Source organism: Echeneis naucrates, chromosome 8, assembly GCF_900963305.1.
Source record: "Echeneis naucrates chromosome 8, fEcheNa1.1, whole genome shotgun sequence".
Lineage (NCBI taxonomy): Eukaryota > Metazoa > Chordata > Actinopteri > Carangiformes > Echeneidae > Echeneis > Echeneis naucrates.
Genome location: NC_042518.1, coordinates 19,900,760 through 19,961,707, shown reverse-complemented (window position 1 = coordinate 19,961,707; position 60,948 = coordinate 19,900,760). Strand labels below are relative to the sequence as shown.

Genomic DNA, 60,948 nt, shown 5'->3' with positions numbered 1-60,948 from the left:
TAGCCAGGCTGACAGAGAGCCATAGCTCAGTTGCAACAGTGATCCCCTTAGCTCTAAGCAGTGATGATTTTTTTACAGATAAAATTCTCACAATCAGAGAAAGAATTTATCTGTTCTGTTTTGAAGAGATTAAAACAATTCAATGTTTGATCAAGCATTATCTTCCATAACAGATCACACATTTACGACACTAGAAAGTGTGGTGTAATATAACTATGGTTGGTATAATTACGTTACATGTTCAAGTGTAAAGATGTACAGAGTGTAACAGAGAGGACATCAATTTTTTTTTACAAACTTGAATGGTTTATTGAGCTTTTTAAAACATACGTTGTCTATAATAACAGGATGAAAACATTTTCAAACTGATTGATAAAGGAGTTATGATTTCTGTAAACAGCTCCTATAGACACAAATACGTTTACGTCCACACATTGGCACAACAAAACACCGTGAGGATACAAAGGAGGGTAAGACGTCAGCTACCTGTTGTAATAAAGTATTAAACACATGCCTAATTAAATAACAGCCTAAATGTGGGACATATCGGCAAAATACTGACAAGAACATAATAAGAAAAGATACTTACCTTCAGGACATCCCGTGCTCGATTTGCTTACCAATGCAGCTGTCCAGGAATAATTAAGATAAACTTTATTGCCCCGCGAGGGACACTTGTTTTGGGCTATGCAGTGCATCTTGCTGCCAACAATCTTACAGATACATAGATGCATACAGTAGTCACACCATTCAACATAGACATTGTTCCATAAGTTGCCGCGAATGCAAATCATGGTATCGATCACCGTCATACTGTCCATAGAAAGGAAGAATACAGTACCCCCAAAATATTGCACATACCCTTAATAAAGAAGGTTAAATACAACAAATACATAAACGGTTAAATACATGCATCGAAACACCGGACCTTTAAAACCCGGATAAAATACTTAGCTCAAAAGCCGGGGCACCCTCAAAACCCCTTCACCCAGATAAAAGTAAAATGAAATCAATTGCGGGACTTTTGTACGATGAAACCATAAAACAGGGCCAGCAGGTTGACAGACAGCGGGGGCTAGCATAGTGGATCCACAGCTGAAGGCCTGGAGAGGTATTAGTTTAGAAATGGAGGTGTTAAGGTGGTCGTCTGAAGTCTGGCCTTACACTAGACTGTGAGGGAGCCGAACTATACTGCCATGCCATATCTTACAATACTGGCACTGGTTTAAATCACCGCTGTGGGGCATCAGCCAAAATACAGGTCCCATTTAGTGTATTTATTGAAGATTGACTTACAGTATGTGCGTGTGTGGTTCTGTAACAATAAAACACATAACACATAATACAGATGATTAATAATAATGACTCACATAAACATATACGTGAGAGAGGTCATTCTGTTAGCAACTATTAGCTCTATTAGCATTATTAATATTAGCAACTCGTTAGCCAAACTATCGGCACACATCGCCATTATAATATAATATACAGAACAATACACAGAAACAGCCATAACTAACATAACACTTACTGGTATATGAACGCACACTTGTAAACACACACTTCTGGCTGATATCCAGAATAAACGGCAAAGCAGTCTCTCTCTCTCTCTCTTTCAGTGACACGCTTTTTCCTGCTGCAGCTCACTCACTCAGCAGAGCCACGTTTCGACAGCAGGGGGCGTAGTTCAAGGCTGTCCTTCAACACAACAATTATAGAATGTTAACATAACATCAGTTCTGGCACCAAACAACCGCAACCGTCTAAGTAAGTGTAGTCTCTGAGTAAGTCTGGTACAGAGGAAGTCCACATGATTACTCCACAATAGATTATTGGACACCATAAGACCCAGGTATTTATACAAGGGCACTTGTTCAATGATGCAGTTGTTAATAATTACTGGGTCATGAGCTGCGATTTCCTTGGGGTCAAAAGTCAAAAGTGACAGTGATAACTGCATCCTCTGTACCATGACTTTGTCTGTGAGCAAACTGTAAGGGGTCTAGACAACTGGCAACGTCAGAATTGAGCATATCAACAATAACTCTTTCGAAACATTTCATTACAACTGAAGTCAATGAGACTGGCCTGTAGTCACTATCAACCGTAGGGCATGAGATCTTTGGAAATGGGACAGTAACTTATTTTTTCCACAGGTCAGGCACTGTGTGGCTGTAAAAGGACCTCTGAAAAATGGGGCACCAGGCAGCACGTAACTCAGCTGCACAACTTTTAATCAAGAAGGCAGGCAGGCCACCAGGACCTGGTGATTTCCTTTTGCCAACTTTACTAAAACAGCTTGCACCTGCTGTGGTGTAATGTGGCATTCACATTCTCCAGAGGGAACGATGAATCTAGGATCTCCCTCTCTTTACAACAAAAATCCTGGCCCTCGAATCTTAGGAAGAAGTGCTTCAGTTAATTTGCTCTAGTGGAGTCATCCAGGGTCATCAACCCTTTTGTGCAGGGGGACATGTCAGTGATGCTTCTCATACAGTCCCATAATCTTCTGCTGTCCATTTCCCTAAAGCTGTGTTCCATGTCCGTGCGGTGTTTATCCTTTGCTTTCCTCAGCATGTGATTGAGCTCTCTCCGAGCCACCACAAGAGCTGCTCGGTCTTTGTTTTTGAAAGCTAACTTTTTTCCATTAATACATGATTTAATTTCCTTGGTTATATAGACTTTATTGTTGGGGAAATGTAGGTTTTCCTTTTCTCCACTACATTATCCACACAAAAGTTGATATAATCAGTGATGGTTGTGGCTTCTTCTAGATCTAAGCTGTGGAGGGTACTCCAATCAGTGCTGAGGAAGCAACAGTTTGGAGCTGGGGCTTACTGGACTTTAAAACTGGTTTATAAGTAAGCATAAGGTCCACAGTTGAATGATCCGAGTCAGCGATTGGAGGAAGAATTTTAGACCTGTAGGCAGCCGCTACTTTAACAAAGCATTTGTGGAGTACATGTGTGTTCCTTGTTGTGTGTTTAACATGTTGCTGGAACCCTGGTAAGGCTGCCTCTAACCTAAAACAAAATAAAAAAAATAAAAACAAAATATAATATTCGCTGCCCTCCCTGCGTTACCACTGGGGGGAATAAAACTCTCTGGGGAGGTAGAAAGGGTGCATGGAAACACAGAGAATCTCTACATCTGGATCACACAGACTGTGTCTAACAGTGACTTGTTTACACTAGTTGTTACTCATGTACAGGATTAAGAGGAGGGGGGGGCTCCCCTTACTTTCCCTGAGGAGTCACTTCTGTCTGAGTGGATGCAGGAGATGCCCTGCAGTTCCTGCAGTGCCCTGTCGGAGCCATGACTGTCAGAGTGATGATACTGGCCTCTCTCTTCATGACAATGTTATGATTTAGTATTTCGTGCGCACGTTAAATTTATTTTGTGGGAACAAAATAGTATTTCAAGCGAACAAATTAGTATTTTGTGCCCACGCTATATATTCCCTTGCCCCATGTCATGTCTGGGGCTCCGTAAGGCTGCTGACATGCTCCATGTTTATGTGGTTTAGAAACAGGTTAAGAAACAGTTTTCGCCCAAGAGCAATACTGTGCAATAACTAGTAGTGACATGCAGTATGCCGTTCGTTTCATTCATTCATCTTCACCTGCACCTCCAGGTTACAGGGGTGCTGGAGCCAATCCCAGCTCACATTGGGCAAGGGCAGGGTACACCCTGGACAGGTTTCCAGTCTATCACAGGGCCAACAGACCGAGACAAGCAACACTTACACTCAGACTCAGACCTACAGTGAATTTAAAGACACCAATTAACCCAAACATGATGTCTTTGGATGGTGGGAGGAAGCCCATGCAGGTGTGGGGAGAACACACAAACTCCACACAGAAAGGCCCCAGGCCGGGAACTGAATCCGCGACCCTCTTATTGTGGGGTGATCACTATGCCGCTAATCACTATGCCACCATGCTGCCTTGTTGTTATCTTACGTTTTATCATAAATTTGCACTAAGAGCTTGATTCTCAATTTTGTTGTACAATGTGAAATGACAATAAAGATCTATTCTAGCAGGGTCACTGTTAAGGTCTCACTATCCACTGTGCAAAAATTACATCTTTCCGAGTAAATGGATAATTGTGTTTTTCCAACCCAGTGTTGTGGTGCTTTGTGAGCTTCCACCTCCACCAGGATCTGATGTGACTCCCCTCTCCCAAACCTCCGTCAAGGGGTGACCCTCATTATTTGTAATGACGCTCCTCTGTGGGAGTGTAATCCTGAGCAGGAAACCCCACCCTGACTTTTTCATCTCACATTTTTCCTGTGGTCTGTAAACAACTTCAAATCCTCACTATTGTGATCATTCTACAACAAAGAGACAATGTTGTTAAATTTGTTTTTCATTTGCTCCCAAGTCCTCTTTGCTCCACCGGGGTTGCTGAACTGAACTGAAATAATGAGGTCTAGAAGGATTAGAAAATAATATAATTTTATGTAATCAACCTCCTCAGAACAAATAAAGTTCTTGGTTAAGTAAAAACAGCACATGTGAAAGTGAAAAGTGATTGAATAGGTGTGTGGGACTTAAATAAGGGGTCCTCAGGTGAACAAAGTGAGACAAGGAAAGGAAACTGACTGTGGAAAGCAAGCGACAATAAGAGCCTTCCCAACACCTCCACTACCCTTGTCTCTGGTTGGCTAAACAAACATGACACCAGATGCAAAATAGATACATAGTTTGGAGAGTTTATTTTAAAAAAAGCGACAATACAGGCAGTGCAGCAGTAACTTGCCTTGCACCCAATTAAAAAACTGAAAAAAGTTACATTAAGAAAAGAATATCATATTATCATCAAAAGCTTGAAGACCATATAGTGACAGAGTAAAGATTAGTGAGCTAAGCCAAAATATAGCTTTGTTGCAGTATTGCTGATATTGAATTTTAAATGTCAGTTATTTGAAGGTCTGACAGACAGAATGTGTAGATAGCATGATAATTTTTCTTTTACATCTTAAGATGTAGTGAATATCATTCTCCATACGCCAAATGCATATATGGACGGTCTACTGTTCATTCTGCAGGGGACAATTACATTGTTTACATTGTGTTGCTCACTAATCACATCCAGTGGATGCTGAGAAATACAGATTGGTGTCAGAAACCAGAGCCATTACAAGGTTTTAATGAAAACACAAGTCAAACAAATGAATGTGAACAAGAATGAAGAAGTATGACTTCTGATATTCATGATTGTGCTATCTGAGTCATGCTCATAACTCCTTTATTTAGTATTGCTACTATGCAACAATGCCTCTTTCCTGAGAAAGCAGTAGTCAAACTGAACACAGACTGAAAGTTCTTTCTCAGTGAGATTTTGCCAGACAAACAGACATTTGTGTAAAGTTGATAAATAGCTCACGTGTGACACCATATGGTCAGCATGACGTCTCTTTGGCCTCAAGGGGACAGGAGAGACTGCGTCCTTCCAGGGAAGGAGTCGACTTCAAGCTTGTCAGAAAGTGACACCTGAGATTAAGAGACAGCAGGGACACCGCAGTCTTACACTGTGTATCTGGTATGTTTCTTTTGTTGTTATTCTTGTCCTTAGTAATGAGGTGCTGCTATGTCGTTGCCAGGCAGTCATATAACAGAGGCCCCTTGATTCAAAGATGATCTAATGGGACTGTCCTCTGGGGCCAGGTCCACCTCCAAAAAGTCTGTTTGGTCACTGGACTGAGATGGTTTTCCCTCCTTCTCTGAGATCTTGTGTTTTTCTTCATCTCTGCTGTGTCTTTTGCATAGACCGGATTTCGCCGGGCCGACCAGGGCCAGGCAGATGGCACTGAGCCCCATGCCCACCACAGAAGAGTAGAAGGCAGCACCATAATCCTGCGTAATATCCACCAACACACCTGGATGGAAAGATGAGACAGCTGTCAGGGCCTCAAGACAACCTCACTGAAACATAAAAGGCAGCAGAGATCTTTTACCTCCAAGTGGCGGTCCAGCAAGCCCAGCAAGGCTTTGGATGAAGACATACACTCCTACACATGATGCCATCTTTTGGATACCCACCACATCCTCCTCGGCAAGCATGGGTATATGTATGGAGCAAACAGTGCCCAAGAAATATCCATACAGGGCGCAGCAGATCACCAGGCCCCAGAACTCCCACACAATAGTGAAGACCCCTAGAACCAGGCACAGTAGAACCACACAACCCAACAACACAAGGGTCTTCCGGCAACAAACTTTATTCAAAATGATCCCTATGGACAAGCGACCACAGATCTCCGCCACAGCCATCACAGAGAGCATGTAGGAGGCCATGCTGGAGTCCACACCCCGGCTCTTGCTCAACTCAATGATGTAGAGCTGCGGGGCAAAAAAGCCCAGTGTGGCAAACAGACCAAATAAAGAGTACCAGATGAAGGCAGCATCTGTAAGCACAGAAAAATCCAGCAGCCTGGGACTACAGGACTTGTGAGGACCAGCCTCTCCAAGATCTACCTCATCATTCTTCTTAACTGGGATTGATGGTGTAGACTGTGATGGCTGTGGGCCCTCTTTGTCCGGCAGCTCAGCTTCCATCAGGGCTTTGGCTTCTGCTCCAGCAGCTCTGAGGTCTACATCTGAGCCAGAGATTGAGGTGACACCTGAGTCCTCAGAATGTTGGGAGACTCCTGAACTAATGGAGGTTCTAGTTTGTTCATTCTCGATCTTGTAAACAGTCTGCAGTTGCTTCAGTGAAAGACAGCCTTTTTCTGATCCACCATCATTCTTTACAGCTTGTGGCTTAATGATGACTGGACGAAGAAGAAGCCCACAACCAATTACAGAAGCCTGAAAGGTGCCAAGGATAACCAGACAGTATCGCCAGCCAATATGCTGTTTTAGTGTAGAAAAGGCTGTGGAGAGATGGATAAAATACCACAGGTTCATTATTATCAAGAGGATCCATCAGGGTAAGGGTTAGGGTTAGGGTTATCTAGGGATTTATCTAGAAGATTAAATAATAATGATAATAATAATTATTATTCCTGCGACCCAACCCTGGATTAAGTGGATGAAGATGGATGGATAATTATAACTGGAAATCAAATGCTTCCCAGGAAATTTCTCCAGAGTGCACGGTGACTGCATTGTACATATATCAATATATAAACACCTACTTTTAAAGCTATGATAATTGATTCCTATATAGTGTTGGTGCTTTGTTGCATTTTTTAAACATAAAATGGCTTTGAGAATTGCCAGGCTCACCTTTAACATTTTTAACCAGTTAACCTGTTTAGTTATCCAAATATTTTAGGAACATAATGGTTTTTGAAAATAATCCAGCAATCCTAATCTCCTTGTTGTCTCTTAATATTAATGTGTTTGATTTTCAGAGTCTTTGTCAGTTAATGAGGAAACTGTGTTGGGAGTAATTAAGACTGTGAGGAGATGGTCCTTTGATGATGCCCAGGACATTCATTTTGACAATGCTGAAAAGAAATGACCACATTTAGCTCAGTGATTATGTCTTAAATACATCCTCATTGAATATGTTGATGTTAAAGCTGTCCACTTGTGATTGAATTGCCTAAGACAAATGGTAATACCAGTGCATGTGGCCTGTATCAAGGAGGATGCAGTCACAGCCTGTCTCCCCATCCCTCAGTGAGTGGCAATGCTGCACTGACTCACCTGGAGCAAAGACAAAAACAGCAAAGGATTCTCCGGATGAAGCAATGGCAGTGACAAAGGCTCGCCGTCTGGAGAAGTATTGGGCTAAGATGGTGACAGTGGGGAGGAAAGTGAGGCAGTAGCCGAGGCCTGTAAACAAAGAGGAGAAAAGAAGGGGACGTGACAGCCACTGGCCCGCATGGTAGGAACACTGCATGGATAGGGGGTGGATCAAAGATCAAGATGTCAGGTCACTCCTTTGTCAAAGGTAGCAGGCTGCTTGTGATGATTCAGCCACTGTTGAAAGACAATGGGCATGTAAAGACAAAAAAGAGAGACGGGGGAGAGAGGACAGGAGGTGTCAAGTTAGCTGTGGTCCTTTTCAGAGGCAACCATGGAAATTACGAGGGGGAGAGCTAGCAGTGCTTTCTGTCCAAGAAAAAAAAATGAATGTGCTCTGATGTAAAACTCATTTCACCAATTTGATCATAATCCAATCAGCTACTTTTAATTTATTACTTCATGCAGAGTGGCATTCCTTTGCAATGCTGATCTAAAGAGGAGTCTGGCTGTTTTCACCCTTGTGCTTTTCAATCCAGTTAGTCGAACCTGATTTGTTTTCCATACTCTATGATTTGTTTGAGCAGATGTGAACACACACTTGGATGCCAACAACCACACTGAGACCCTGTAGAGGAGGTGATCTTGGTCTAGACCTTAACAAATGTAGTTTGTTTGTGGTGTGAATAGAGGTCCTGGCTAATAAGCAGCACTCTTATATGGTTTGTAGTGATTCACTTAGGTTTGTTTGGATTTTTTCTCTCTCCAAACCAAGGAAAATATACCAATCTGGACAAAATCTAGGTGTGAAAATGTCCTTAATGTTTTTAGGGTGAACTTGCCACTTCTTTCTTTTACTGCTCTGTCCTCTGTCTCCTCCTCTAGGCTGCATTGTGATTAGAAGAAGGTGTTGACCTCTCAGGTGTGGAGTAAATACACTGATGCAGTTTTGTTGTTGACACTGCTAGAGGTCCCTTAAATTCATGACATGCTGTTAAACAACACAAATGTATTACCAGAGAAAAACTGTCATTCTCTAAGTTTGATTACGAAAGAAGGAAAGACAGAGACAGAAAGACAATGACAGTGACAGAAAACGACTCTGACAGAGAGATAAAGCTCATGTCTTGTGACAGTAAAAGTTATTTAGTTATGGAAATATAGAAATAAAATGTATTCCCCACTATCTCTCGTTTCTATTTTTAAATTATTGAACAGTTTTATTATTATGTATATGGAAATATTGGCAGCACAGCAGCATAGTGTTTAATGCTGTTGCCTCACAACAAGAAGGTCATGGTTTTGATTCCCTGGCCTGGGGTCTTTCTGTGTGGAGTGGCATGTTCTCAGTTGCATAGGTTTCCCCTGGATAGCCTGGGTTCCTCCCGCAGACATGCATGTCTAGGCTAACTGGTGACTCTAAATTGTGTAAGCAATGAGGGTGAATAGGAGGGGTTTTTCGTCTCCGTCTGGTTTTATGTGTTGGTCCTATGATGGGCTGGCCATCTGTCCAGGGTATACCCCGCCCTCGCCCAGTGTGACCTGGGATTTGCTCCAGCATCCCCCACAATCCGGAAATGGATAAGTGGTAGAAGATGAGTGAGTGAGTATATAAATATTTATGTTTACATGTTTGCATTTCAATTTAATTATATAGATTTTCCATTTTCTTAATTTCTACTTTATTGAGTTAATTAGAAATTGATTGTGTGGTATTATGTTGAGTCCATTGAAATGATTCTATTTGTGCTTTGGCAACACATTCAAATGTCATTCTAATAAAGGCTGTTGAATTGAAATGAGAGACACAGCAAAACAGACAGACGCAAACAGACACAGGCAGATGAGATGAGATTTTGATAGGTACCTGAGATAATGCCAACAGTGATGTACATCTCATTAATGGAGTTGGTGAAAGCAGAGGTGATAGTTCCCAGACTGATGAGCAAGCCTCCCATCATCACTACTGGGCGGTACCCAAAGCGGTTGCTAAGTATTGTGGACAGGGGAGCTGAGAGTGAGGGAACAAAGAATAGTCAATTCAATTTACTGAAATTTGGATTACTCAGGTATTATTATAATACCTGATCTCTGAACATCTGGTGGAAATTTTACGTAGTTCTAGCTTGATAGTTTTATTTTCATTTTTATAATACTAACAATATACTGATATATTGTATAAATATAAATAGTGTGTTAAATTCACCTTGCATTACATTAATAGTCGCACTTAATTCAACTAAAACTTTGATGATCGAATTCCATTCATACATACATCGAAACAAGATGGTTGATTCCCAATGATGTATAATAAATTTATTTTTGTTAGTGAAGGAACACAACAACACAGGGCTAGAGCCTGTAACTTACCTGTGAAGGTAAATATGAAAACACAAATGGAGATGACCCACGACACTCTACTGTTGCTTTCCCCGAATTCTTCCATCAGGTCTTGGAGGAACACACCCAGGCTCTTGATGATGCCATAGGTGCAGACCTCCACCAAGAAGAAAGCCATAGCTATAGCCCAGCCCCAGCCACCATCTGGCACCTCTTCGTATATGTTAGGGCCCATACAGTGTTTGGAATTAGTCATGGCTGCAGCACATCCCCTGGAGGCAGAGATAGATACTACATAGTGAGCAGTTTCTCCTCCTCTGAGTCAATGTACATGTAAGAGAAGGTGCATTCTAGGCAATGTGATATTTGTGAAATAATTGTTGCAATGCAGTGCCATCACTGAATCATCACAACATGTAAGTTAATATGATGACCTTTAACGTAAACACAATTTTCAAATCCACATCATAATTCAATTATAATCAAATGCTGGGATACAAAGTTGTTCCAACGTCACACTAACTTCAGGTGTTTGCTATCGCTGGCCACAATAAACCAATCAGAGAACAGAACGCAGTACACTGACCTCCGCCACTTTTTGTAATACCAGTAAGTACTGTGCTTCGCTTTATATGTTTTATCATGCGCCTTATGTATGAACATAGACCTGTTCATTGACATTGCGCCTCATGGTCCACAAAATACGGTAGAAGTGATGCTCAAGCGTGAAAGGAGAGGAAATAGGAAAGGTAAAAACAAGGATAAAAGATACAGGTCTGTTATTGGTCACTGAATCTGATTTAATGCATCTAATAGCTGATTTTCTTACAATATTAAATATGTTTTTGATTACATTTACAGTAAAGAGACATAGTTCATTTGGTCGTGACTCAATGGCTAGGCACGATAACTGCATTATAATATTTACTCCTTGATACTGGAATCTTTTCCATTTCAATATGCTTGTTTTCTTTCTTGCTAGCTAATCCAAGGGAAAATTTAAGCATAATTAATAGCCTAATATCCACCGCGATTCCATGGCTTCATTTGACTCATTTGTCCATCTCTAGTGTGTGCATGTCAGTGTCTATTAAATTATGTAGTTGTGCTGGATGGACTAACTCTCCATTCCTGTCCTGCCAGAATCTTGTGGGTGGGGTGGGGGGGGCACACCTCACCTCATCAGGCTCAGGTGTTCTGTTGTCAGAAGTGAATGATGATGTAACGCATCTAGGCAACAGTGAGAGTGCACTCACTGAGGGGAATGGTTATTAACAGTAGGGACTGACTAATTGACCAACTAATTACGATTTTCACTTGCACTGTAAAGAACACACATTTAATTTAATACAGCCAACAGTTCAACAGCTATAGGCATGTCCTCGGGTGATCCGCAGTGTGCCGCAGCCCTGCGGTGTTCCACCAGGACACCCATCCACGTGTGGTGTAGATCCAGCACCACTACCTACAGCTAACCTGTGACTTACCTGTCAGGAGACCGGAAAATCAGTTGAAGTTGCCCCAGATGTTAAAAAAACCCGTTTCTATGTAGTCATCATGTTGTCTTGGTGATTTCGCTTTAAGTGTTGCTCGCTGCAGAGAAGTGTCTAACGTTGATGTTTCAAACTTTTTAACGGGCTATCCTTGAAGAAGAAGAGGCACTGGTTGTGTCGAACTGCAGTGCGTCACAGGACGCCGCATCCTTTGTGTTAACTCTTATTTCCTGCCTGTTTTGGCAGCTTCCTACCGGCTCGAGCCGGTATTCTGCCGCGGACGCGTCTCTGAGCTGCATGAACGCGCACAGCTTCCCTGATGAGAAGAGCTTCAAAGCTTCCTCTTCCTCTTTCTCTGTCTCACACACAGTCAGAGAAAAAACATAAAACACTGCATCCTTCAGTGCAGCGTGGAGTCTAAGAATTTCTCCTTTTTTTTTTTTTTTTTACCATCAGCAATAATTCAGGACAATATTCTTGTTTTCATTTATTTTGATGTTTGTAGACTTTGATGCGAAGCAGCGTCTTCAGCTACAGTAAAGACAGAAATGCCAACTCCCTTACATGAAGAATCGCCACAATACGGCCTGATGGTTAACAGGTAAACAGGTTTGAGCAGGTCAGTGACTGATAACTGTGTGTTCATGCTCTGGTAAAAAAAAAGAAAAGGTGCACCAATAGCCTGAGATCACCGTTTCCTTGTCTCCAAACTTTAGAAAAGAATGGAGCTAGTAACACTCACTGTGGCAGCAGGAAATAATGTGAACTGACAATCATCTGTGCTAGGGCTCTAAGCTGACAGCATAGCCCAAGATGAATGGAGTAGATCATTAACTGATCCACATAGTTCATTTTAATTTCTTCCACTCTTTAGGGAATGCACAGGGAATTCTACTGACCCATCGAGAATAAAAAAAAAAAAAAGACTCACCTGTCTCTCAGCTGAAACTGATCTCTTGGGCTGAGGCAAAGACCTTTAAAAAGTGCTACAGGGGTGTGTCTAAGTGGTGGCCAGACAAAGTTCGCCCTTAGTGTGTGTGTGTGTGTGTGTGTGTGTGTGTGTGTGTGTGTGTGTTGCACGGGAGGTGGGTTGTAATGTAAATCGGTAACAATATTAAAAACCTAATCCTCACACAAGAAACTGGACTACCAGGACCAGACAAGTGTCCATAAGTGACCTAAATGGAGTCACATGGGTGCACCGAGCAAGATGGCAGAACAGTAGTCAGGCTCCGCTAATCCACTGCTATTCTTTCCAATTATCATCCACATATTTTCCTTTTAAAGGTGCTTAACTAACATCTGAGCATATTACCTAATCCCATTGGTGACTACATTGGCAGCATCAAACATGGAGCCGCCGGAGCCAGGAATACAACATAGGTGAGCTAAATGCCTCATAAATGTGTTATTAATGCATTATTGTTGCATGTTTTCTTACACTGAGGTCACTGACAGGCTCAGTCCATCTTGATAATGGATAATCACCAACACCGGAGCTCCACAGGGTTGTGTCCTCAGCCCTTTTCTCTACACCTACACAAATGACTGCATCAGCCCCTCACCTATCACCACATACTTCAAGTACTCTGATGACACCACCATCCTAGGTCTGCTCAGCGACAATAACTCAATCCCAGCCTATCAACTCTATCTCTCATTTTACTCAGTGGCGCACCGACAACTTCTTAGAACTCAACATAGAAAAAACTAAAGAAATGGTCATTCACATATCACGTACACCCCCTCTGGACTGGTCCCCACCTCCATTTGCAACCAAAACAGCTGAACAGGTCAGCCAATTCAAGTACCTCGGACTCACCATAGACAATAAACTGACATTTGATCAACACATCACTAACATCCACAAAAGGTCCCAACAGAGACTACATGTCATACATAAACTCCGTGCCCTCTCTGTTGCCCCCCACCTTCTTTCACCGCTATACACCAGCATCATTCAACCCATCCTACTGTATTTTTCACCCTGCTTTTACAACATGCTGTTCATCACCAACAGAAACGAATTGACAAAAATCACACACACAGCATCTAAAATCATGAACCATCCCACACCCAACCTTACCGAGCTCAACCTCAGAGCAGTCCCCTCCAGACCCTCTCCACCCACACTTTACACTGCTGCCATCTGGCTGCAGGTACAGGACTCTGAGATGGTGAGGGGCACGCTTCAACAAGAACTTAGTCCTGTCTGCCATCTCCGCACTCAACAACCTCCCCCAGTAACCCTGTATGGATTCAGCCTTCCTGAATATGTCAGTTGTCTGTTTGGTTGTCTGATGGTGTTTGTGCTTGTGTATATATCCATATTTTGCTGTGTCTGGTGGTGTTCTTCTCATGTTGTTCAGTGTTGTTGATGTTTTTCTTGTTTCTGTATTCTATGTTTTTGTGACTGATTGTGAAAACAAATTTCCCTTATGGGACAATAAAGGCTATCTATCTATCTACCTTAGAGACTTCGCTCCATTCTTCAACACTTGAACTGTCTGAGAATTTCTATTGTTTGGATGCCACTTCTTCTCTTTCTTCAAGGAGCCTTGTCTTTGTCCTTCAACAGTGGGTGTGAGGTTGTACCATAGGTTATATGGTTTATGGTGTCCTGAATTGCGTTATGTTAGAAAGACATACATAGTGATAAAGTGATAAAATTAGCTCCAGAACAATGACCTGTAACTGTGTACTTTTCAGGGTTAATGAGGGATTGTTTATGTCACAGTCTGCACCTGAAATGAAGAAACACAAATTAGAGTGTGCTAGTCATAAAAGTGTGGACTGCTGGACTTTAGACTGGCTGAAGTAATGATGAACTCATTCTTGGAATAATGCCCTACAAAAATTTGAATGATAACTCTTATTTTTGGACCTGCACTTTCCTACATGTGGTACATTAAAGTAGAATTTTAATACTTTTTTTTTGCCATTGAGTCAACCAATAACACAAACACACTAATCAATCAAGCTCTCAGCACACTAGAAGTTCCCATGTTCTGTGAGGTAAAATTATTGTTTTTGTCAATGGACACTGGTGGCCTTTCACAGAGCAAGTGTTTCTAGTTAAACAAAAAGATTCCTTCTCTAATAGAGTCCATTAAAGATACTTTAATAATACAAGATGGCAAGAAATATTGTAAACAAACAAAAACAACAAAAACAAAAATAAACCAACACAAAGAACACAAGATGGTGAGAGAAATTATGTCAGGTGGGCACAAAGTAATGAACACTTCTCAAGTGAAGTCAGGCAAAAATGATGCAGAGGATGGATTGTTCAGGAATTTTATAATGTTGCTATGATGTGCAGCCACCAGTGGCAGAAGTGAAGGTGAGAAATGCTATCTAATCATCTAATCAGTCTGGACGGCATTACTTTGGCTTCTAGCTCCACTGTAAGAAACCTTGGAGTAACCTTTGACCAGGACATGTCCTTTGTCCCTCACATAAAACAAGTTAGTCGGGCAGTTTTCTTCCACCTGAGAAACATTAGTAAAATCAGAAACATCCTTTCTCAGGATGATGCAGAAAAACTAGTCCATGCATTTGTAACTTCTAGGCTGGACTACTGTAACTCATTACCATCTGGCTGTCCAAACAAATCTCTAAAAGGCCTTCAGTTAATTCAGAACGCTGCTGCACGAATATTAACAGGAACTAGGAAAAGAGATCATATCTCTCCTGTGTTACCTGCTCTTCATTGGCTGCCAGTAAAATATAGAGTAGAATTCAAAATCCTTCTTTTAACATATAAAGCTCTTAATGGTCAAGCTCCATCATATCTCAGAGAGCTCATAGTTCCTTACTGTCCTAGTAGGCCACTCTGCTCTCTAGATGGAGGTTTACTTGTGGTTCCTAGAGTCTCCAAGAGTAAATCTGGAGGCAGATCGTTCAGTTATCAGGCTCCTCTTCTATGGAACCAACTTCCAGTATCGGTCCAGGGGGCGAGGCTTAAAACCTTCCTGTATGACAGAGCTTATAGTTAAAAAGTTAAAGTCCTCTACTCTTTAGCTATGCTGCTGTAGGCCTAGGCTCCTGGGGGAAGGACTGAGCATCTCTCTCTCTCCCCCTCTCCCGCTCGCTCCCTCGCTCCCTCCTGCATGTGCTGATAAGAACCATGCTTCTTAAAAATCTCTGTTTCTCCCAGTCCCAAGCATTTGTACTGCATTAACTAACTCTCCCAACTCCTCTCCCTGTCTCTCCCTGTCCTCATCCTGCAGGTGGTGACTCATCGCCATCTCATGTTCCTGCAATGCCTGCTGCTCCCATATCTTCATGAATTCTGTACTACAGCTCATCTCCATGAACTTCATGTAGCAACATGTTCCTGCCTACACCCCCCCCCCATGCCTCTCCCACCCTGTCTCTCTCTCTCTCTTCCACTCTCAACCCAACCGGTCGAGGCAGATGGCCGCCCCCCCCCCTGAGCCTGGTTCTGCTCAAGGTTTCTGCCTCTTAAAGGAAGTTTTTCCTTGCCACTGTTGCCAAGTGCTTGCTCACCGGGGAATCTGTTGGGTCTCTTTAAATAATTTTATAAAGAGTTTGGTCTAGACCTGCTCTATATGTAAAGTGCCTTGATGTAACTTTGTTATGATTTGGCGCTATACAAATAAATCTGATTTGATTTTGTCAGGTCTGAGGAAGAGCCAAGCAATCAACAAATCAGGAAAAATTATCTCAAATAAAAAAAGAGACAAAAATGAAAGCTTTAATAACATGTAGGGCTGAGCAGGCACTGCGTTTCATAAAAAGAGCTTACTAAGAAATGGGTGATGGAGCAAACTGACAGGGATTGAGTTTTCAGTTTGTGTTCACGTCCTGTTCCCTCATGAGACAAGACACAGCCTTCCCTGCCCTAATCGCCTGTGTCTGGTCTCATCACTGTGTATTTCAGTCTTGTTTTCATTCTAGTCCTTGTCAGTTTGTCATTGCCGTTATCATCTATGCCTTGTTTCATGTCTACAGCCTCAGTGACGTTTTTGGTTTTTCTTATTAAAAACATTTATTTTTCATTGAAACTCTAGCAACTGAGTCCTCACCCCCACAACTACCTTGACACAAACCCTATATTAGTCCGCCAATTTTAAGAAGCTCAGTTGAGCAGAGTGGTACAAAGACAAATTTCAGAGATAATCAGATGCTTACCCAACCAAAGTATATTGCAGAAGCATCTTTCATTAATTGTAGAACGATGTATAAGAAGATAATGAAGAATATATAACGTAGATCTCAAATTTTTGCCTTCAATTTTGGCAAACAGAATACAAAAACACATTAAATACTTTGTAAAGCCAGCTCAGACAGGTTTTATAAATAGCTGCAAGGGAACTGACAATGTAAGAGGAGTTCTGAATTTACGAACTATTGCAATCAAATTAGCCACCCTCTCAATGCTTCTCAGCCTGGATGATGTGAAGCCATTTGACAGGGTTCATTACTAATTTTTTTCCCAGCTCCAAGAGCAATCTTCTTTACCCTCAAAGGACCTATATAAATATTTTCAAACCTGACAGTACATTACAAAACATCCAGATTGCAATTATATGAAAAGAGAAACAACAATATAGAATCTTCTTCATAAATACATGCTTCATAACGAACAATCAATGACAGAAAGTCTGTGTCAGCAATAACCAAGTATTTCACATGTATATGAAAATAATGTTAGATGTGGCAGAAAATACTTTGCAAATCAAAAAGCAATGGTAAATGGAGTTAAATACCCTTGGGAATGATGATACCTGGGAAAATACAATGCTTATAAAAAGTATTCATCCCCTCTTGGATGTTTCAACCTTTTATCACTTTTATAAATGAAATCATAGCCATTACAATTAGTCTTTTTGACAACAATTTGCCAAAAACAAAGAAAGAAACAACATCTTTAATATCAAAGTAAATGATTAAGCATTCACCCTCATCAGGTCAGTATTTAGTAGATGCACTTTTGGCTGGAATCACAGCACTGATTCTACTTTATGTGGATCTGTGATGATATGTGGATTCCAATCAGACTCGTACATCAGGACACAGCAATTTTTCTCCATTCTTCTTTGCAAAACAGCTACTTTAGGATTGGGAATGAACAGCTCTGTTCAAGTGCAGCCACAAATTTTTGATTAGATTGAGATCTGAGCCTTGACTTGGCCACTCCAGAACATTCACCTTGTAATCTTTGAACCATTATAGCTTTTGCTGTATGCTTGGGACCATTGGTTTGCTGGAAAATAAATCTTCTCCCAAGTTGTACTTCTCTTGCAGATTTGACTAACTGTGACACCGCTGGTATCAACTAGTTGGACCTCTGTTGAATTAGATGAGTCACCTTAAAGGGGCGGGGGGCCTATTTATGCAAATTCTTATTTTATGCAATATATTTTAATTAATTGACTAATTATTATTATTATTATTATTATTATTATTATTATATAATACAGATTATTTATTTTGTACAGGTTCATTCTTACTCCTTTGGGGTTATGTCTTTGTTTAGTTTTTTTGAGTGTTTTATAATCTTGTGCAATTAGCAAAATTAGCTTTACTTGTGTACAAATGATAACAGGCACTAACCTACACCTCCTGGCATATCTCCAGGAGACAAACACAGAGACATGAATGTTAATGCAATTAAATACAATACAGAGTAAAAACAAAACTATTAGTAATGTAGGATTATATTAATGTGAAAAAAACTGTTGCAACAATAATACAATTTAACAAGATATTTGTCAAGTAATACAGCTATGTACTTTGTAGCTTTATTATGGCCATGTTTCCTTCGACCCAGTCACAAGCACTTCTCCTGGTCACCTCCAGCTCCACTGTGGCATCAATTAATCTACGAAGAGATGACACCTGTTAGTTTGTCGAGTACAGTTACATTTTGTTGTGTGAGTTTATCAACTGCAATAACAAGATCGCAAGCTATTTGGAATCACTTAGTTTTCTGTGTAACGGTCATAAAATATATCTTAAAGTGGGTTCTGGCCAAGCCATTCCAGAAGGTGGATTTTCTTGTATGTGTGGGGCCTCCTGAGCATCAACAGGTGGAGCCATGCTGACATTATTCTAGAAGAGACCTTAATAAACCTGGGACTTAATTTTCCCCTCAACAATGTGGAAGTGTCTGGGTCCAGAGGCAGCGATTATTCAGATCCTGATGCTCCATCCACCATGCTCCCTCAGATGGAGGACGGTTTAATTTTGGTCTGCAGAGCTGAGTGTGTGTTGCACCACACGTAGCACTCACTGTATGTGGTTAACATAGGGAAGTTTCAGTCTCATGAGTACATCAGGCATGCTCCAGTTGTGTTGTGAAGTTTGGTGGTATAGCAGCTTCCTTTGTGGTATCCATGGTCGGGCTCCATGCTCTGTGATGGTGGTCTCCTGAGAGATGTGAAGCAGCTCCAATGATTCTTTTAAGCCTTCAGCAACAACTCTGAAGTTCTTGGTGATGTCACTGCTAATGTATGTTGAGTTGTTAAGTCATATTGTCTAGACTTCTATGAAAAAGAGAAGCATCAGAACTGACTAATCTCCTTCTATTAAGTTTGTCAGATGCTGGACTGACGAAGCGCTAAACTTCACACTAAGTCATCAGCTTTTCTTCATCTTTTGCCTGTAAGATCTTTGTTTTGAGGTCTGGTTCAACAGCTGATGTTTCTCTAAATGTCAGAGTTTTTATAAGTCTCTGGCCTACAACCTCCAGGCAAGCTGTAATAATCTTAACACCATTCAGCTTCTGTTCCCATCATTAGCTGATAGAACAACACTGTGGATGATCGATGATTTCAGTAGGAATGAGAACGATTCAGTAAATGTTTTTTTACTTAGTGATGTTGGAATCACCTCACATGTGCTCTGAAAAGAACAACAGAGAAGCCTACATGTCCCTCCAAAAGCCTTGTCTGCCTGTTTGAAAACGGCGCAGGTGATAAGGACACATGGTGGCCCTCCACCTTTGCTTTTTCCCAGGCTCTAGTTGCAGTAGAGAGCTGTCCCAGCCTTCTTCTCAACCAGATCGCAAAAGAGAGCAACATCAAACATTTGGATCCTACCACCAAAAAACCTGGGTCACAGTCTTCAACTCATGGGACGAGCTGTTTTCTGAGGACAACATGGACCGCTCGACCGAGCCAAAGAACGTGTTGCGGACACTCAGAGCCGATCGCTCTCTCTTTCCATTTAATCCCTCACTCTGGAGGAGTGGAGCACTAAAGTAAGAGGCTTATGTTTGGGCAGAGACAATTAGAATAGTGTGCATTGCAATTTGTTTTACTGTGTCTTTTGTTTATTTGGGATTCAGTTTCGTTTGTCTGCTTTGCTTTGTTTTGTTTCCCTTAACTCCCATAAGTTGTAAAATTGTTGTAAAAGTGATTGAGCAATATCACTGCTCAATACCTGATCTGTGAACTCTGTTCGCCAGCTTGGCTATTGTGTGGTGATATTGTAACAATCAACTCACGTGACGTCGTCTGCGATCTCTTCCCCTTCTCTTTTCTTCCCCCACACACATTCACACGTGGCAATCAGTCGCCATCTTGGCCATTGAAGACATCACTCACGTGACTCTCCGGCCATCTTTACTGCTTACACACACACATTGTTACCGCTATTGCTATCACCATTGCTAAGGCTGTCGCTATTCCTGTTCCATTCTTATTACATGTGCGTTATATGTTTTAGATTAGTAGCTGATGTGTGTCATTGGATAATCAAACTATAACAGCCTTTTATCCAGCTTCATGTTATTTTGAATAATTATCACTGTGAATAAATTCTGTTAGAATTTAAACTGTCATTGTTTGGGATTATTGTGACTGTAATTGTGACAGTTGCTGGATTCATAATGGTCAATGCCTGATTTCACTCCTTCTGTTAACCTTCTGAGGCTGTATGTTCAGTTTGATAATTTGGACATTGGTTCCTGGTAACAAGGTGGTGCCCCGAAATTCACTACTTATAGTAAACAGTCTTAGATGTCAATGATCATTTTCCATAATCATTGATATTAATCGCCAATCTCCAAATTGCTCCTACTAGTACACAACAGTGATCTGATCTTATTTTGGAATTGCAGCTGATTTCAAAGTGGCAGATAAATACACTATTTAGGAGTAGAACCCTGTGTTGTTGCCCTTCTCTGAGCTGAAAAGCTGTTCAAACACATCAGCTCTTGCTATATCTGCTCAAGTGGTTCTAAGTTATGTATGATTGAAGTAAATTGAATTTCTATGACTGATGTACACATGACCCGTGGACAGATTGGACACAATTCTAATAGTCAGACATGTAAAAAATAATAATGGCATTTTACTTTAATGTAGAATTGAGGCAACATGCATATAACATAATCTGCCAATGTCTTCAGTCTCAGTGTTGTTCTTCTTTGCTTACACTGGGGTTCCTGGAGTAGTACACAATTGTCATTACTACACTCTTCCAGTGAAGCCCTTTTCTGCCATGGAGTACATAACATTGCTCCATCTGTCCACTTCTCACAGGGAAAGCTTAAGCATTATGCTTCAACAGAAAAAGACTATTAAATCAGCTGGATCCAAATTTTTGGCATGAGTTCATGGTGGATCCCTGAATATACTATCGAGAATAAATTTTTTTACATTCCAACTGCATGAGGAGAATAATAGGATGTGAGAGGCTGCAGCATATAAACTTAGCACAAAAAGGTAAGGAAATTTGTGTTTGGTAGGTTATTTCTTTGCTGTAACAATGCTTCTTGGTAATAAATCTTATACTGTCAGAAAGCCTGTCAAGTTTCATGTCTTTGGTCACGAGTCCAAGTCAAGTCTTAAGTCTAAAAAAATAAGTCTGTTAAGAGTACTGTACAGCTATGTCTAAGAAATTCAAAGCATTTACTGTATTATTATCACTCCAGACTAAGTTACAGTAACAGTAACATTACATAGCTGATGCGAAGCTAAACATGTTTGCTAATCATCCATATATGCTAATGTGACTTTATGTAAGTTACCGATCCAGGTGAGTTTTCAGGTGCCTGATAAAATTTGTAATCAATCCAGCGTCCTTAATTTTGAGACAGTCTGCACTTCGTTTGTTGATGCCATCTTTTTCAAAGTTTTTATAAACAACCTGATGGCAGCACCTGTGAGCATGGGCCCTGCTACAGTGGTCAGTAGGCGTCTCCTCCAAGAATGCATGCCACATTTGACTGATCTGGACAGGGCCCATGCAATAGGACCACTTCAAGGTGATGCTCTGAAAAACTTGGTTTTGCAGAGTGAGCCCAATCACCAAAATGAAGGCCAAGTTCCATACAATAGGGGATGTCAGACTCACCCTTTTCCTCACCCTTTCAGCACTTAGGCTGTCTTCTCGTGATTTGCAATGAAGGTTAGTAATGGTATTGCCGACGGCTCTCTGCCTAGACAATCCAGAAAAGACTGCACGTAGACAATCTCTGGTCTAATAGGGCTGTTAGGAGGCCTGCCATGACCACACTTCACCATCAGGTCCTTTTGCGGTGGTGTCAGCAACATGTGCACTTGAACCTGAACATGTGGAGAGGAGTGTTACGTTCAGCGATGAGACAGAGTGACCAACACAACCACATTGGCTGATTTGCGACAAATGCTGGTTGAAGAATGGGATGCCATCCCACAGCAGTGTGTGACCAGGTTGGTGACCCGCATGAGGATGAGGCTGCCGTGGCTGCTTTTGGTTCTTCCACACGCTACTGAGGCTCCTGTTTGTTAAATGAAGAAATTGCTAAATTGCCAATATGCCTTGTTTCTTCAAACTCAAATAATTAATTCCACCGAACCAGAGTCAATGGCAGAATAAGCTGTTTGGCATTGGCAGAAAAAAATTTGCACTTTTTTTATGGGCGTAATCCCCATACTCAGCTCTGCTGCTCATCCCATTAATGCATGTTCCTTACAAATGTGGCACCATTTAAAAGGGAAATAAACAGGCTTTCTGACAGAATAAGATTTATTACCAAGAAGCATTGTTACAGCAAAGAAATAATCTACCAAACACAAATTTCCTTACCTTTTTGTGCTAAGTTCAAAATATTTTATCATTAATGGCATAGTGGTTAGCGCTGTTGCCCCACAACAAGAAGGTTGCAGGTTTGGTCCCTGGGCCTGCGGCCTTTTTGTGCAGTGTTTGTATTTTCTCCCCATGTGGGTTTCCTCCAGGTACTCCAATTTCCTCCCACCGTCCAAAGACATGCATGTTTGGGTTAATTGGTGACTCTAAGAGTGTGAGTGTGAGTGGTTGTTTGTCTCTGTCTCTGTGCGTTGGCCCTGTGATGGACTCGTGACCTGTCCAGGGTGTACCCCACCCTTGCCCAGTGTGAGCTGCGATTGGCTACAGCACCCCCGCGACCCAGAAATGGATAAGTGGTAGAAAATGAATGAATGAATCATTCAATTGAGTGAAAAAATGAAATATGATGAAAAAGATTTGCTTTTTATTTTGTGTAATAAGGTTTTCCTATTTTTCTAGTCTTTCAAAACCCAGACTGAGAAGAGCCACCACCTAAATATATCTATTACTGATAGTATATTATCATAGTATATTATGAAAGGACTTTAAGTTCTACTTAACAAAGACCTTTGACTTCATGCTGCAGCATATAAGATAAGATTGTCACTGTAATGAGTCTCAGGAAGAAACAGTCCTTTCTAAAGATATATTAAAGCATCCTGATCATCCTGAGACTTCTGAGCATCCTTGCCAGTTTATTGGGTACTGGACCAGTCCTGTACCCAATAAACTGCGAAGTTGACCATTTATTGTGAGTTACAGAAAAGCAATGACTTTCTAAGCCTGATGTTTGTACGTTGTATGTGTTGGAGGAAAGCAAGGTATATCTGACAGTTAGCAATTCTGGATGCTCACAGGAGGAAACTCGTTCTCATCGTCCAGGCACACAGGTCCAGCAGCAAACTCATGCTCTGGAATGACTTCACCTTTCTTGGCCCCACCATCTTCAGAATAGCCTAGGTTAAAACCGATGAGACAGGTTAACAACAAGTTCAAATGAAGGTAAAGTTGTACAGCACAACCACTGTAAATGCTCACACACAATACAATATAAATGAGAACGGTCTGCGACAACTAACCAGTGAGGGTTGCAGTTAAAGGTGTACAGGCTGGTAAGGCAGCAGTTGCAGCATAGGTTGGAAAGGCCTGGGCAGGTCTTGTAGCCTCTGACCATTCTCTTCCATCGCTGTCATCATCACCACCAAAAAGCCTACGATTGGAAGACAGAAAAAGAAGCATGGACATAGGTGGAAAAGATGCCACTCATCTTCTGTTTTAGTTAATAATAAGGATGTATTTTTAGTATTATTTAAAACTCCATCAGCAGTCTTGTTTGACTCATTATTTGTTATTTCAATGACAATTAATAACCATCAATTCTATGAACTAAGAATCTCACTGGTTGAATAAGCATAGTGTTGGCCACAGCACAGAGCTCTATTGTTCCTCCTTCTTGTTAGGCCTGATGCTGAGTATCTGTTCAGCCTCTGTGAAACTCACCTGTGTTTGTGTGCCAACATGCACTCGCCTCCATCCTGTGCATCCACATTATAGATGAACAGGTGGCCATTCGCTGTGGCCACCAGCAGCCGTGGAAGCTTCTGGATTCTAAAACATCAGGTTGAGTTTCTCTTACACCTTTTTAGAATAGTTATAGCCACACACATTAGTCCATTCCTTCAGAAACAGGAGCAAAGTATTCATTCATTTATTTACACTTCTTCACCCTCCAAATGGGTCAGTTATTATGTGTCAAACAATATCTAAATCTTCAGCTGCGTGCGATGGGAATTGGGAATAGTATTTCACGTTATTATTAAGAACAAGTCAAAGATTCAGTTTAATATTTGATCAGCTGTTGGTTTTTAGTAGCAACAACATTGCTACAACATTTGGACACTGGAATAATGGGGGCTTCAAAATATTGATTTCATCTGCATACAAGGTTATACTTAACATGATTTTACTCTTAGTTATAGTAACCAAAAAAAGCAAGTCAGTGTTGGCCGGCATTTGCATGCACCCTCGTACCCTTTTGCTTTGTCATTAAAAACAACCAAGAGATTTCAGTATAGCATTTCAGTGTAATATAGAATTATTGCCAAACAGAAATCGGTTGCAAATGTTGACTGAATATCAGAATTGCTCTCTAAAATCTCTTCTCTTTCAACATTGAAAAACACAATGGTGTGTACTTTAAAAGTGCAGCACATGAGAACAGACGGACACTCACATAGCCAAGGTGCAGGCATTCCTCTGGCCAGAGGGGAGGAGGTGAACAGTGGCAAATGCCCGGTCTTGGGTCATTATGCCAGATACCTGAGCAGGGAGGTAGCTGCTGGCTGCTGAGAACATCTTGCCCATGTAAGCTGTCCAGGTGGCAGACTCATCCCCTCCACTGTATACAAAGCAATAATCTTGTTTCAGAATAAATACCACCAACACCTTGATTTATACTTTGGTGATTGAGTGAGTTTTATTTTTGGCCACAGGCAATGATGTGAATCATTTACATCCATTGGTAAATTAATTTGTAAAGCTGAGAAGGATTTGGACTTTGTCTGGTTCATTGTCTGATCTCATACATATATATATATATATATATATTAGGACTGTCAAACTATTGAAATGTTTACTGAAAATAATCTTATATTTAATATGTGTTTATTTAAACTAAATAACAGGTGTGGTGCACAGATTGCAATTTATAGATTAAAACAAACAAACAAAAAAACAAAAAAAAAAAAACTAAACAAAACAATCATATTTAGAGACCACTCTTTTTCTTTATTTTATTTTATTTTTTTTGGATTACTGTGGCCCTTTAAATTTATAATCTTTTAGCCAGCTGCTGAGACAGACTCACTTGTTTATTTGTTTATCGGAGATGAGAGCTGACCGTTTCTTATGTTCAATGTTACCTGGAGTGGTGAGATATTTATGAGCCAGCAGTGTCAGCTTTACATGGACTCCTGCATGAGCTGAGCACTAGTTATGGAGGTATTGATTCCATGGTATCCATATATTGATACTCCCACACAACTCATTTGACTATCGATTACTCTAATGAAGTATTGATACTAATTCATAAATGTGTAACAAAACTGCATGTGTCACTTCTGAATTTTTTATTGTAATTTAAATTCAATTCATTTAAATTCATCAGTATTAATGCATTTGTTTTGACAACCCTAATATATACCATATTTTTCGCACTATAAGGGTTACAGTTAGGGTTAAAATAATTAAATTTTCTCAAAAATTGGCAGTGCTCCTTATAATGTGGTGCACCTTAAGTATGAATTCTTGTTGTGCTTACTGACCTCGAACCAATTTTATGTGGTACACTATGCTCAAAAATCTGTCAAAATGTTTCAGTGTGACTTTGGTGACCGCTTGATGGATTGTCAACATTCCCAGCTGACACAGGGACGCTGTGTTAACGGTGGTCCTTGGTTGGATATGGAATATGCATATATGCAACATCAGACAACATTAGATAACTAATTATGTACTTCTGGCAACCAACCATCATCCAACATTTAGTCAATGTTACCTTTCTGTAATTAGACATCAAGCCAATGTTAGGTTTTTAATGTAAACCAAATTTTCAAATCCATATCATAGTTATAATCAAATGTGGGGATACAACTTTGTTCCGTCGTCACACTAACCTCAGGTGTTTTCTATCGCTGGCGACGATAAACCAATCAGAGAACATATGCAGTACACTGACCTCCGCCACTTTTTGTAATACCGGTAAGTACTGTGCTTCGTTTATATGTTTTATCATGCGCCTTATGTATGAACATAGACCCATTCATTGATATTGCGCCTTATAACCCGGTGCGCCTTATGGTCCGCAAAATACGGTATATTCCAACTTTTGGCTTCCCATTATCCCATTTATCCGGGCTTAGGATCGGCACAAGAGTACCATTAGTAGGTGCCTCATGGCTGGGGTTTCTTTTCGGGTCATTGAACCACGGTCTCCCACATACCAAGTAGGTATACTCATCACTATACTAACAAGGCCTCATGTATCTGTATCTGACAGGGTTTATTCAGTATCTCAGGTGGTTATGTTAGTGAGCCTGTTTTGATTCCAGCTGCTTCAAATTGCAGAAAGCTTTGACGCATCTCAATAAATTCCACGTAACAGTCCCAACAGAAGTATTTCTGTCACAGAAACAATTGTTTTTTCTTCTCAAACAGACAGGTGTAACAAAAAAAGCAAACCCTAATAAAAAAAAAAGTGTTGCATTGAACAAAATTAGCTTGCTTGGACTGTATATGGCGGAAGTAAATATGACTGTGAAACTAACTTAACACTGTGACCATTTGAATGCATAAAGGGAATTTCAGTGCGGTTTTCATGCATGTGAGCCAAATATCAGTCAGTCAGTTCTGATGTAAAAAGAAAATATGTGTGGGTTCCTCCTTGCATGAATTCTGCACATGCTGCAGGACCGCATGATGGGACAGGAGAGGACAGGGCTACAGCTTCTTGGTTCACAATAAAAGTAATTGTGTATGTATGTGTGTGTGTGTGTGTGTGCACGTGTGTATACATGTACCTTGGTCCTACTTGTTCCAGTTTAAAGATATGCACTGTCTCTGTGTTGCTGGAAGCACAGAGGAACTGGCTGTCTGGGCTAAAGGACAAAGAGTTTATACTGACGTACCTGCAGACAAACAGACAGATACACACATAACCATATACACAAATACAGATCAACTTACACAAACACTTGACAATGTGATCAGTAATTTGAAGCAGAGTTCACTGTAACTGTAACAACCATATTAGCAGAGAATTTAGACCTCATGGGTCTACTTGTTCGAAAGCAAGTCTGTAATCCTTGAGGATTTAAGCCAGTACTTCTCAATTATTTTCTGTTACGCGCCCCCTAGGAAAAAGAAAATATTTCGCGCCCCCCCACTCTCCGCCGCAACTATAAATGGTGTCATTTGTCTATAAAATTGTTATAAGTACACCTTTGCATGACATTGTATTCTTATTATCATTAAAGAAAATAAAAGAAAAGTCCTGTAGGATCACAAACACCCCCCCAGCATTGCACACACACCCCACTATTTGAGAAGCACTGAATTAAGCCAACATAGAGGTGCCTTTTATTACTAATCAGTAACTAGGATGTCCTCAAGCCAAGATGCCAAGTATGGCTGTTGCCAATTGTTTAATTCTTGACTAAAATGGTACTGCTAAGTAGGACTAATTTGTTGAATGTAATTTGAGAGTTGGCAGCATGGTGGCATAGTGGCTAGCGCTTTTGCCTCACAGCAAAAATGTCACAGGCTTGATTCAAGGGCTTAGAGCCTGTCTGTGGAGTTTTCTTGCCCTCCCCATCCCTGCTTAGGTTTACTCCCGTATTCCAAAGACATGCACGTCTGGGTTGATTGGTTACTCTAAATTGTCTGTAGGCGGGAGTGTGAGTGGTTGTTTTTCTCTGTATGTCTATGTATTGGCCCTGAGATAAACTGGCAACCTGTCCATGGTGTACCCCACCCTGCCCAAGAATGTTTGCTAAGATTGGCTCCAGCACCCCCCTTGACCGTTACAGATAAGCGGTAGCAAGAGTGAGAGTGAAAGAATTAAAGATGTTCATAAAAAGATTAAAACATGATACGAGATACAAAGAAAGAAACATTTAAGAAAAAGCAGGTGCGATACATGAAGTGGAATTGGCCTGGTACAAAAAAAGGTCTTCTTGTTGGTGAATTTTTATATAACTCACCAGATGAAATTTTATTTAGGTTTGATTCTTAACTGAGGGCCTATTGAGGCCAAAGAGCCAGCAGGAACAAACAGATTACCAAAGGAAGAATGTGTTAAATCTGACCTCTTCATGCCCCGACGAAACTCAAACAGACGCAGGCCCTCAGGGATGGAGAACACTCGGATGATGGTGCCCTGTGGAACCAATGCTCTTCTTTATTTACTTTGGTGCAGAAGATATTGCATGTTATGGCAGAATGGACATATTCAGTGTCTATCCATTTATTGTAACATAAATAAAACTCTACCGCCCAATTAGCCCCTTGTACTACAATGCTCTACTCAATAATATAAAAGCTTTGAAAGAAAACGTGATGATGATTTTGTTTTACAAAACAGTTACAAACAATAACAAAAGAAGGTAGTGTTTGTAAAAAGCTTAAGGAGTAATTAACTTCAGTGTCTCATTGTATAATTTTCCTTGCACAAAGGAATAGTGAGAAATTGCACGAAGCAAAATTCAACCTTTGCGAAAAGTGAATCCAGAGCAGATTTCATGGAAATTCAACCTGTTTGAAAGTGACATAATTCAGTACTAGTGACATAATTCAGTACTAGTCAGGGAAAATATATGACCAGTGATTGGAAAGGTCAGGAGATCAACAATCACTCTCTGGGTCATCATTAACAGGGCTGGAGTGTTGGCTGAGCAGACTGCCACTCTGGGACTAGCTCTTGCCCATTTGATGGAGTTTGTTTTTCAGAGGTATGAATCTTGAACAGGTTGGTAGCATCTGGTAGGTCTTTCTTACTCTTTCAGAGGCGCTGGCCAGTTTGGTGGCTGCTGTGTTGAAGGCGAGAGCTGCCACAGGACTGTCATGAGCTGGGATCATTGTCACTCTGCTCTGAAATGGGAAGAGGATGACGAGACAGGTGAAAAGACATTAGGGCAGAGACAGCAATCAGAAAAGGAGGGAAAAACCGGGAAGTAAATCAGACAGCAACACAACAAAACCAAGACTTCAAAATAAAACAGATCCTGACAGCTATTGTCACTTAGATGATGATGTTCTGTCTTGTGACTATGTCAAGTCCGGTGTACCATATTACTCTGAGCAATGGAGCTCCATTGTTGAAAACATTTCACTGACTTACTGTGTTGTACAGGGTGACATGTTTCCTCAACACCGTAAACATACACAACATATAGTTTTGTCCAATCCCACAGACACTGTCGTCTAAATGTTCATTATATAATATAATTACTTGAAAATAGCCACCAGAAGTTCCTGTTCTAACTGTGCATTTAACAAGGCTTTTGTCAAATAAGGGCCATGGGATTAACCAAAACCCCGACAGTCCAGACACCTCTCATGAAGAAATGTTGGTTGAACTCTATTTTTGATATTAAAACAGTATTATTTTTATATTGAAAACAACAGCAGGCGTGGCAAGTAAACCTACTGTTAATTCAACCTGAAGAAATGTTGGTGGCACTTTATTGTGTACTGTTTATATTGAAAATGAGAGCAGAAGGTGAACCTTCTGGCTGCACTTCATTCAAATAAAAGGTTAATGATATTAATTGTTGTTTGATTGTTTATAATATCCAATAATAATATAATAATTAATTTAAACACGATTTCCTTACAGGATACAACAGGGATCTCTGAAACTTCGGTCCAGTATCCAGGTATTTATTTCAGAGTCACACTGGTTGAATTTTTGGCTAAAACGTACTGAATCGATTTCGAGTCACTGTGTTGATCGAATATAGAATCGTTCTAAATGAAACAAGATCGTCCTTGAATCAAATTGGCAACCATGAATCTTGATTTGAATCAAATCGTTGTTAAAGTGAATCGTTACACCCCTATTTAGAACATATCCTCAGCTGCTGCTCAAAGGCCTTGGGAGATGGGTGGTACCAGTGGCGCCATGACAAGGTTCTGCGGGCAGTAGTGGATATTGTCTGTACTGGCATCAACAACAGCGCCCACTGGTAGCACCCCTCCAAGTGTACTATCACCTTCGTCCGAGCAGGCGACAAGCCCAGCCCCCTAAGAAGACCCGGGGGGGGCTGCTTGCAATGACAAGAGACTAGCAACTACTGGTAGACCTTGCAGCACAGTCCCTACATTGGGTCCTGGGACTCCTTGGGATCTGTGGACTGCACAGATGAAGAACACCATGGAAGCTGTTGAAAAGGCTTCACATTGGCTCTGGTTGAGGAGGGTGGATGCGTGGTGTAGTGAACAAAAGTCGGGGCCTGATTGCCCCCCCCACTGGGTCACCCAGGTGTCTGATGTAACACCCAAAACACCCTGTGACCCCGGTTACATCACTGAATATATGTCCAGTTTGCACCAGAAGGTGTATCTCAGTATATATTGGGCTACAGAAATAATATTTGATTTGACTTTAACTGTAAACCTAGCATTGGCCTTAAAAAAAGAAGTACTTGTTGGGCTCTGATTTCAAGTTTTTCCAAAAATGTTAGTTAGCACTAAGACAAACAAACAACTTGCCCCAATCTTATTGTGCATGATGAGTTCCTTTCTCTGACTGAGTTCACATGGACAGCAAGCAAGTGGTTAAGGTCTTCTAATACACTTCCAAGGATAAAGAAACCACTGGAAATTTGAACACTACCAAAGTTAAAAGTATACAGATGTTTTCTGCACTAAAAGACAAACGTCCTGATTTATATAACTGCTAAGATTCCCCTTCATCCCTTAAATTTCATCCTAGATCTTTCTTCTTATCTTATCTTTCTTATCATACAAAATGCAACCTTTCCCAACAATAAAAAACTTGAGGTTGCAGGATAAATATCCTGGCGTATCTGGTGTCACAGACACAGCCATAGCCAGGGAGAAAAGGGTGTCAGAAAAACAAGTATTGGAGCAGTGAGAGAAGATAGGATGACCTGAAACAGAACGTCTTCAAAGAAAACGGTATCCATAATTTCCCCTGAGTCAACTTCAGCTCTGACAAAACCTTCAGTTTCAGGTGAGTGCTCTTTAGTTAAAACCAGTGTCAAAAAAGTTTGGAAACACTGAGCCCTCTCTTACACCCAGTAGAAAACAACACAAAGTTAAATGCATTCTATTTTCAGGCCAATGTAGCTTTCTTCTCCATCTATTTCTTACATGATATAACCCCCCCCCCCCATCAGATCTGTTGACATGCTGGTCTTAAGATCAGGTGTGGTCAGGAGGTTTGTTGGCTTTCTGCTATCTTGAGGCAAGAGCAACTGATTGTGTGACTGACCATCAGAAACCCAGTTTTAAGTCAGTGGTGCAGTATTTTGTTGTCACTTTAAAGGTGCATGGCAGGTACTCTTAACATCATATCATAACATGCAAATGATGGCTGAAAACTAGAAACTAAACAGCTCCTCATGGCAACATTGTGTATGTAGTGATAGCTACATACACAATGCCAAAATTAAGATTGGTGATTTCTTAACAAAACTGTAGGCTACAAATTTACTGTGCGAGTCAATAGATACTAAATGAGAAAGATTGAAAATGACCTGCAGAAAATTGTAAATTGCTGAGGCACAAATGGCAGTTCAATAGCTGAATTGTCCTGCGATTATATGTTGCTTACCAAATTGTTGGCATCATACACTATGATCTCTCCAATGGTGGCATTGCCAGGGTACGCCAGGTAAGAGCTGGAATGGTTGACAGAAAGGGCAAAGAGACCTGCAAGAGAGAAAATGGAAGTATAGCAAGGACAGAGAACAACTGTTACCTTGTACTAGAATAGTGGCCTTGGGCAATTGATGGCTCACTTAGAAATTCAATCAGTTTGTGGGAAAAAGATTAAGAGGCCTAACTTATATCTGGCACAATGAACTGTGCCACAATGTGGCAAAGTGCACAAAAAAACACAATGAACACAAACTGCAATTTCCCAATCTGGGATAAATAAAGTATCTATCTATCTAGCTATCTATCTATCTATCTATCTATCTATCTGTCAATGCAGTACAAAGTTCAAAGCCCGTCTTTCCTAGTTTAAGACTAATGCAGTAGGCATCATCTCATATTGGGCCCACACGGTTTAAAAAATAAAACCATCCCACCAGTCTTATTATGTGGTGTTGAGGTGTGGATAGTGCTTGCCCTGTGCACTTGGCCATCTCTTAACTCTCAGGGTGCAAAGCATTGCTTTAATGTGTCTTAATATGTGAGGTCTGGACTCACTGGACAGAACTAGACCCATTGTTCTGTCATCATGTGATCCAACCAACACAAACACAATCTAATTAGGTATAAATGCTATTGCATTATAATAACTATGCAGCAAGTTAAAATTGTGCCTGGTTTTCCCAGGTGAACCCATGACCTTGTTGTGAGGCAACAGCGCTAACAACCATGCCGCCATGCTGCTGTTTGTCTCAAGTTATTTGATGCAATTGTCCTATGAATGGAAAAATCCTATTGACTTCATCTCTGGCCATCCCATTTCTTATATTTCTTCACCAGTCAGATGTGTTTTTAAGATGTAATAATCTTAGTGATCAAAGTGTTACTATGCCAGAAACGAATGACAGGAAGGAAAAAGCTAGCTTACATCTACTGGTAGCATGTCTTACCTGAGGGGTTGGATGGAGTGTTGAGCAGAGTCTTCAGCAGTTTCAGGTCTTTTATATTGTGGATATAAATTGAGTCTTCGAGGCACACCACAAGTCTCTGCAAATTTACAAAATGTACACAGTAAGTTAAAATTTAGCTCATTATAGGACCATATGTCACACCAACATCTAACATCTACAATCTGCCCATCTTACAATGCTGTGCAGTATTAGTTTTAACAGCAAATTTAGATTTAGTTTTATTCAATCTTTTGACTTGAATGTCCCTTAGCTTTAGTCACAATTTAACTTTACAATTTACACTTACTATGTTGTTTTAGTTGACTAAATATCACTAGATTATAGTTGACTAAATCTGCAGTAGATTTAGTTGACAATAATATAGTCAAAGTTTAAAAATTCTTTAAATTTGTGTTGATTTTCTGGAGTCATAATTTCTACTAGATTAAATTAGTCCTATACTTACCTGTGATGGAATGGAAGTGCAATACTGGCACAAATACATAATTGAAACACAAACCTGTTATTTTTTGTTTTGTTTTACCTTGCTTGTATTTTTCTTTTAAACAGCATCTCAATAACAATAAGAAAATAAACAATGAGCAGTAGACCTAGAGGGGTATTCCATCAACATCACATAAGAAAGCCTGGTTCATCTGATGGATCCAGACTGAAACGAGTGCCATCTCCCAATCAAGCCATAAGTTGTTCCACTAACTCAACCTTGCTTCATCAGGCTGTTTCAAACCAGATTTACATAGCTTGGTTTTGCACCTGTGCTAAGAATAGTAATAATCTAGAGAAACCTATCAATTGATGCAAAGAGGCAAAAGTTAGTACAGAGTACAGTTTTTTGTTTTTTTTTCCGGTGGCAGAACAAACACTTTATGAAGAAGAAAAAGACATACTCTCAAAAAGAGACAATACATTGTCACTAATAAGATAGTAAGGGACAAGGCTTGGCAAACTAAAGTGGGTGACTAAATGTCTTTGTTGTGCAAGTTTACAACAATAGTTTCACATTACATGTGTATAGTACTTTGTAATATCATATCATATCATCGGAAGCGTAGTGCTGTCATGTCAGTAAAAGAAAAAAAATCTGTATCATGTTATAAGCATTTCACATTATAACGTGATATTGTCACATTATTACAATATATAAACTTATCACGTTATAGTGTGATATTTTACTGTTAGAACAATATACCATTTACCATGTTATAACCATGTTATAACTGGATAAGTTCATTGTTAGAACAATAAACTTTTCACGTTATAATGTGATAATTCATATAACCCTGTTATAACGTGAAAGGTCTCGTGTTTGAATGAGGAAATAGAGAGGGAATATGGCTGATTTACACCATTTGATCAAGTTCTACTTCATGCTTGGGTTGAGACATGGGGTGGACATGCGCACGGTGGATGATATTGTGATAAGTATGTGTACACTACGAAGGTTTTTAAAAAGCATGAGACTGTACGGAAAGAAGAATGAGTCCGACCCTCTGGAGGTATGTTGTTCTAACAATAAAATATCACGTCATAACGTGATGAATTTATATATTGTAATAACGTGAAAGTATCATTTTATAACATGAAATGTAGAACAATGAAAATATCACTTTGTAACGTGATACTGATGTTTTTCTTTTGGGCAGCACTACACATTTGTATGACATTTTCTGCACAAATAAACTTTTTTTTTTTTAATCAAACGAATGAACATTCAGATCACTAGACTAAGTGGTTATATTATCAGTACTGAAATGATGAAAAATGGGAAATATTTCTGCCTATTTTCTTCTATTTTAATTTTAAACATGGTCTCCACAGGTCTCCACCAGAAAAACTAACATAAGCAGAACTGGCACTGAGCTCCAACAAGGGAAAGTCACAGATTGAAGGAATAGAGGGGTGTACATCATCTCATATAATTTTTTTTATTTTCCAAGGGGCTTGGGACCAGTATGGTGAAGGTATTGTCCACTAACCTCCTTCCACTGGGGTTGTTAGTTGTAAACACTAATGGAATGGAGTTGTATGGAGGTGCGATTCACCACCGCTATTAATAATGACATTGCACGTGTGGCTTATACCATCAAGTAACAAATTAAAACAAAACTTATCATCATAATAAACACACAACAGCCTGATAGGAACTAGCCACTAAAGTTACGTCTTACACTCACAAAAAAAAAAAAAAAAAAACCTTTAATAATAACACATACACTGTGCAGAATTTCCCCACGAAGCCATAGTTTAGGGCAATCATGGTTTTGTACTGCTCTTTATTGGATCAGAGTTTACTCTAGAGTCCCTAATTTACTTTTGTAAAAACTTAAATGCAACACTGAAATTTCTTGGTGTATCAAAAGGCCTGTATGTGTGGGTAAATTGTTAATAAATTCATTGTCAAGCCTGACAGACAATTAATTCTGACAGAACTAAACAGTATCCTAAAGGCTGTTGTGACAAAAACAGCTACGTTTGTGGATGTGAAACAGGGTAGTTCACCTGTCTGTTCAACTTGACAGCAAGGATTTTATTGGGGTAACTGTAGTTGCAGATCTCTGTTCCCTTCTTGAAATGGTAGATGTTCATTCGCTGCGGCATTGAGATGCTCACCACGACTACTAGACTGCTTGAGAAGAGACGCTCCACGATGTAGACATCTGGAGTCTCTGCTGGGGAAGAACAGGAAGCAGACACACAGGAAAAACATTTTCCTACATATCGGCATAATAGACAATGTCTGTAAAACTGTGCACAGGACACCTGTAACTGCACATAATGTCAGTTATCATATATCACACCAAAGCATTTTTGGTTTTCCACTTTGTTGTAGCTGTCGTTTTTAAAGATATGATTAGGGGTGTATATTGGGGGGCAGCAGATTGAGTCAGAGGTACCACAGACCAAGATAATCAGAGGCAGCCAATAAATCAGTGCATGAATGGATTAAGAAAGAAACATTCTTAGTTTGTAGATCTCTGTCTCTGGCCTGTGTCCTTCAGTGAAATGTGTAATTGTGCTGGTGAATCCCAACTTTGAAATTGGTGGAAATGTTGCAGCAAACTATTTCCTATCAAGAAAGAGGCACAAACTTTGGACTTTACCAATTTGCCTTTTAAGATTTTTAATATTCAAAACAAGTTTATGTATTTGTGCATAAAGATCTTATAACACAGTTACAAAGCTCTATTCCAAGACAATCATATCATGTTGTTATCATGTTGGACATATCAACTTAGTCAAAATGACCATTCTACCAGTATTTTTGTACCTTTTCCAGGCCTTTCTGCTTTTTATTCCTGAATCCTTTTTCCAACATCATGAACATCAATAATGCTGAATCATTCCTTCATACCTATGGCAGGATAAAAAAAAAAAACACACTTAAACAAGACATAAAAAATGCATATTTACCACTCTCATGGAAGCAGTCCAGTTTGTCTACCATCGTCAGAGAAAAGAGTTTGTAGCCAGTCTTTGTTCCCAAAGCCAGTGACCTTCAATACGCACACGTAGACATTTACTATCAATATGACTGTTAGGTTCCAATTTCTTATAGCATTTGCCTCACCTTCCGGTATAACCTTACTTTGTATACACTTTCAGGTGGCATGGTAGTTTAGCTGGATGGTGTTCAACGTGTTTGAGACATCAGGGCTTTTTTACACCAGGCATTTTCATAATGGCCACCTGCACTTTTATTCCCTTCTGTCAAATTAGTACATTCCTGTCCTGTCTTATCCTGCCTCTTGACAGCAGTAACCCTCCAATATTACACAGTAAAAGGAAATCATATTTTAGATCTACTGTTGAACACTGTGTCATCCAGCTTTCTTTCTGTTGAACTCAATTTTGTTCAAAAAAATTAAAAAATTAAAAACATTGGAATGAGATGCCATACAGAAGAAATGGAAAAACTTCAGTGTGCTGTCTTCTGCTGTTTGAAAATTGTTAAGCAGACATTTACAATACATTTACATTACATGCAAAACATTTCAGAATATCCAGCACTTATCTTTCTGTTTCAACAAACTTTGCTACAGAGCTTATTAAACATAAAGAAACCTTCTGCAATTTTGTGTATTATTATTATTATGCTGGCAGTTTTGATACTTACAGTTTAAATGCCTAATAAATTATTGATACTTCATGTATTCAGCTGTTGCTTGTGGTTTAAAACTCTATGGTGATGTGATTTAAATTCAAAATTCATATTCAAAGTTCAGGTTTCTGGAACCCACTTTTGCAACACTTGCATCCTCAAACAGAGCATAATGGCTTTTGCAACACTACCTTTCTTTGACAAAGATAGTTGTGGGAGGTTGATTTTGTCCAACAGTGGTCATATCTTAACTTTTAGGTCTCAGATTAGGTATTGAAAAACACTGAGCCTTGACGTCAGGTTGCATGTGTTTGGACAGCCCAAGTGGCACCAGAGGCCAACATATCCTGAGCTATTTTCAAATGCAGGAGCGAGCTGATTGTTATGAGGACATTTGGTGGAATGTCCTGCATTGATGTAGGAATCTGTTCCTGTTTTTGAAAATGCATTTTTCCTCGCAGCATTTGGTTTTAAATACACATCTATACGGGGCGGAATCAGATGAGAGCAGATGCTTACGTGGAGTCTTGGTTGAAAGAGGCGAAGCCGAACAGGGGCCCTGGTCCGTCCAGTCCGCTACACCCTCCGGCTCTCTCTTCTGTCTCCATCCCGATTCCCAGCAACCTCCTCCTCCCCCTCCGCCCTGGATCGGAGGCCCGGGATCGGCGGCACCACCTCGCTCGATGTCGGCGGAAGACGGCTCCAATATGGCAGAACTGAAGGCCGAGTGAAGATGAGGGTGGGCGCCCGAAGTAGAGCAGAGAAACTCAAAGACCGATGAGTGGTTGTTTGGAGGTCACTGAACCAGAGCCTGGAGGAAGAGAAAAAGAAGCAAAACAAGAACAGCTGACGAGGTGACGTCAGCTTTCCGCTTTTTACGATTGGCTGATAGTGTGGACGGAGTTGTGGGCTTTTGTTACGATTGGCGAGGAGGGTTTGTGTGCATGTATCTGTCTGTCCCACAATTATGTATGAACAAAATGAATGATTGTAACTTTGTGTGTGTGGGTGTGTCTAGCTGTGTATAGCTGTATGTGTGCGAGTATCTGCTTGTATATGTCTTTTTGTCTCTGTGTGTCAGTAAATTAGCTGCTGTCAGAGCTGTCTGTCAAGTCTTTGCTCACATCTACAGTAAAGGCAAGACAACTTTTGGCCTCAAACTAGTGCTATTTATAGCAAAATGTTACCTCCTACTAGAAAACCTCCCACTGTCGGTTAATGCAGTTGCCTCACAGCAAGGTTTTGGGTTTGATTCCCACCCTGGGGTCTTTCTGTGAGGAGTTTACATGTTCTTTCTGTGCCTGTGTAGGCTTCTTCCAACAGTCCAAAGACATGCATGTTTAGGTTAACTGGTGGTCTAATTTGCATGAAGGTCTGAGTGTGAGTGGTTGTCTGTCTCTGTCTATCTTTATGATAGACTGGCAACCTGTACAGGGTGTACCCCACCCTTAGCCAGCGTGAGCTGAGATTGGATCCGGCACCCCTCCACAACCAGGAAACGGATAAACAGTAGAAGATGAATGAATGACTGAATGAATGAGTTTTGCATCATCAGGGATTTTCTTCCAGACTTTTTGGGGGCTGAGGCACCCTCCATAATAACTACTGAAGCCAATGTCAAGGCAGCCAAGGGATGATGTGAAGGAGGAAAGTTAAACTGCCCTTTTAGTAGGATAGGAGGTAGAGGCAGTGGAACATTGAGAAACAACCTTAAGACATACATCAGAGTGTTTAAATATAAATGTCAAAATGTAAAACAGAATATGAAGGAGGCATCTTGATATCCATTGTTTGGCCTGTAGATATATTTTTATTTCTGGAAAAGATGTTTTAGCCACAAAAATCACAAAGCACATCTATTGACAGTATTTTAAAGTTACATAAAAGCATATCCCAAATATGATACACATGCATATGGCTTTATGGCAAAAGTATTCCTCGGGAATTCTTCTCTCCTTGCATTTGGTTCAGTTCAATGCTGCAAAACAAAAATACTAACATGTTATAACACTTGATGCTATGGGGTTGTACTAACAGATATGAGCTTATGCAGTTGATGGCTATTGCAGAACCAAAATTTACCACTGGACAAAACCTGCTGTAGTTAAACTATCAGTGGTCTTTGGAATCATTGGAAATCATTCATAAGATACAAAAACATTTGCTGTAAAGTAACATCACAGGAACTTGTCAATCATAAATAAGTGCAATAAGTGCATCAATAATAATGTTTATGATTAAGTTATGCGTAAACTATCTAAACTTTGTATTTCTGCTCATAAGTTCAGACACAGAGTTTGAGAGTTGTACCTTAAAATCCCAGATCACCAAGGCTCCATCCAGACCAACACTACTGAACTTCTCCACTTTGGTTTTGTCACCTGATACAACACACATCTGCCTGCAGGACACAACACAACACAAGCTTTTAGAAAAATTAAATCCCGTCTGATTGTTTCAATAACTTAATGGAAAAGCCTGACCCTTGTTCTTGTGACTATAGCTCATACATAGCTGCCATGGACACCTCAGGCTCAGTGACTGAATGTAAACCTTCAGAGCCTTGATTGGACACAGCAGGTTCACTCTCTCCTCCAGTTTATACTGGAATGGAGAAGGGTGATATGCCTCCGATTCGTTACCTGTTCAAATGGCTGGGTTTTATCACAATTTGATACAAAGGCAATGTATGGCTATGTCACTATTGAACTGTTGACCTTCCATTGCAGGTTTGTAGAACTGACAGAAAGAGCATGATTTTCACTCAAAACCTTGGCTGGTCTAACTGCCAATAGAAAAGTAATTTTCTACTGTTGTGGTGTCATGCACTACTCTCCAGCACTCTTTTCCATACTGCTCTCCTGGTATTGAATCTGCCTGTTCCTGACCACGTCTCCTCGTATGTGACCTGGTAAGCTGACCTGCCTTCTGTCCCTGATTATGAGTTCTGCTTGTGTGGTTCCTGGTCCTGGTTGCTCTGCGTCTCCTCGGAAGAATTGCCTGTTACTGGTTGACACTCTGTTCTGAGTGGTATTATCACTGATTCTCAATCCAGAACTGGGTTCACATTCTGGCAGGGACACTAATTGAACTCTGAGCATTGAGAAAATTCTTCTGGATTGTTTTTCAGTTGCTGTAAGGATATGAATAAAGACTTTTTTATATCTACGCTCCTGCTGTTGTGCTGCTCTTGGGTTCTGCCAAAATTCTTGACAAAACCTATGAGTTAGCCATCAAATTATTTTAATTATACACACACCACAACCATTTAAACTGAAAGCCTCCTTGGTGGACATATTCTATCAGCTCTCTCCCTTACGTGATACTGTTTTGGTGAAGGGTGTCCAACTCATTGCTGTCCTCCTCAGTGGCCCTCTTGTCCAGGTTGCGGAAATGTTGCATGGCTGACATGCTTCCTTTAGAAGTCTGCTTGGGGATGTCCAACTTCTTGACAAACTTCAGGGCACCTGGACCCTTATAGGTGAACTGGTATGGACAACAGTCATGACCCTAAAAATTGACATGAGATTGGGACTCTAAATACAAAGAATTCCAATCATTGCAAGTTGATGGCCCTGCACAAAGTGATCAGCATTTATTTACTTATTAGCATTCATGACACTATTTATTAGTGTTTTGCTGTAAAAATGACACCTTAAAGAACTCATTTACACTGTCCCCATGGAAGGGCAGATCAGAATGGATTCATTTAGATACGATTAGGTTGGGAGAAGAGGACGAGAAATGACACAGGTTCTTCACTGAAACACTTGGTGTACTTTCAACACTATAAAACAAACTTGTGTGATGTCTGATTGATGATTGATTCTGATTTTGTATTTCTCATCCATTAACTAAGAGTACCCATATCCAGAGTGGAACTCACCCAGATCACCGGTTGCGTACCTAAAAAGTTTGAGTTTCTCCTCTGTGTTCATCAACACAGAATTCAGGGGGAGGCTCTGAATATCAAGATATAAATATTGACTAATGCACTTGAGTTTTTGGGGATGCGCTCACACTTGTCACATATATTTAGTCCATACACTCACACACACACAGTCATAGTTACCGCAGCAACAATCTCAGTTGTGCTGATATAGAGGACGCTCAGCAGAGGTAAATGGTCAGTGGTCAGCTGGGTGACTCTGAACATACAAAGGAGAGAAGCTCTCAGAACTAAAAAAAAAAAAAAAAAGATACAGGGGAACAGCAGAAATACAGACAAAACCAAACAGGCCAGGATATTTGGAAATTTAAAGCATTAGGGAGATTCCAAAAGATCAGTTATTAGGTAATAATTTTCACTCTATTTTAGTTGAATCTTATTATTATGTATGAGTGGCATGCCAGCGATACTCACGCCTTCCCTTGGGAAGCATCAGAGACAGAAATGCTGCTGTTGTGGCCTACCCACACCAGTTGATCTCCATTGGGGGAAAAGGAGACACTGTGCACCCAACCACCACAGTCCTTATGCTCAAGCAGCACCTCCCCAAAAGGCATCTTGGAGCCCCAGGCAGTGGGTCCTGGCTTGTCCTCAATATCCTTAATGTAGGCTGAGAAAATTCTAAGATGTAGAGAGATGTGTTTGAATTTGTGAGTTTAAGGACATTAGGTAGCTTAATGTGCCATTGAGCTTCCTGTTTAAATGATAAATTGATGCGGTTTAAATTATAAAAAAATATGTCCATCCATTATCTATACTGCTTATCTGTAATTCGTATAAAATGAAAGGAGATGAGATGAGCGGTTACAATTGTAACTGCAGTGATGCGATGCACAGCACAGAAGAAAACAATATTCCAAATGGATATGTGTACAAAAAACTTTGATGCACATGATACATGTGATAAAACTATATTTACTGTAGTCACTTGCTTGCAGTCACTTGTAAACTTGTGACCTTGTCTGCATGATGTTGTTGCCTTAGATTAACAGTGTGTATGCATTATAGTATGTGTGGTCTAAGAAAAAAAAAAAGCATGTACATTTTTGCTACATGTTAGCTTTAGAACCATCCACATTTGCACATGTGATTTAGTGTTAAATTTACATCAGAACAATTGAGGACTATGAAAATAATTGCTGCAATAACTAAGCTAGAATTAAGACTTATGTCTATCTTGCCTCCTCCACATCATATGATAGTGGTCTTACCTACAGTGAAGGTCTGCTGACCCAGCTGCCAGTAATATGTTGTTGGGATGCCAGTCCAGACTAAGGACTGTTGAACGAATGGGTTTCTTGATGTGCTTACTCAGCCACCTGAAAAGATGGGAGACTGCTAAAAATCTGTATTTGAACATACTGCACACCGCACAGAGATGCAAAAGAGTCCGAAGTAGTCCAGTGATACACTACCATTTTGGTATGAACCATGTTCTGCTTATGCAGTGCCACTTTATGAGATTGTTCCCTATATCATATGCAAAATATCTGCATAGTTTAATTTCAATAAAGTTTAGCTCACCAGTCATTCTCCTTCTCAAAGTAGCAGACAGAGATCAGACGAGCACCACTACCCAGGGCAAACTTGTTTTCCAGAGGTGACCATTTCACACAAGTGGCTGCACGGTTAATGCGCACCAAGACCAGAGTGGGCTTCCATTCCAGGCCATCCTTCAGAGTCCAGACATAGGCATTGCGATCAGAGGCACATGTCACAATGCGGTTAGACTCTGGAGCCCAGTCAATGCCTGTCGACATAATTATGAGGCTATATAAAAGGAGCAGGTTCTATGCAATTCTAGGAATGTCTCAATATTAGTTTAAACAAAAAAGCTATCACTATTTTAATCAAAAATAATTTCTTTCATTTATATGTCACAGAAATATGTGTACTGAATTGTGGGTCTTAATATCACCATGTGGTCTTGGATACTTTTTTTTTTTCAAATTTCTATCCATTTATATATTTTCAAAAAACAGTAGTTGTTTGCGCTGTTGCCCCACAATAAGAAGGTTCCGGATTTGGTTCCTGGCCAGGGGCCTTACTGTGCAGAGTTTGCATGTTTTCCCTGTGGGATTCCTCCGGGTACTCCGGTTTCCTCCCACCATCCAAAGACTTGCATGCTTGGGCTAATTGATGACTCTAACTTGCCCGTTGGTCTGTGTGTGGGTGATTGTTTGTCTTTGTATGTTGGCAGTGTGATGGACTGGTGATCTATCCAGGTCCAGCCCCCATGTTGTATTCATGTGCATTTTTTTTCATGTTCAACTGAGATTCCAATATTGGAAAAGAAAAAAATAACCCAAAACAAAACAAAACACACACATTATTTTGTTATTCGTTTAAGTCTTTAAAAGTTGTCGATTCGTTTAATCTTAGATCAAAGATAGGAAATGAAGAAATAGAGCCATGGGCCAAACCTGATTTTGATATTTAATTAATATGATTTGTGTGACCCAGAAGTTATTGACTTCTTTGTGTGTTGTACTTCTTAAGCTTGCAACTAATTTGCCATCAGGTCAATGTGAAAGAAAGCCTGAAAAACCATTCAATACTTTTTTTTTTCTCTGAGATGCGGTATCCAAATTTGTGGAGGGTAAAACTGAGTCTAATTTTGTGTGACCGGAGAAGAGGAGAAAATTCCAAACTTTAGCTTGTGTCGTGTGACATGCACTAGGTAAGCTCTGTTAGCTCTGTTATTAGGCAGTTATACTCTTTAACCTTAACATGGGATGAAAGATGTATTTGAATGGTGATGTACTGTCTGCCTTGTGTGTACAGACATATTCACTAACATAGCGAGATAAGTGTTTCTGAGGGTCACAGTGACGGCTACCCCTCAGTCAGACACAATCCCAATGCCAGAAACACTTGCAGCTTTTAACATTTTCAAGAATTTTCAAGATTCAACAATATTTATTTGTCACATGCAATAGACTAGACTGTGTAATGGCAAAGAAAAATAAAAATAAGGACATACAAATATGCAGAAATAACTCTGAGATCTAGGAGAAGGGAAGGAAACGCTATTTACATTATTATCTCTATACAAATGGTAGAAATATATACGAAAAATGTAGTGAACATCTCTCCAAAATATGTAGGATGTTATCAGACAATTAAAATGCATGATTGAGGCTCTGTTACCTGTGATACGTCCACTGTGCTCCGTCAGCTCATGGATCTTGACCCATTCTTTGCCTTTCTTCTCATATATATTCACTGCATTGTTGTTTGGACTCACTGCAATCTCTATGAAGAAATTATTAATAAACAGTTTGAAATTGTAATAATTTGTTTATTTACTAGTAATATATTTATACAGACGTTTCAGTTATGCCATTCTGACTGTCAGTCAGATAAATTTTGTGTGATAAGAGACAAAGCTTAAGGTTCACAAAATATAAAAGTTCAATCTTAAGGTTATTTGTACACTTAATACTTATGAGAGAGAATCTAGGATATGTGGATACTCACTCAGTACATTTCACAATAATCTCTACCATGGCCATCCTTCAGGCCTTTTCATTTTTCCAATATGCCATTTAGTCATTACCTTCATTGTATAAATATTCATCCTCTTGCACTATGCCAGATTTTTTTATAGCTATCCTAGTCATAGCGAGGATAACTAGCTGTTGCCTTTTTGTGCATGTATGTTTTACATGCCATTCTGACCTCTTGCATGATTTTGGAATAAGCCTAATAGTCTTAGGTTTTTGTTTTTTGGATTCTTACATATCAAACTACTGCTGACTGCACCCTTTGCTTAGCAAACCCTTTTCCACACTATCCTTAAATAAAGGTAAACACCAAGAAATCTGAATTTTTCATCGTTGTCCCTGGATCATGCATGTCACTTTGTTTTGAGGTTCGATGTGTAAATATGGTTATGGACCCACAAGAAAAAGGTTATTTGGCAATAATCAAAAAACTTTGTTTGGAGACCATAAATATCCAACACAGATAATTCAGGTGTTTTTCTAGCCTTACTATAATGCAGCTGAAGGGACATCAATATCAGGTCAGAATTTCTATTTGGAGTAGGACCCAAGTAGAAGATAAACTGAAAAAATTGGCATGAGCCCAATCACTTATTTGGTTTCAGCACAGAATTTAGCAAGCTAACATAATGAACTAAAATGGGGAAATGTTATACCTGCAGTGCATTGTTTCTGTGCAAACTGGCGTCCTAGAAATTCAATTATTATGTTCAGTTGTTTTCCAAGTTATCAGAGGTGGCAAAAGTACACATATTCTGTACTTAAGTAGAAGTAGAGATACATGTTTAAAAAGATACTCTGGTAAAAGTAGAAGTACTGATTCAACTCTTTACTCAAGTAAAAGTAAGAAAGTACGTTCTCTGAAATGTACTTTCAAAGTAAAAGTAAAAATACATTTCTGCAATTAATGAAACACAATACATCTTTTGTTAATTTCTCCTCTGGTGCAAGTTCTCGGTTCTCTCTCTACAGTCCCCTCACTCACTTGACTTCTTCCCGTGGTTACCTGTTCCCCCCTTTTCTTCTCCCTCTCTAGTTTGTCACATCTTTTACATATGCTTTTACGTTGTGTCATCTGTGGAGTAACAAACCTGTTACAATGTAAGAAGTAGAAAGTACATATTTTTGTGTATCAATGTAGGGAGTAAAAGTTAAGTCATCAAAAAAATAAAAACTCAAGTAAAGTACAGATACCTGAAATATCTACTTAAGTACAGTAATTAAGTATTTGTACTTCATTACTTGTCACCTCTGCCAGTTATGTTTTGTGAGTGAGATGGTTGCCTCCAATATGATGCATGATTACATTAAGTATAATACCCAAACAGCATTGGACACCTTTCAACTGGAGTGCAGTCAGATGCATGACTTCAAGTCTTTGAGTTCATTTCCTGTATTGAGAATCAGATTCCTTGTGGTTCCTCAGGCCGTATTAGTGCAATGAGAGGGTTAGGGTTATGCCCACAGATTTATATGCAATTATTTGCACTAAGGTGTGTATGTATGTGTGTTACTCTAATACAAGCACATTAAAACATATGATGTTTCACCTACGGGTTCTGTCTTTGTTCCAGGCATGGCAGGAGATTGGCTCCAGGCCAAAACTGTAGAGTGACATGTCTCAACAGAGGCAGAAGAAGCTGCTGGAATGTGACTGATTCGAAAGATGTGCTGTTGCAGGTCCAAAAGGGAGAGAGAGCTGGATAGGGAAACACCTTGTTGAGAAACATGTTAATAGCACAGCTATTCTGTTTACAACTGCTTACTTTCTCAACTTTGAGAAATGACACAGACAGCGAGTAATAGAGTTAAGTTGTACAAATATCAGCAATTTTCATAGAATTAAAATAAAAGTAATCACGCTGACACTAATGTGCTGTGGGTTACTTTAATGTGGGCAAAAACACTATAGGTCGACTTACAATGGATGTATAATTTTTTGTGCAATTATAATCATTTACCTAATTGTTATGTATGACAAGAATGAATATGAAACTCCTACACCTTTTTGAGGTGTGCAAACACATTGGAACTGTCCCATCACTACTTTTCTCTGCCCTTATTAAACCAGAGAGAAAATTAGTACCCAGCACTGTGCCAGGATTTAAGCCCGAATAGTCTATTTCACAGACATCCATTTGAAGCATCACATTCGGTCATGTATTTGTTTTTGATCCTGCCTTATTACTGTGGGCATTAGCAGAAAATAAAACAGGAGAATTTTTTTTTTACATTAGATTGAACAGAAAGCGTGGAAGAGATGTACTGATAATATACAAATGGTGACTTTGACTTACCCTTGCTGTGTGTCCGTGGTTGGGTTGAAGTGGCTTGAGTTCGTGGACTCTGGGCAGTCGACACGAACCGTGTGCTCTAATGACGGAAGTGACTGTGGTGTTATCGAGAGCGGTGAAAGAAAGGTGGGTGTGCCTGCTAACAGCTCCTGAGTCAGCACCTTTTCTGAAAGTTTGCTATGGTGTAACTCTCCAGTTGTCAGAGACAGCAATGGACACAGAACATTGCGGTGTATGTTAGTTTATCAAAAGGTTATCTTAGAATTTCTTCTAGATCAAAGAAATTCGTCAGGAAGTCATGACAATAAAGAAGCTGTGTTTTTGAGTGATGCCTGTTCCGTTTGTCAGTCCTGTAGACAGCATCGTGTGCGTATGAAAATAAATCTCTCCAAAGGAAAAACAAACAGCTCAACACGTCATTTCAAGACGTTACACAAAAACAAACCATTAGCCAAAGCAGTCCTTCTCAAATAGTGGGGCCCGCCCCGCCTAGAGTAAAGTGTGCAGTAGATGTTAGTGTGCGCAAGGAGTATTAGCTCTGTGGTGTAAGGTTTTTTTATTTGCGTATGTAGCGCTGGGCTTCAGGGTGACTTCCGTGGGAGAGAGGAAAGACTGGTGTGTTTACTGTGTCTAAAAATGTTGGTTCCGGACAGCATGAAGCCAAATAAATTAAGGTGTCACTTAAAGACATTACACCCCAATAACGCTGATAAACTGCTTGAGTTTTTTCACCAAAAATGCGCCGAATATTGCGAACAATCATCCCGCTTTGTCAATGCTACCTCGGTAAACCAGCGAGCATTGCGGCGGAGAGTAGTGGGACGCGAAATGTTTTCTCCTTCCTAATAGAAAATTCATTGAGAAGCACTGAGCTAAAGGAATAAAGAAATAAAAATTTGTGTAATGTACAAACTAGGCTACGATATAAAGACATGTTTACTAGTTTTAGCCAGCTATACTATGACCCAAATTCCCAAAACGTTGGTTCGCTGGGGACCCTCTTAGTTGGGTAAATGTGTCATATTATCATATAAAGATATTGATCTTTTGTCAATAAAATACAATCGTATATTATTTTTATTATTTATGCAGGTCCACGTAGTCGGGACCAGCTGGTCTCTGGCACGGACCAGTGGTCTCTACCACTAGGAGCGCTAAAGATACTGGTCCCTACCAGCGGCACAGTGGGCATGGCCAGCTTCTTATTGGGACAGACCAACGGACCAACTGCTCCCTGGCACAAAGGAGCCTATAAATTACAGGTCCTGACCTCCTCTGTGATCCGTTCTGTTATCTGGACCAGTTGAGTGATCTGTGGAGTGTTTATTTTTAATTGAAACTTTCCCTTTTCTCACTGCAACAGTCAGATGATTATATGTGGGAAGCCATAATTGTTTGTCTAGCCAATGTTATTGATCACTATTATTAATAGAAATCATAACAAAAATATCCAAATGTTTAGGTTCTTGGTGACTCTGAATTGCTTATAGGTGTGAGTGTGAGTGGTTGTCCGTCTCTGTCTGTCTGTGATGGACTGGCAGGAATGGCTGGGAATGACTCCAGCAACCCCCCAAGACCCGGAATTGGGTAAACAGTAGAAGATGGATGAATGAACACACATTACGAAAAGTGTACAAATTTTAATGGGGGCTCAACAGTGACATAATGATGCTTCACACTAAGTACAGTAAACTACCCATCTAATCCAACACTAGTGCATTGAAGTCTTTTCCCTAAATGTTCCAGACGAATGAAACTTTTTTTTTTGCCCAAAGTCATTCCAAAAGCCATGGAGAAGAATGTGCTGTTGGCCCACTTTAATGATAATGAGAGGAGCTAATGGCAGTCATTTCAGAAGTTTGTTCATAACCCTTGTCCAAACATTTCTGTTACTATCAGCAAAATATATCTTATTCCCCTCTAGTGTATATAAATTGTTTGTGGGAGGTACTGCGGGAGTATGGGGTGAGGGGGTCTCTGTTGAGGGCCATCCAATCTCTGTATTCCCAAAGTGAGAGCTGTGTCTGAATGCTCAGCAATTGTTTCAGGTGGGGGTTGGCCTCCACCAGGGTTGCGCTTTGTCACCAATCCTGTTTGTGATTTTCATGGACAGGATATCGAGGCGTAGTCGTGGGGGTGGAGGGCTGAAGTTCGGGGAGCTGGGGGTTACATCTCTGCTTTTTGCGGACGATGTGGTCCTATTGGCTCCATTGGCCTGTGACCTCCCGTGCTCACTGGACAAGTTCGCAGCTGGGATGAGGATCAGCACCTTCTAAATCGGAGGCCATGGTTCTCAGCAGGAAACCAGTGGAATGTGGGGCAGTGTTGCGTTCGAAGAGGAGCTGAGCCAGAAGGCAAAGCTCTCTGTCTCTGTCTCTGTCTGTCAGTCTTTGTTCCTACCCTCACCTATGGTCATGAGCGATGGGTCATGACTGAAAGAACGAGATACAAGCAGCCCTCCCTCAGGAGGGTGGCTGGAGTCTCCCTTACAGAGTGAGAGGTTCAGCCATCCGGGAGGGACTTGGAGTAGAACTGCTGCTCCTCTGTGTCGAAAGGAGCCAGTTGAGGTGGTTCGGGCATCTGATACAGATGCCACTGGGATGCCTTCCAAGGGAGGTGTTCCTGGCATGTCCAGCTGGGAGGAGGCCACGGGGCAGGCCGAAGACCAGGTGGAGAGATTATATCTCCACACTGGCCTGGGAGAGCCTTGGGATCCCCCAGTCAAAGCTGGCCAATATGCCCAGGGAATGGGAAGTATGGGGTCGTCTGCTGGAGCTGCTACCTCCGCGACCCACCCCCAGATAAGCGGAAGATGAAGAAGATGTTTTCTGACACCCATTCCTAATTGGAAGCGATGCAAGTGCGAGTGTCATATTTTTCACACAGTGGCTACAGATTATGATCTTTCCTCCCACCGGTAAACAGCTGTGGATGAGAGCAGGCTCTTGCTATTATTTCTGCAGAAGCTCCGGTTTTCCGCCTCCGCCTCTCCCTCAGAGCTGCCCACAGTTCAGCAATTGTTTGACAGCAAGGAGCAGCTCTCCCCTCTGTCTGGTTCTCATTATGACACCGCTTGTTGTATACCTGGACAATAAGTCCAGGTGATGTCATCACTACCCAATCCCATCCTCTCAACACACGCAGGTAACTTGTCTGTCTAGATCACACTAGGATTTATGGGCGGCTGCAAGAATGTGTTTAAAGAGAGCGGGGTCTTGTTTTGTTTGTTTTATGATTTGGCACCACCTGCAGCCCTTCTCCTTTGTTCTCTGCCTCACTTGATTTTTCTGTGTATTGTTTGCGTATTTGGTATGCCAGCTTCAGACCAGCTTCAGGCTGGTGAGATCTGGAGATAAGCGGTTGAAGATGAATGAATGAATGAACTAATTGGGTGAAAGGCAGTATTTTTACCAGCCAGTCCCTTTGGGTAAAGGGACTGGTAGTTCTGGAATTGAATTTCAGCACTGCTCTCTAATATCACACCAGCTCATTCAAAACTCTTGAGAGTTTGTGTTTTAATTTAAAGTCACCCATGAAAAGGCTATTATCTACAAAAGAGCAACAATTATCTTTGTTTTTGTTGGCTCCCATAGACCTCTAGGCGGCAGGCTTGTAACTGAGCAACTTGTGACCGCGCCCTCTTAGACATGAAACCTGCTTTAGTTGTATTTTAGTTTGAATTTCCACCACAATCACCTTCTTAGAATGACAAAATGAAACAAATCATGCGAAATTGTTGCTTGTGAACAGGACAAAGAATTGTTTTGACAGTAAAGTGGGCAGTGCTGCCCCTCACTGCCCCTCTATATCATGTTCTGTTAAATAATTAAGCCTATTTAAACTAACGAAGACTTCTACACAGCCAACAAAAAGAAGGCAGATGGTGACCCAGCACTGCCACCTCCAACGGAGGCAGAATTTATGAAGGCCAGTGGGTGAGTGAAACCCTGGAGGGAGCTCATCCTCTGAGCCCACCCCCCAAAACACAAGTGCCTTCACAAAATGTAATATGCCTAGGCCTATATATCTTTTTTCTTTTGTCCCAACAGATTCTGATGGTGCTATCTGCCTGGCAGAGCCTCCTCACGCCACAACATACCATGTAACTGTAAGTAGTATACTGAAACATATCACTCATCTACGATGAAGAGCTGCTGTCTTTACAGAGGGGGATCCAGAAAGACATATAGGGGTAACATCTTGATATGTTTCTGATACTTCTCTTCCCATTCACATTTCTCAACATTGTGTTAAGAAACACTCCCTGTCCTCATCCTGCAGGTGGTGACTCATCGCCATTTCATGTTCCTGTAACACCTGCTGGTCCCACATCTTCATGAATTCTGTACTACAGCTCAAATCCATGAACTTCATGCAGCAACATGTTCCTGCCTACAGCCCCCCCAATGCCTATCTCTCTCTCTCTCTCTCTCTCTCTCTCTCCCACTCTCAACCCAACCGGTCGAGGCAGATGACCGCCCCCCCCCGAGCCTGGTTCTGCCCGAAGTTTCTGCCTCTTAAAGGAAGTTTTTCCTTGTCACTCTCGCCAAGTGCTTGCTCATTGGGGGATCTGTTGGGTCTCTTGAAATAATTTTACCAAGAGTTTGGTCTAGACCTGCTCTATATGTTAAGTGCCTTGATGTAACTTTGTTATGATTTGGCCCTATACAAATAAATCTGATTTGATTTGATTTTGATTTGATTTAGCTGACACTGAGGTATTAACACATTCTCATCCTTTTTAACAGGGCATGGCTGGGCAGCAGCAGGAGGGTCCCTCAACTTCCACTGCACACATTGACACAGTAAGATGGATGTTCAGTAAACATCAGAGGTTCATTCTATGGAATTCATGTGCAACTGAATCATTTAATGTCCTCCTTCTGTATTCCCAGTTACCAGTAAAAGAGATTCACCTGGTTAAAAAAAATCCAAATACTGGAGCACAAGTTAGAAATGGGTGCATGGTCACAGGTCAATTACGTTAACTATTGGAACATTAACTGTATTATGTCTTTATTTGACTGCTGTGGTGGCAATGATGGTGACTTAATCTCTGAAGTGATTATGGCATTTTGTGTCTGACCACCCCCATACAGTTGCTTTACTCAAGTGCTCTGCATCTCCGACATTGTACAAAAAAAACCCTCCCATTTGCAAAGAAATGCAGCACAACACACAAGTTCCGCTGGGATATGAAAGCATGACTACAGTAGGTAATGTTGCAAATGTAAGGATGGATCAGGTTGTGTATGTAGATGGTGGAATGTGCCGTGAAATGGTACAAAAGATAACATCTAGACAATCGATTAGACTTGGTTTGCCTTAGCCCCTGATTTTAATGGGTGAGTTTGACAGATAAAATTAATTAATTAATGAAGCACTGCAACAGGAGCATGAAATAATTAAATAAATAATGAAATAATTATATATATTTTTACATCAAATTAACAATGAATTAATTAAATATTTATAATTAAACAATTATTTATATATTTCATTCTGTCCCTTTTGGTCTTCCATACATTTGCCTTTCCAGCACACTTCTGTCTTCGGCCAGGGCCTTTTCTTCCTCTGCGTGGCTTTGCCTTGAAGTTTTGAGAAAAAAGGAGTTTTGTGATTGAAACAGGAAAGGAGAATATCTGATTGAATTCCAGTCTAAAGATCTTAACTCTTCCAGTAATGGATCAGCGCCCTCAATCAAAGTGAAAATATTTGCACTTTATATAGACTTACTGACTTACGTCAGTGGAACATCAATCTGCATAATGGCATTTGGACTGACATAATCACAAGGGAAAAGCAGCAGGTGTTTTGAATTATTTATTTTCTCCAATAAGATACATCGATGATTTTGTCTCTGTTTGTCTTTATGCGTTGGCCCTGCGATGGACTGGCGACCTGTCCAGTGTGTACCCCGCCCCTTGCCCAGTGTGAGCTGGGATTGGCTCCAGCAGCCCTGCGACCCGGATACTCGGATAAAGCAGATGAAGATGAGTGAATGAGTGAGGATAGATTAATTTCATCTGGCTTCAATAGCTCATATGTGAATACTGACATACTTACGGATACTGTATGTAGCCCATACTTATCACTCTATGACTGCTGTATGTCAAATGACCAGCAAATGTCAGTACTAAAGAGCTGTTAAAAAAGCTGTTGAACAGGGATTCATCTCACCATCACTAGTAGTTTATGCAAAAGCAAGTCTTTCCCAGGAGATCAGGAGTAAACAGGCAGATGTACAGATGTCCAGAAGGCAAAACTCAGAAAAAAAGAACACAAAACAAGGTCTCACATGGGAAGTCACTCAGGAGAAATAGAGGTGATGGACTACTAAGGTGGATACAAGAATATTTGGCACAGAAGGAAAGAACAGTTGAGCTTATATACACCAGGGGGAGGGGGATAATGAGACACAGGTGGAGCAGATTGGGGCAGGGAAAGGCTTGACTGAAAGACAAGGTAAACCATGGATTTCAAGATGATGTATCAGAGACAAAAAAACTAAACTAACACCCTAAACACAGACACGACACACCAAAATGGTCCTAACGAGGGCAAGTGTTCAAAAACAAAATGACTGAGTGAAGGGCCTCATACAGAGGCTCAGAAATTCTCACAGGGGATAGTTGACAGATCCATTGTACCTGCTTACATGACAGATGGCAGCTCACTCGCTCTCCAATATGTGTGTGTGTGTGTGTGTGTGTTCTCAAAGGACTAGCAGTGGAAAAGGGTGTGCTGATCCAAGTATAGTGAACTCTGAACTATAGCTGGTAAATCCTCATTATTATTGATTATTACTATTATCTGAAATTATGTAAAAAATTATTATATATATATTATTATATTAGAATAGTTGTGTAGAGGCTTCACATGAGTAGAAATTGCTACCAAATTCTTTAAATTAAACCTCTGTTCATTTAGCTTGGCACAAGAAGTTGTCTGGCTCCACCTTACGTTTGCTGGCAGCCAGCAGGTGTAGTTTCTAATTTACAGCCAATATAATACACCCCTCAGGAGGTTCAGAATTCCATGAGACTGAAACAGACTGGATTTAGAAACACTGCGACCAAAATGAAGAGACAGAAAAAGAAAATTTGTAAAGGAGATAGCAAAAAAAGTGTGGAAAGCATCCAATGAATCATGGGTAAAACAGAGTAAAACACCGTCTTTTGTTGAATTTGAGGGAAAATTTCGTCACCAAACCTGTTAACATTGGAAATCAATCTCAATGAGTATTTTAAATGCAAGGTGGAAGTTATCAGTAATCATATGATGCCTTAAAAAGGAAACAGAAATGTATAGCAAACAATGTCAATTTAAGGTCATGCTGATGAAATCAAAAGGCTTGACATTCTGGATGGTAAACAACTACAGCTTTCAGTGTCCCCTTTTCCCCTAGAGGTCACAGGTAAACATTTTGGAAGGCATTGTTTGTAACAGAGCCAACAGTTTTTGGTTTATTTTGGCTTAAATACAGACTCCTGTCAGAGACACTGCTTGAGCTTCATGCTCTTAACCCACGTTCTCCTGCGGCTTCTGCACAGCCTCCAGTCAGAGCCCTCCAGTTTTTCCTGTAACTGCACCAACCACACCCACTGATTGCTACCAGCTGACTCATCCTACCACATACAGTACAGGCCAAAAGTTTTGACACAGGTTTGGACACAATAGTTTCCTATTCATTTGAATGAGAAGGTGTCTCCAAACTTTTTGCTGCTTTGCTCACTCCCCCTCTGGATTTATATCTAGGTAGGTTCCCTGTGTTTTCTGTCAGATTGTAGTTTGTGCTCTGGCCTGCTTGTATGCTGCCAGCCTTCATATAGTCCCCTTTGGGTTTTTTGACCTATGCTTGTAAATCTGATCTGTCTGTTGCCTGATGTTTTTGTGCCTCTGCCTGGTAGTTTGGGGTTTTTGGTTTTGATCTCTGGAGTGGACTGTATTTTGCTCTGCCCTTCTCTACAGTAATGATTACCGTTACCTTATTCCTGCCACTACCATGTGTTTCGGTGTTGTCAACACTTTTAGTATTCATACAGAATGGGCCAAGCAACAACAACTGTTTTAACATCTTGAACAGATTGTTGGCTACAAGGTGGGCAGTACAGTGGCGTAGTGGTTTTGCCCCACAATAAGAAGGTTGGTTCCTGGCCTGGGTCCTTTCTGTGCAGAGTAGGCATGTTGTCTGTGTGGGTTTCCTCACACCATCCAAAGACATGCATGTCTAGGTTAACTGGTGACTCTAAATTGTCTGTATTGAATGCAAGCCTGAATGTGTTGGCCCTGTGATGGACTGGCAACCTGTCTAGGGTGTACCCCATCTCTCACCCAGAAAAGCAGTAGAAGATGGATGGTTACAAGCATGCGTTCAATGCAGTGCTTCTGGATTTTAGTGCAGAATTTGATACCATAGACCAGCGGTCCCCGGGCCGTGGATCTTTTGAACCGGACCGCACAAAAAGATAAATAACTTACATTATTTATGTTTTATTTATTTGAATCTAGACTATGTTTTATTTTGAAAAATGACTGGATTCTCTCCGTTACATCTGTTTATGACTCACTCTTGATGCATGTCAAGACGCTTGTCTTGGTCACGTCATACGTTACTGCTAATATTAAACCCACAAGCTGGCGAAATGATTAAAAAAGGAACATTTCTTTGTGAGGGGGAAAAGGCCCAGTGAGGAGATGGAAGAAGAGCCTGCGACTTCCATGAAAAACAAAGCTGCATTTCGGTTCGGGGTTAAGGGGCAGAGAGGATGTTACTCATGTTATGTTGTTGGCGCGATGTTATGAGGACACTGCTAATGAAGTTGCATACGAGTGCACAGTGGATTCACATTTATTATGAAATTTAGAAAATAGCACAGTTTTTATCGTATAATTTTATTTTGCTGCATTAACCGCCATACCTTAAAGGCCGGTCTGTGGAAATATTATCTGACATTAAACCGGTCCGTGGCACAAAAAAGGTTGGGGACCACTGCCATAGACCATGACCTATTACCAAATTGCCTATATTTACAGCTAACAGTGTTCCAATGAGACAAGAAGAGCAGTTGACCACAGATTCACATTACCTTTGCCAAGAACCAATGCATTTAAAAGTACAAAGCTGCAGTACAATGTAGCAGGCCTTCACCTGAGCTTCTGTCAGTGGAAAGTAGTAGTTTTACAAACTTACTGAAAAAGATATTTTTGAAAGATGGCAATATTGTCTTATTTCTGGTTCCCTTTTAATTTTGTTTTAGTTTTTTCTGGTTGTTTTATAGGCCCAGGTACCGGTCTTGTGTATTTGAAAAATTTTGAAAACCAATTTATCAATTTCTTCCATATCACTGTTACTGCTTACTGTGATCTCTGTTGTTGTAAATTGATTGGAATTTGATGTTTGATTTGATGTAATTGTTTTTTTTTTTTGTCTTTTATGTGTCTACCTCATCTGAGTTTGGTTTTAATATGTATGAAACCTGAGTGTGTGTCTTATCTGGGGATCCAAGGAAGAACATGCATTATTCCTACAATGAAGTGATGACTAGCGAGGATGCAAATAAATAAATAAACTGCAAAAAATAAAAAAATAAAAAAATAAAAACTAAAAATAAAAATCTCATGAGTACCCCATGGTGTGTCAATTGCCAAACCCTCTTGACAGATCACTTTAGGGTCCAACTGTAACCAACTAAATAAGAGTTAAAACTGTGGAGAGAATGGTTCACTTTGGGGGAAAAAAATGATAGTTCACCAAATGGACAATGATATTAAAGAGCCAATATACTTGACAACATCAGCTTTTTAAAAGAATCTTCTAAAATATCTGAATTCTGCATCAGCATGTTGTCTCAACAAAAACCAAGATAAATACACTTTACACTTTTCTTTCTGCTTCAGTGCGGATTTCAAACATCTAAGAAACAAAATAAATATAAATAATAAATATTGTGATATATTGCATTAAGGATCACATTATGAAAGTATTTCTGTTAGTCCAGTTACCAAAACAAGGAACCTAATGCAGCAAAATTGCCTAAAGATACACATCCTCATCCAGGAAGTGTACAGTCATCGCCAGTTAGCCAGAAAGAGCAGATGCAGTCCTTCACCAGAAATACTAACAAACCAACATTTTGAAGGACAATCAAGATCTGGGCATCCAAGAGTTTCTTCGGGAAGAAATGACAACATCCTGAGCCATATGAGCAGGAAAAGCAGCCAAATGACATCATGCGAGCTTCAGCAGCAGTGGTCCAACCAAACTGGCACCCAGTGTTCTACCCTCTTAGATTATTGGTTAAGGCCCTGAAAGCTGTCAGGAAGCCCCTGATCATTGAGAGACAGAGGTTAGCCCCGTGTAGCTTGGTCCAAGCACACAAGAACTGGACAGCCGGGAATTAGAAGAGGATTCTGTGGTTGACTGAATCCAATTTCCACCATAATCATCCTTCTGGTAATATGAGGGTGCATAGAGGGCCAGGTGAAGCATTATCTCCAGCATGTACAGTTCCTACCATCAAGCACAGCAGAAACAGTATCATGGTTTAGAAATGTGTGAGTGCTCCTGGTGTTGGTCATCTGTCACTGTCTGTGATGGCACACTGAACTCTGCCAAGTATTGTGCCTTTCTTGAAGCCCACATGCTCCGCTCTGCATGTACACTGTTCTGTCTGCATCAAAACTGGATGTTTCTGCAAGATAATGCTCCTCCTCCATACATCCAGGGCAAATATAACCTGACTGCAGGAGAACAGTATCCAGGTCCTCGAGTGGCCAGCTCAAACCCTGGACATAAGCAGCATTGAAAATCTTTGGTGGATTATCAAAAGGTCTGTTTCAAAGCAGAAACCAAAGAATTTGGACAAAGCAAGAGTTCCTGAATGTGACAAGATTACCCCAAAAAAGAATTAAGTGGTAGAAGATGAATGCATGAATGAATACAGGCAGGTTTGCCAAAACAGTGGCAGAAACAAAAACAAAACAGTGTCATGGCTTAAGTTAGCCCATTCTCTGCTATCTTGAGTTAGTGTATGATAAATATGAAAGTTTCAATGAAGAAAACTCAGTACTGCCTAAAGTTGCGCAATAATTTATTCATTTGTCAACATATAACAAAATATTTACACAGTGTAAAAAAATACTTGTTTGAACAAATTAACCAATTCACCTAACCCTGAAATACACTCAAATGTGACAAGCTACTTCAGTGAAGAGAAAAAAAAACTGTGCAGAGACATCGCTCATTTCTTGCCTGACCGGATTCAGCAGTTGCACTATGTTAGTCTGCAGATGTCACTTTGGTGACATCTTAATGTCCCCAATGTGGCCCCAATGGTTAGGGTTACCAAGTACCAGACAGTTTATAATCCAGAATAATTACAAAAGTCTGCTTTTGATCAAAAAAGTGTTATTTTGGAGCAGATACTTGGAGCAGAATATCATGCAACATAAATGTGGTGAGAGAATGAGAAATAGGCTCAGGTCATGATCATCTGCAACAGGTCATTGTTGGCACAATAAATTTGCACAAACAATGGAACAAAATATTCTGTTGACTGTTGGTGTGGAGTGTTCATCATATATTGCACTGATTTTCCACATTGATTCATGCTGAAGCCCTCAGTCTATCTACAATGCTCCTTGAACATTAGAGATCATGCAAAGTAGGCGCCCTCCACGGCAAGTAGCTACCCCAAAGGAAGTAGTTATGTCAAAAGAGATGAACAGGTGTTAACGGGCACAGATGAAGAAGTAAAGTTTGAAATGGTAGGAAGTACTGCAAACTTTTCTGAGAAGACTGTCTGGCTTCTGCTGGTTTCACACATAGAAGTTAGACAAGTGTCACAGACTGTTAAGAGGGTCTTCATAAAAGCAAAGGTTCAGAAAGCAGTGCTGTGACACCCATTCATCATCTCTTCTCCTTGTTGTGCCGGAGAATCTTCTTCCTCTTCAAGATCATCTCATATAGTTTCTCCAAGCCAGGCTGCAGACCCTGACCATTGAATGCAGAGCAGCCCTGTGTGTGGTGCAGTGTGGATGAGCGCATCTCATGGAGGGCCAGGATCTTCTCTACCTGAAACACAGAGAGACAGATCATCTTAACATGAAAATCAAATTGTTGTTGCCTTCAAAGAAATGATCACTGAATATCTTTCATGTTGGAATGAGCTGACTCAAATTGGTTTAAATGATAGAAAATGACACACTCTACTGTTGTTGGTTCATGTGGAACAGCTTTAGTTCCTAGATGTGTGGTCAGAGATGTTTTTAAGAGCAAAAGAGCATAATGTTAAACAATTGTTGCTTTCTTGACATTGTGCAGCTCAGACAGCCTGAATGTTAAAGTCTGAGTTAAATGAAATCTCAGAGTACTGATGTCAAGTCTTTTGAACAAGACATTTTTATTGATACCAAAATAACAACAATGCTACCCAGTCTGATGTAAAACTAACTGCTTTCAAATGTTTAATTGAAAACCAAAATGTACTTTCTTCACATTACCATTAAATAAACTGCAATGTACTGTGCTCAAAAATGCCAGACTATTCATGTTATAATAATTACCTCTGGGGCTGCCATGGCTCCACCCAGGTCCTGTTTGTTAGCCAGAATCAGTATGGGCACCCCATGGTTCTCTGCGGAGCAAGTTATTTTGTGGAGCTCCAATTTAGCCTCCTCCATGCGCTCAGTCTCAGCTGCGTCCACCACAAACACCAGCCCATCTGTCTTCCTGGTGTATGACTTCCATAGGGGCCTCACTTTCTCCTGGCCACCAACATCCCACACCTGGAACATGGTGGTGTTTGTTTTGATGTTCCCCATAGGTAGTTTAATCCACTCCATGTTAAATCCCTTGGTAGGAACTGTCTCAACAAACTCCTGCAGCTTGAGTCTGTAGAGGAGAGAGGTTTTCCCTGCAGAATCTAAACCAATTACTACTACATGCAATGACTGAAAGCTGGGGAATAAAGGAGCGTTGGGGGCAACATCTGTCAACTGATTTCCCATGTTTCCTCTCGGTGAGGCAGACCTCTGCAGGCCAAATAACTGGCTTAGAAGGTGGGAGGAGAGGCTCTTCTTTGGGCCCTTCTTCAAAGGCTTGTATGGGAGGATAGTGGGAGACACCCAGCCAACAGCAGTCACTGAAGACCTTAATATAAAAAGTAAGACAAAGAGCCATCAGCCATCACTGAGCTCCAGTCTACTTAACCATGCAAAGAAATGGAGCTATGTTTAAACTGGCACTTGATTATTTTATCATTCAAAATGTTGAAAATGAGAAATCACATACTTTGGTGGCTATGGCTAAAATAGCCTCAATGCATTAAGAGTCAGACATCTAGAGGCTGGCAGTTTAGCTCCGGCCCTAATCCTTGACCCCACACTGAACCATGAACCGCTGCAGGACAGTACAGTTCTGTCTGAATCTGGCTGCGTCCTTCACACACCTGGACAACCCGGGAAATCCAGCACGATTAGACACATGTAAGAGGTTAAAAGGAGCGGAACAGATCACAGGTCTACTTTCCTTAGAGGAATCTACAATTCCTCCAAGCCAAACAAAGCCAAAGTTATCCGCACAGTTTATCTCACCTTTACATCAGTCCGCGTTATTGGCGTACGAAAAAGTTGAAGACCATGTCCGTGTTTTCCGTCAAAAACACTAATGCTGGTGGACCGGTTTCGGAGACTTTCCGCGTTGCGTCGGGCTCCAGGTTTCAGGACTGGAGCGACGCAGGAACAACCCCCACTGCTGACGTCACCATCAAACGTGTCAAATGAAGCTCTTCAATTTCCTTCAGACTTTCAGATTACACACACCAATGCCACTGTAAATGACGGGGCTTGTAGGGGCTCTGTGTATTTTTCTATATCACATTTGATGTCACTGATTGAATCAGTAAGAAGCAGCTGCTTGGAGCTGATTGCCACTGTGGTACAAATTGTTACCATTCCCAAAGAGGTAAATAAAAACAGGGTTACAGGGAAACTTTATGAATAATTGCTACTACTACTCATACACATAAATAAAATCTCATTGATTCAAGACCGACATATTTGGATTTTTTTCCCATTAGCCTATTACCCTTTGCAGCATTACATTGATATTACATTGAGCTAGCCTGCCATAGATTCATGCCTATAATGGCA

General features: G+C 40.5%; 4 protein-coding genes across 12 annotated transcripts; all 4 read right to left on the bottom strand.

The window, feature by feature from the left end:
* Positions 1-4,703: 4,703 nt before the first annotated feature.
* On the bottom strand, positions 4,704-11,755 carry slc16a6b (solute carrier family 16 member 6b). Of its 2 annotated transcripts, XM_029508124.1 has the most exons (6): positions 11,528-11,755; positions 10,071-10,312; positions 9,568-9,711; positions 7,662-7,790; positions 5,963-6,880; positions 4,704-5,884 (listed from the first exon to the last, which is right to left on the bottom strand). In XM_029508124.1, the coding sequence occupies exons 2-6, from the start codon at positions 10,294-10,296 to the stop codon at positions 5,613-5,615; spliced, it is 1,689 nt and encodes a 562-aa protein (XP_029363984.1). In that variant the 5' UTR covers positions 10,297-10,312; positions 11,528-11,755; the 3' UTR covers positions 4,704-5,612. The 2 variants fall into 2 exon arrangements, with proteins under 2 accessions (XP_029363984.1, XP_029363985.1); XM_029508125.1 differs by lacking the exons at positions 10,071-10,312; positions 11,528-11,755 and having other exon boundaries at positions 7,662-7,937; positions 9,568-9,703.
* Positions 11,756-16,060: 4,305 nt separating this feature from the next.
* On the bottom strand, positions 16,061-37,927 carry wipi1 (WD repeat domain, phosphoinositide interacting 1). 5 transcript variants are annotated; one of them, XM_029508898.1, is made up of 13 exons: positions 37,565-37,924; positions 36,358-36,440; positions 35,446-35,615; positions 32,926-33,022; positions 31,932-32,029; positions 29,129-29,221; positions 28,441-28,511; positions 27,154-27,261; positions 24,810-24,974; positions 24,077-24,184; positions 23,656-23,786; positions 23,432-23,532; positions 16,061-18,383 (listed from the first exon to the last, which is right to left on the bottom strand). In XM_029508898.1, exons 1-13 carry the CDS (start codon positions 37,651-37,653, stop codon positions 18,375-18,377), a joined length of 1,323 nt encoding a protein of 440 aa, XP_029364758.1. In that variant the 5' UTR covers positions 37,654-37,924; the 3' UTR covers positions 16,061-18,374. The 5 variants fall into 5 exon arrangements, with proteins under 5 accessions (XP_029364758.1, XP_029364757.1, XP_029364755.1 ...); XM_029508897.1 differs by lacking the exon at positions 16,061-18,383 and adding an exon at positions 18,420-22,074 and having other exon boundaries at positions 35,446-35,612; positions 37,565-37,927; XM_029508895.1 differs by lacking the exon at positions 16,061-18,383 and adding an exon at positions 18,420-22,074 and having other exon boundaries at positions 37,565-37,926.
* Positions 37,928-38,828: 901 nt separating this feature from the next.
* Positions 38,829-46,954, bottom strand: LOC115047968 (actin-related protein 2/3 complex subunit 1A-A). 3 transcript variants are annotated; one of them, XM_029509238.1, is made up of 10 exons: positions 46,798-46,954; positions 46,055-46,199; positions 44,145-44,249; positions 42,519-42,744; positions 42,206-42,313; positions 41,409-41,615; positions 41,118-41,193; positions 40,365-40,555; positions 39,356-39,446; positions 38,829-39,023 (listed from the first exon to the last, which is right to left on the bottom strand). In XM_029509238.1, the coding sequence occupies exons 2-10, from the start codon at positions 46,116-46,118 to the stop codon at positions 39,018-39,020; spliced, it is 1,074 nt and encodes a 357-aa protein (XP_029365098.1). In that variant the 5' UTR covers positions 46,119-46,199; positions 46,798-46,954; the 3' UTR covers positions 38,829-39,017. The 3 variants fall into 3 exon arrangements, with proteins under 3 accessions (XP_029365098.1, XP_029365097.1, XP_029365096.1); XM_029509237.1 differs by lacking the exon at positions 38,829-39,023 and having other exon boundaries at positions 39,054-39,446; positions 46,055-46,215; positions 46,798-46,921; XM_029509236.1 differs by lacking the exon at positions 38,829-39,023 and having other exon boundaries at positions 39,055-39,446.
* A 10,919-nt stretch (positions 46,955-57,873) lies between these two features.
* Positions 57,874-60,529, bottom strand: LOC115047175 (ADP-ribosylation factor-like protein 4D). Of its 2 annotated transcripts, XM_029507958.1 has the most exons (4): positions 60,391-60,529; positions 60,089-60,245; positions 59,362-59,947; positions 57,874-58,870 (listed from the first exon to the last, which is right to left on the bottom strand). In XM_029507958.1, the coding sequence occupies exons 3-4, from the start codon at positions 59,803-59,805 to the stop codon at positions 58,706-58,708; spliced, it is 609 nt and encodes a 202-aa protein (XP_029363818.1). In that variant the 5' UTR covers positions 59,806-59,947; positions 60,089-60,245; positions 60,391-60,529; the 3' UTR covers positions 57,874-58,705. The 2 variants fall into 2 exon arrangements, with proteins under 2 accessions (XP_029363818.1, XP_029363819.1); XM_029507959.1 differs by lacking the exon at positions 60,089-60,245 and having other exon boundaries at positions 60,391-60,517.
* Between the last annotated feature and the right edge of the window lie 419 nt (positions 60,530-60,948).

Excerpts from the sequence above, each read along its gene's own strand:
- LOC115047175 (XM_029507958.1), bottom strand. The coding sequence starts at position 59,805 with ATGGGAAATCAGTTGACAGATGTTGCCCCCAACGCTCCTTTATTCCCC. Across the intron at positions 58,871-59,361 it reads GAGCCATGGCAGCCCCAGAG|GTAGAGAAGATCCTGGCCCT; the intron begins GTAATTATTATA and ends TCTGTGTTTCAG.
- slc16a6b (XM_029508124.1), bottom strand. The coding sequence starts at position 10,296 with ATGACTAATTCCAAACACTGTATGGGCCCTAACATATACGAAGAGGTG. Across the intron at positions 9,712-10,070 it reads TTTCATATTTACCTTCACAG|CTCCCCTGTCCACAATACTT; the intron begins GTAAGTTACAGG and ends CCTCACTCTCAG. Across the intron at positions 6,881-7,661 it reads TGTTTTTGTCTTTGCTCCAG|CCTTTTCTACACTAAAACAG; the intron begins GTGAGTCAGTGC and ends ATCTCTCCACAG.
- LOC115047968 (XM_029509236.1), bottom strand. The coding sequence starts at position 46,118 with ATGTCACTCTACAGTTTTGGCCTGGAGCCAATCTCCTGCCATGCCTGG. Across the intron at positions 41,194-41,408 it reads GATGCTTCCCAAGGGAAGGC|AGTCACCCAGCTGACCACTG; the intron begins GTGAGTATCGCT and ends TTGTATGTTCAG. Across the intron at positions 40,556-41,117 it reads CAACTGAGATTGTTGCTGCG|GGTCATGACTGTTGTCCATA; the intron begins GTAACTATGACT and ends GTCAATTTTTAG.
- wipi1 (XM_029508895.1), bottom strand. The coding sequence starts at position 37,653 with ATGGAGACAGAAGAGAGAGCCGGAGGGTGTAGCGGACTGGACGGACCA. Across the intron at positions 35,616-36,357 it reads GGACTGCTTCCATGAGAGTG|CAGAGACTCCAGATGTCTAC; the intron begins GTAAATATGCAT and ends GTTCTTCCCCAG. Across the intron at positions 28,512-29,128 it reads TGGCCAGCGCCTCTGAAAGA|GGCACCATCATCCGAGTGTT; the intron begins GTAAGAAAGACC and ends TTGGTTCCACAG.